At 42.6% G+C, this 72,089-nt stretch overlaps 2 protein-coding genes and 2 pseudogenes across 2 annotated transcripts; 2 read left to right on the top strand and 2 right to left on the bottom strand.

The window, feature by feature from the left end:
- Window positions 1-7,009: 7,009 nt before the first annotated feature.
- LOC148047133 (uncharacterized) lies at window positions 7,010-10,352 on the bottom strand. Its single transcript, XM_087708308.1, is given in 2 exon segments — window positions 7,010-7,886; window positions 7,969-10,352. Coding segments are annotated over 2 exon segments (2,487 nt in total). The 5' UTR covers window positions 10,226-10,352; the 3' UTR covers window positions 7,010-7,656.
- A 20,886-nt stretch (window positions 10,353-31,238) lies between these two features.
- On the top strand, window positions 31,239-32,709 carry LOC148047132 (uncharacterized; annotated as a pseudogene).
- An 8,496-nt stretch (window positions 32,710-41,205) lies between these two features.
- On the bottom strand, window positions 41,206-52,719 carry LOC148047131 (uncharacterized). Its single transcript, XM_087708312.1, is given in 2 exon segments — window positions 41,206-44,785; window positions 52,631-52,719. A coding segment is annotated over 1 exon segment (2,382 nt). The 5' UTR covers window positions 43,593-44,785; window positions 52,631-52,719; the 3' UTR covers window positions 41,206-41,210.
- Window positions 52,720-64,726: 12,007 nt separating this feature from the next.
- On the top strand, window positions 64,727-66,464 carry LOC148047130 (uncharacterized; annotated as a pseudogene).
- The last annotated feature ends 5,625 nt before the right edge of the window (window positions 66,465-72,089 follow it).

The raw sequence follows: 72,089 nt of genomic DNA, 5'->3' as shown, positions 1-72,089 counted from the left end.
CAGAAGAAGTGGTTACCTTTATAGCCACAAGAGGATCCACACTGGAGAGAAACCATATACATGTCACGACTGCAGAAAAAGCTTTAGACACAATAATTCACTCAGGGAAGAAATCCTATAAATGCCTGGAGTATGGAAAATATTTTAGTGAGAGTGCACAGCTTACCTCCCACAATAGGATCCACACAGGAGAGAAGCCATTTAAATGCATCGACTGTGGAAAGAATTTCAAAGACGGGAGAAATCTTATGCTGCATAAAGAATCCACACGGGAGAAGCCATATCAGTGTGTAGAGTGTGGAAAGAATTTCAGAACCGGGAATGTCTTTAATTACCATAAGAAGACCCACAGCATGAAAAGATGATGTAAGGCCTAAAAATCAAGCTAGGGTAGGGCAGGGGTATGTGCCTCACACGTCCCGCACCCGTTCACCTAAAAAAGCACCTTTGGGATAAGACATTCAGACAACCTTAGGGTGCAGAAAGCTGGCTTAGACATTGTATAGGGAAGATGGTGAAATATTTCAGGAGGAAACATTGCAACCTAAGTGGTGAGGTGCAGAACTGGTGTTGACAACCATCCATATTTCCCTAATGTTGGAAGGAATCAACAGTGGATCTACAACTACACCCTTGTGGAGAAAGTCACGCCAGAACAAAGAGAAATGGGATCTTCGGTAAGCACTTTGCTGGGACAAAGTGACGGGAGAGAATGAACTATTGAACCAATACAAGGCTTGAGAGTTTTGTCATAAGTAATAAGTGGAGGGATGGCGCTGGGTCTGCACCACCTAACATTGGTTGTGTTTCACTGATTTCTTGTCTGACATATGGTATTATGTTTTTTTTTTAAATTAATACCCAAACTTACACAGTAGTTAAAAGGTTACGTTTATACAGTTCAGATATAGGCTGTTTTTTTGTCAGTAAATTGGACAATTTAGGGAACCAGCTTTAGAATATACAGGCAGCCCTTGACTTATGACCACAATTAAAGCCCAAAATTTCCATTGCTAAACAAGACAGTTGTTAAATGAGTCTGAAACCCATTTTGGAAAACACAGGGAAGGAATTTCATAACATCAAAATTGGTTGGGGTCGAAAGAAGGCAGAGCTTAGCAGTGAGAAGACGGACTTTCAGGCTACTCCTGAAACTCCTCTATTCCGAAGCATTTGGACGGTCCCTTTTTGGACCCAAGCTGTCCCGGAGAGACAGTGAAAGGTAGGAGGAGATCCAGTAGTCCCAGAGATGTTCGCAAAGTCTCTGGGGGATCTGGGAAAAAAACCTCCTTTGCCAGTGACTTCCGGATTAGCCATAAGGCTAACTGAAACTGCAGATAGCCTTAAAGAAAGTCGAAAATGTTTCTAGCTGGTAAGATGATTTTATTACTCAGAGATAAACAGTCCGCCTAAAAATTCAAGCTAATTTAAATTAAAGAACAGAAGAATCTAGCGGCGATTTTGATCTTTTTATTGGTTTTTGGACGGTGGCTATCCTACCTTTTAAATGTTTTAAATGTTATTCACACAGACAAAGGATAGATTACTCCAACATCTCCTCTGATCCTCTGCAAGCGGGCTGTAAACTAATTCACTAATTTGGTTGTTTACAACTTGACACTTTTATTGCTTGGTTGTATTGGTCTAAGATCTGATAAGGTTGCATAGATTGCACAGCTCCCAGCTGCGTTTATTTGCAAATACCTCAGAGCTCTCAAGAAAAAATACTAACTGCGTACAAACATGGCGTCTATTCAAGTGTCTATTCAAATGATTTTTTCAGCGTTACAGAAATTATCTGCCACACAAGATAGAATTGAGAGAAAATTGGATTATTTGGTGTTTTTAGCAACAAAATACGAGGAAAAAACAGAATTTTTTTCAAATACAAACTAAGGATGTCAGAGATAAAGATTCTCAATTTGCTGATATTCGGGGCAACTGGTTTACTTCTGAGGGAGAAAAAGATGGAATGTCTGAAGGGGGAGCAGCCACACAGAAGATTTCCTTCAAAAGACAGGGCGCAGGAGGAGTGAGAAGCATTAAAGAATTCATACTTTATGAAATACCATCTGCAAAACATTTGATACCACCACTGAGAATTAAAGACAACCTGATAAAGGAAATAAAAAGAGAGCGGCAGCATTATATGAGAGGCACCATAAGTAAAAAGGTGCAAAGATTTCTTCGTATGGACTTGCTCATAAAGATGTTTGGAGAACTGGACCCATGAATGGCAACAGATTTAAGGCTGTTCTGTTACTAGAAAGACACAGGCTGATAGATGGAAGAGTATAATTTAAAATTAGTTAAACCTAGTTAAATTCATTTGTAATAGGTATAGTTGAATAATAACTGATAATGATAGTAATGTATATAATGTTGAGTTGCTATGATAAATAATAATTGGATATGAGAAGGGAAGGTTAGAAATATATTTGGACTATATATAAAGGTTATTAATCACAATAATAATTATTATAAAAAATAAAATGAAATTATATAGAGTTAAATTTTAACTAATAGGGGGGAAATGCTATGATATAGGATATAACTAAATAAAGAAAGGAGAATGATAATAAATTATATATATGGAGGTTGAAATTTTTGGTATTAAATATTATGGATGTTTAGCTAAAACAGGATATGAGGATTTGATGTTAATGGAGGATTTTATAAATAAGTAAATGAAATGCCAGCATGTGGTTATGGATTAAATCTTTGGTATAGTTAAGGATGAAGGATGTTTAAATAACTGTAGTCAATTAAAAGTGGAGGTATGATGATGTTAATATAGTAAACATTTGAGTTAAGATATTTGAATTAATATGAATTAATGGAAGAGATGCACAAAAACTTGTTGTAACCAGCTGATATACTTTTTTATAACATATACTTGTGGTTTTTTTTTAATTGTTGTGTATATACAAAGTGTGTCTGTGGGGGGAAATATAGTTAGGATAAACTAGTAAAGGTAAGGGAATAAGAAATGATACTAAATTATATCTGGGTTGGCGGAAGTACCATCTCAACATAAAGGGATGGTAAACAAAGCAACCCAAACCGTATATTACCTATTAAATGAAATAATAAATGTATAAGAATGATAAATGTTAAAATACCTGTAACCAAATGACATGCTATATGTGATGTTTTTTCTTCTTCTCTGTTTTGTTTCTTGTTCTTTTTTGCTTTGCTTTCCCCCCCACTATTGAGGGTATGTGTTGTTTATGTAACAAATAAAATAATTAAAAAAAAATCGGTCGGGGCCTAGTTTATGGGTCTCCAAACCTGGTAACTTCTGGACTTCAATTCCCAGAATTCCTCTTACCATTCTGGCTAGGGGATTCTGGGAGTTGAAGTCTACAAGTCTTAAAGTTGCCAAGTTTGGAGAGTCCTGGCTTAGATGTGTGGAATTATAGTTTGTAGTTGTTTCTAGTGCTTTCCTACTGTAAAGTCTTTTGATGTTCAACACCCTGGAAATGGAGAAAGACTTATGGTGAATAGTTCCTTGCTTTAAAATCTCAAAAGGGGGAAGTTGGCGAAGAGGCCTAAGATTCCTTGGAAAAGGCCAGATGCACAATAGATCTTTGACAATTGGAAGGCCAGAGTCTAAACAGGAGCCGTGAATCTTGGTCCTTTTTTGACTTGTGCACTTCAACCCCCAGAATTCCTTAGCTCGCCATGCTTAAAAACCAGGTTCCTTTACTTGCTGGAGAATTCTTGGAGTTGAAGTCCACGTGTCTTAAATTTGCCAAAGTTGTCCTTGGCCTAGATTTATGGAATTATGGTCTGTTGTTATTTATAGTGCCTTCCTGCTGCAAAGTCTTTAGGTGTCCAATAAACTGAAAAGGGAGAAAGAATTATGGTCAATATTTCCTTGGTCTTCAAGAAAAGGATTATAAGCGTTAGGAGACCCCTGAATCTTCTAAATAAAAAGTTAAAAACTCAAAATGTACTATGGGAGAAGGCAAAAGGCACGAATAGGAGAGTTTTGGAGACCTCAAAAAAGAAGTAGTATGCTGGAAATAGGAAGTATATTGAAAGCTATGCTATATTACTGCTGAAGTTACATTTAAAAAAATTTAGAAAACTGATGAGGTTTCTCTGTGTACACGTTAGGATAAATAGCTTGGCTGAGCTCTGTATTACACATACTGGTATGCAGGAAGGCTAAGATGTAAAACAGGCAGGAATTACTTTAAGCAGTGGTTCCCAAACTTTTTCAGTCCACCGCCCCCTGGTGCTACAAACTGATCCTCAGTGCTTCCCACCCAGTGGTGGAATTCAATATTTTTACTACCGGTTCTGTGGGCGTGGCTTGGTGGGCATGGCTGAGGATCATGTGACCGGGCGGTTTGTACGACGGAAGGAAGATAGTAATAGTAAAATTGAAAACTGTAACAAACAATTGCACATTTATTCAAAATCCAATTTTAAAACCTTTTTAGTTAATGTTAATTCAACACAATTGTTGAACATGATCCAGTGATACCAGGTTCTCAAAGTCTGATAGTCATTTTTCAAGAACCTTAGTAACGTAGTAAACTCAGTAAAATTTAGTAACTACTTCACTGTTCAGTAAATTCTGTGTAATACAGTGCATGTCTGATCATTCACACACACACTGCTGCCTTTTTTTTTTCTTCCAAAATAACAGGGTGGGGTGGGGGTAGAGAAGGAAGAAGACTTTGTTCTGTGGTATCTGCCATTTCAGAAATGCTCATTAGACTGCCCCACGTGATCAGTCTTTCCGTATTCCTCAATATATTGGTGCCCAGCAGCTGGTCAAAATCCTAGTAGTACTTATGGAGCTGTAGATGATACTATGGCAAAATACAAGTCTTGCAGCTCATGTATACTCATACAACCTAAGAGTGATGCCATTATCCAGGTTTATCTGTGACAAAGGTCTCACTGTGCATAAATATCAAGATAGGAAGGGCACTTTATTAAAAAAAAAAACCTGCAGCGTTTTGACTCCATTTGGTTATAAAACATCTTGTTTGGCATACTGGGAACATTTGGACAGCATTTTCTTCTAATATGGGATGTTGTTCTATCATAATTTTGTTTTGCTTTGTTTTTTCCTGTATGTGACAATAACCAACTTTAGACCACTTTTTTATTTACTTTTTTAAAAACTGTATATGTTGGAAATGCTTATTCCTCTTCCACAATCTCCCCTATATTTCAGCGTTCAATTAGATTACTTTGCAACTGAAAGTTTGAGAAACCATCCCAAGTACCCTTCCTCCCACTTCTAGCTTTTTAAGGCCACCTCTACGAATGGAGCAAGGAGGCAGAGGGGGGCTAGCCTCTCTCCCCCCCACCGCATGTTTACCTTTATTGCATTTCTAAGGTGGGAGGGGTAGAGGCAGGCGAGAGTGGTGCATCCGTGTGGAGCGAGTGCAAGAGGGATTGGGGGAGGGGTTGGCTCCGTTGCACATGCAATCATCGCGGAGGCGGCTCACAACACAGTCCCGGAAGGGGAGTCAGAAGTAAAGCCATTTATAAAAGCGTGAGAGAGGCAGGCGAGCGCTCTTGCGCAGTGACATCGGACTCTGCTGCGTAATGCAACACCAATTCCCAATCCCTGAACAATTGAGGCCCAAGCACAGCCCCGTTCAGTCACGCATCTCTTCTCCATGCACAGCACACGCAGAGTCGTATCAGAGGAGAAATGCAGGCCCCCCTTTGCCCCCCCCCCAGCCTGACATGCTCGTATGCCTCCTGAGCGAGCGAATAATCCTTCCAGTCTTTGGGACGTTAGACTGAATTTCACCCCTCCTGGAAGTGCCCAGATGACTGGCGGCCAACAGAGCCCCAGGCAGAATTGCGCCCTGCAACGGGGCCATTTCCAGCACCCCGCTGCCACCTCCTTTGCCTCTTAGCGCCCCCCTTGCATCTTAGTGCCCCCCCTGCTGCCTCCTTGCCTCTTAGAGCCCCCCTAAGTCATCCCACCGTCCCTCAGGGGGCGGTACCACCCCCTTTGGGAACCACTGCTCTAAAGGGAGATGAGAAAATTCTTTCTGACTCTGACTTGTAAACTGTGTGGCAAATGCTGTGTAAAACCCCCAGTGGACGTTGGTGGAGTACAAAGACTTTCAGAGAGATTTCCTTGTGTTACTTTTTCTACACAATAAAGTTGTTGCTTATAATCCCAATGTGTGAGGCGTGGGCACGCCTGATAAGGCGGCTGCAGCCGGAAAGGTAAGGAAAAACCAAAAGTGCCTTTGAGTCCAGAAGGATCTCCTTCCTTCTTTCAACACGAAGGCAAGAAAAATTCTTGAGGAGGAAATGGGGAATACGCCTGGAACCTTCTTTCTGCAGACTTCAAGCATGCTCTGTTAGGCTTGGAACTGTTTTACTATAGGAGAAATAGTTTGTACAGGTAGTCCTCAACTTACAACAATTGAGGCCAAAAATTTTGTTAAGTCAGTCACATTTAGTGCAATTTGCTCCATTTTTGTGACCTTGCCACAGTTAAGTGAATAACCACAATTGTTAAATTAGCAACATGAGTGAATCTAGTTTTTCCCGTTGACGTTACTTGTCAGAAGGTCACAAGAGGTGATATTAAATATTTCCTAGTTCAGAAGTTTTCTTCTGCTTCAAAGTGGTATGGTTAATGGGGGGGGAGCACTAGCCGCACACACATGCGTGCTGGGGTCACATGCATAGCATTATGGGTGTGGCCGTGCCCATGCACATTTGATACACAATCCAAAATACGTTAGCCATCATTGATATATGTCCTTCCCTCCCTCCCCAATATGAGGTTCAGAGATCTTCAGAAGGTAAGAAGGAGGAGGGTGTGAGGTCGGGTGGGGTGGGACTCTGGGGGAGAGAGTGAAGGGCCAAGGAGACTCAAGGGTTAGGAAACAAAGCAAAAGGATGTCTTGGAGGGTGGGGGGGGGGGGCTAGAGATTCCTACGGCAGGCAGTTTTTCCCAGCTCTGAATAGACAGTGTTCTGCTTAGTGACTCAAACATTTAATTAATGGCTGCATCAGGGAGAGCAGGAGGATTCGGGTAGTTAAGGAAAGCAATTTCACTTAAGAGCCATTGCAACCTGCAACCTTAATTCAAGGCACATAAGAGTTATATCTCGAGAACTACTTTTATGCGGGCTGTGGAATTCTGGGGCTGAAAATTGGGTGAAATCAAGGTAGAAGACTGAAACTCCACATGTGGAAATTCCATAATCAGCAGACAAAAGCTCCACCCACAATTCCATTTTGAGGAATTCCTCTACTTTTAGAAAAGGAAATATCCAAAAGTTTTGCTGATAACCAGAAACTAATAGTTAGCCATTTTTCCTTTTCCTTTTAACTCCACTTACAAATTTAATCATGAGAAATGTTTGAGCAAAATTAATCAGGCCAAAATTCAAACAATCAATTTCTCATGTATACTGGGAGATCAAAAATGAAATTCAAGTATTCTCTAAACTCATCTATCTTTCCTCATATGAATTACCTTGTGTGCAATAAGGGATGATTTATGCTTGAAGTAATGATCGCAGACTCGACAATTCAAAGATTTCTACACGGTGTGAGTCCTCTGGTGTGCCACCAGGTTGAAATTCTGACTGAAACCTCCCCCACAATTAGGACATTCAAATAGTTTCTAACCTGTGTGAGTCCTCTGGTGTTTCACCAGGCTGGAATGATCACAGAAACCTTTCCTACAGGAAAGACATTAAAAGGGTTCTCTCCTGTGTGAGTCCTCTGGTGTCTCGCCAGATTGCAATTCTGATTAAAGCTTTTTCCACAAAAAGGACATTCAAAGGGTTTCTCTCCTGTGTAAGTCCTCTGGTGTGCCCACAGGCTGAAACTCAGACTAAAACCTTTCCCACAATAAGGACATTTGAAGGGTTTCTCTCCTGTGTGAGTCCTGGTGTCTCACTAGATTAGAATTATCACTAAAGCTTTTCCCACAGATATGACATTCAAATGGTTTCTCACCTGTGTGAGTCCTCTGGTGTTTCACCAGGCTGGAATGATCACAGAAACCTTTCCTACAGGAAAGACATTCAAAGGGTTTCTCTCCTGTGTGAGTCCTCTGGTGTCTCACCAGATCGGAATTTGTAATAAAGCTTTTCCCACAGATAGGACATTCAAAGGGTTTCTCTCCTGTGTGAGTCCTCTGGTGTGTCCATACACTGGAACTGTGACTAAAACCTTTTCCACAATCAGGACATTTGAAGGGTTTCTCTCTGGTGTGAGTCCTCTCGTGTGTCACCAGATTGAAATTCTGACTAAAGTTTTTCCCACAAATAGGACATTCAAAGGGTTTCTCTCCTGTGTGTGTCACCAGATTGGAATTCTGACTAAAGCCTTTCCCACAGATAGGACATTTAATGGGTTTCTCTCCTGTGTGAGTCCTCGGGTGTGTCCGTAGGCTGGAACTCTGACTAAAACCTTTTCCACAATCAGGACATTTGAAGGGTTTCTCTCCGGTGTGAGTCCTCTGGTGTTTTACAAGACTGGAATTATCACTAAAGCTTTTCCCACAGATAGGACATTCAATGGGTTTCTCTCCTGTGTGAGTCCTCTGGTGTCTCACCAGGTTGGAATGATCACAGAAACCTTTCCTACAGGAAAGACATTCAAAGGGTTTCTCTCCTGTGTGAGTCCTCTGGTGTCTCACCAGAATGGAATTCTGATTAAAGGTTTTCCCACAAATAGGACATTCAAAGGGTTTCTCTCCTGTATGAGTCCTCTGGTGTGTCACCAGGTTACAATGATCACTAAAGTTTTTCCCACAGATATGACATTAAAATGGTTTCTCACCTGTGTGAGTCCTCTGGTGTCTCACCAGATTGACATTCTGATTAAAGCTTTTCCCACAGATATGACATTCAAAGGGTTTCTCTCCTGTGTGAGTCCTCTGGTGTGTCACCAGATTGGAATTCTGACTAAAGCCTTTCCCACAGATAAGACATTCAATGGGTTTCTCTCCTGTGTGAGTCCTCTGGTGTGTCACCAGGTCGCAATTAAAACTAAAACCTTTCCCACAAATAGGACATTCAAAGGGTTTCTCTCCTGTGTGAGTCCTCTGGTGTCTCACCAGATTGACATTCTGATTAAAGCTTTTCCCACAGATATGACATTCAAAGGGTTTCTCTCCTGTGTGAGTCCTCTGATGTGTCACCAGATTGGAATTCTGATTAAAGGTTTTCCCACAGATAGGACATTCAAAGGGCTTCTCTCCTGTGTGAGTCCTCTGGTGTTTCCGTAGGCTGAAACTCTCACTAAAACCTTTTCCACAATCAGGACATTTGAAGGGTTTCTCTCCTGTGTGAGTCCTCTGGTGTCTCACCAGATCCAAATTTTTAATAAAGCTTTTCCCACAGATAGGACATTCAAAGGGTTTCTCTCCGGTGTGAGTCCTCTGGTGTATCACCAGATGGGAATTCCGATTAAAGCTTTTCCCACAGATAGGACATTCAAAGGGCTTCTCTCCTGTGTGAGTCCTCTGATGTGTCACCAGATTGGAATTCTGACTAAAGCTTTTCCCACAGATAGGACATTCAAAGGGTTTCTCTCCTGTGTGAGTCCTCTGGTGTGTTCGTAGGCTGGAACTCAGATTAAAACCTTTTCCACAATCAGGACATTTGAAGGGTTTCTCTCTGGTGTGAATCCTCTGGTGTGTCACAAGACTGGAATTATCACTAAAGCTTTTCCCACAGATAGGACATTCAATGGGTTTCTCTCCTGTGTGAGTCCTCTGGTGTGTCACCAGGCTGTAATTAAAAGTAAAACCTTTCCCACAAATAGGACATTCAAAGGGTTTCTCTCCTGTGTGAGTGCTCTGGTGTCTCACCAGATTGACATTCTGATTAAAGCTTTTCCCACAGATATGACATTCAAAGGGTTTCTCTCCTGTGTGAGTCCTCTGATGTGTCACCAGATTGGAATTTTGATTAAAGCTTTTCCCACAGATAGAACATTCAAAAGGTTTCTCTCCTGTGTGTGTACTCTGGTGTGTCACCAGATTGGAATTCTGATTAAAGGTTTTCCCACAGATAGGACATTCAAAGGGTTTCTCTCCTGTGTGAGTCATCTGGTGTTTCCGTAGGCTGAAACTCTCACGAAAGCTTTTCCCACAGTCCGGACATTCAAAGAGTTTCTCTTCTGTGTGTGTGGTCTTGTGTCTCAGGAGGTGGGAATTTCTAATGAAACTTTTCCCACAATCTCCACACTTATAAGGTTTCTCCATGGAGTGAATCCTCTGATGTATTTTCAAGTATGATTGAAATTTCTCCCAGAGTCAGGACATTGAATGGGTTTTTCTCCTTTATGGTTCCTCTAGTATTTCACAAATTGGAATCATAACTGAAAGTTTTCCAACAATCAAGACATTCAAAGCATTTATCTCCTATGTGAGTCTTCTGATGTATCACCAGGCTGGAATTGTGACTTCCCCATAATCAGGACATTCAAAGGGTTTTTCTTCTGTGAGAGTTGTCTGGTGTCTCTTCAGATGGAAATTTCTAATGTTGTTTTTCCCATAATCTGGATACTCATACAGTTTCTCCCTGGAGTCAATCTACTGATGTGTCACCAGACTAAAATTGTGACTAAAATTTTTCCCCACAATCATGACATTCAAATGGTTTCACTTTTGTGGGAGTCCTTGGGTGCTTCACTAGGGTGGAATTCTCACTGAAACTTTTCCCACAGAAAGGATGTCCAAATGGTTTTATTCCTGCGTGTGTATCCTTTAGTGTCTCAAGACCTGAGAATTTCTAATGTAACTTTCTCACAATCTGCAGTCATACGTTTTCTCCCTCCTGTGAGTTATCTGATGTAGCACCATGTTGACATGCTCACTAAAACATTTACATTGGGAGCACTTCCCTCTTGTGTGGTGATACTTCCATGAACCACAAGGGAGCTGTTGTGACCATAGTTTTTGCCACATTCAGGTAATTTGTATGGATTTTCTCCTTTCTGCCCCCTCTAGTACATAATCAGTTGTGATTTGCAATCTGTGCTTTTCCCACAATAGGCAAATCTATGGAGCTTTTTCACAGCTGATATACTTGGGGAGGTCAAAATTATGGACAATGTCTTGTTTAGTGGTGCTTTCATTTAAGTCGTCTTCTTCCTCAGAGAGAGGCCTGCATTACTGTCTGTCTTCCTCCCCACGGACTTCCACATATATCCCTCTTTTGCTGAATGATGTAAAATCTACATTCACCTCTCATTCAATTTATCCTTGAATTCTGCATAATCTGCTTATTCTTTCTCAATTTTCTCTCTTTTGTCAGCTGCTGGAGGAAGAGCAGATTTGTATGGTTTTCTGCAGGAAATGGAAAATATTTTGATTTCTGGCTTGATTTTCTTCCCTTTTCACCACTGATTGTTATTTACAGTTGTCCAGAGTGCTCTTATTGCCATCCTGGTCATCTGTAAGATGCAAAGAAAAGTGTAACTTTAATTGTTTATAAAATGGTTAGAGATGAGGTGAAAAAAGAAGAAGTATACACCACTTTTGTTCATGGAAGTCCTCAGCTGCAAATAAGGGCAGAAAATACTGTCTACAACCCCTCTGGTGACATCCTTGTTCAAGTAGTCCTCACTTAACCTCCCGCAATTGGAACTGATATTTGCGTCACTAAGCAGCTCAATCATTAAGCATCTTGTCACATGACAGTGCCAACTTATATCTGCTCCTCTGTAGTTGCTAAGCTAATTACTGTGGGTTGTAACTGTATTAACAGAACATACTTCTGGAATGGAAGATACTCTAGAGGTTCTTAATGATGCCAATACTAACTTGACATTGAAAACAGAGGTGGTGGAACAAAAAGTGGAAAATGCTGAAAAAGAAATTATTATGATACAGTACCGACAAATGGAGTTTGCATTAAGAGTAAGGGGGCTGCGTGAGGAGAAACAGGAGAACTTGAAACAGATCCTATCGGAAGCCTTTAACCGCCTGATGGGAAGACCAGGGACCAATCTTGATTGGCAAATTAACAAAGCTTACCGTGTTAACTCCTGGCTGGCAAAGCAGAAGCAGCTTCCTCGAGACATCGTTATATATTTTACTACAAGAGAGCTTAGAAATATGGTACTGCAAGCGTCTTATAACACTAAGCTTCAAATTGGCGGTCAAGACCTGACTGTTTTGAAAGAGATACCACCTCAAATGTTAAGAGCCAGGAGAGACTACGCTTTTTTGGTCGAAGAAACTCAGAAACCGTCAGATACAGTATAGATGGGATGCACCATTTGGCATTATATTTACATTTGATAAGCAAAGGTATCGCCTCAACTCTGTATGGAAAGCCCGAGATTTTTATTATAATATATTGAAGGCTGGATACCCTGCACCATCTGGACCTAGAGAAAGACCACAAGAAGGACAGGATAGACAGCAAACTACACAACCACCAGACAAGATGGAGCATCTCTCTTTTCTAGAAGTGCAAGGTGTTATGGAACAAAGACCTAGCCGCATGACTACTAGACGAATGGAGAAACAAGCTAAAAAGCAACAGCATCAACAATCACCGGCCATCGATCAAGGAACTACAATAACAAGCCTGGAAGCAGTGGGAGGAGCTAGACCTAAGGTTAAACAGGCCATGCAGGAAGCTCTAAAAATGCTTCAGCCAACCAAAGATGACAACTAAGATTTTAAAATGGAATGTCAACGGACTGAATTCTCCACAGAAGAGGAAGAAAATATTTCATTATCTCAAACAGTTTAAGAATGATGTAATTTGTTTGCAAGAAACTCATATCAAGTCAACTGATCAAAAATATTTGATCAACTCAAAACTTGGTCAACATTTTGCAGCTTCCGCTATGGAAAAGAAGAATGGTATAGTTGTATACTTAAGAAAAGACATGAAAGCTGAATTAATAGAAGCAGATCCCTTCAGAAGATATATTGCTTTAGACTTAATCCTAGAAGGGAAAAAGACATTACTTTTGGGAATTTATGCTCCCAATCAACAGCAAGACAGATTCTATAGAAATCTTCATGCTAAATTAGTACAGTGGGACTATAGCTCCTGTATACTATTGGGTGACTGGAATGGAGTGATAGACACTAAGAGAGATAAGAAGATTTCCCGCCTAAATACTAAGATGCGAGCAAAGTTACCAAAACCTTTCTTTGACATTATGGATGACTTTGAATTGAGAGATATTTGGCAAGAAAGAAATGCAGAGGAATATGACTTCACTTTCTTCTCGGACAGGCATCAATCCCTTTCAAGGATTGATTTTATTCTAACCACTAATGATTTGCTTTCTAGGGTCAAGAAGACAAAGATTGCGGCTAGGGTCCTTTCGGACCATAACCCAGTTTGGATGGAGTTGGGAAGGGTAGTGCAGGCAAGAAGGTCTTGGAGATTGAATGAAAACTTATTTAGATATGAAAAGTATATTAATGATTGTAAAAAATTACTATCTGAATATTTTGTTTTGAATATGAATAAGGGTACATCTATGGAATTTGTATGGGATGCAAGCAAAGCGTATATGAGAGGAGTGCTGATGAATATAAATAAAACACATAGAAATAAACAAGGGTTAAAACAAAGAGAACTGGAAGAGGAAATTAAGAGAAAAGAGCTGGAGTTAACAATGAACCCAGACGATACAAAGGTTAAGGAAGCTATTAATATATTAAAATCTCAATTTGACATGTTGATCTCTGACCAGGTAGCCACTAATTTATTATATGCAAAACACAATACTTTTTGTAACGCAAACAAACCTGGCAGATGGTTAGCTTATCAGATTAGGAAAAAAAGGAAAACTCGAAATATATCTAAACTGATTTACAGAGGGAAGGAGGTGTTTCAACAGGAAGAGATTCAGAAGGCTTTTCGGGAATTTTTTACAGAACTGTATAAAGGGGATAAAATTAATGGTTTAGACATAGACAAATATTTAGACAAAGAGAAAATACCTTCAGTTAGAGAAGAGCACAGGCAAAAATTGAATCAACCAATAACCTCTGGGGAAATCTTGCAGGTAATTAAGCAATTAAAGTCAGGGAAAGCACCAGGTACAGATGGCTTGACAGCGGTTTACTATAAAAACTTACAGTTAGAAATGGTAGAACCTTTTAGAGAATTATTTAATATGATTCAAATGGAAGGTAAAGTGCCTCCATCTTGGAAGACAGCGTTTATATCTTTGATACCCAAAGAAGATCAAGATACTACTCAACCCAAAAATTATAGACCTATTTCATTACTGAATGTAGATTATAAAATTTTTACTAAAATATTAGCAAATAGGTTAATGTTGGTTATTCAACAATTGATACACACGGACCAAACAGGTTTTATACAGGGGAGATAGATGAAAAGTAATGTCAGATTAATTATTAATGCATTAGAATATTTGGGAAAGAACAACCAGATCCCTGCTGCGTTTATATTTTTGGATGCTGAGAAGGCCTTTGATCGAGTTAACTGGCAATTTCTGCTGAAGATATTGCAAAAAATGCAGATAGGAGATAATTTTTTACAGTCAATTAAAGCAATATACCAACAGCAAACAGCACAAATCATAGTCAATGGAAGTTTAACAGACTCTTTTCAAATTGGAAAAGGTACAAGACAGGGCTGTCCTTTGTCCCCATTATTGTTTATTATAACTTTGGAAGTATTGTTGAATAAAATACGGGGCTTGGATGGTTTAAAAGGGATCAAGATTAGGCAGCAAGAATATAGAGTCCGCGCTTTTGCGGATGATTTGGTTATAATATTGGAACAACCGCAGGAATCCAGTATGGTTCTAATGAATACGATTAATCAATATGGTCAAGTGTCTGGCTTTAAAATAAATTTAGGAAAAACCAAAATATTAAACATGTATTAATAAATAACATGTTAATAAATAAATAACATATTAATTAACATGTATTAATTAATAAATATTAATATGAATATTAAACAAAAGGAAGAATTAGGAGTGATGCTAGGATGTGAGGTAGTTAAAAAAGTCAAATATCTTGGAGTTAACATTTTAACTTCAAATGGGAAATTATATAAGCATAATTATGAACCACTTTGGCATAGTATACAGACAGAGATGAAAAAATGGGAGAAATTGCACTTATCTTTGCTGGGTAGGATAGCGGCAGTGAAAATGAATATTTTACCAAAATTTTTATTTCTTTTCCAAATGTTACCTATACTGAAAAAAGATGCGAACCTTTTAGAATGGCAGAAGGGTATCAACAAATTTGTATGGGCAGGAAAGAAGCCGAGGGTAAAGATGAAAATAATGCAAGATGTACGTGAGAGAGGAGGATTGAAACTACCTAATTTAAAACTATATTATGAAGCAGTGGCATTATCTGTAATTAGTGATTGGATTCATTTAACCAATGATAGAATATTGAATATTGAGGGACACGATCTGGTATTTGGCTGGCATGCTTACCTGTTATTCAACAAAAAATTGGATAAGAATTTTAAAAGTCATATTTTAAGAAATGCTTTACTGCGGGTTTGGAAAAAATACCAATATAAATTAAATGACAAGATACCCATGTGGGCAGTTCCTAGATACACAATTGAAAATATGAATATAGCACAAAAACAGGACAGAATTACTTACAGACAGCTTCTTACCTCGGAAAGGGGGGTATTACAATTAAAATCTTTAGAGGTATTAAAAGAGGAGAAGGTAGTTCAAACATGGTTCCAGTATGGGCAATTACAGGCTAGGTGGAAAATAGATCAAAAAATTGGTTTTATCCAAGTTGAGGATAACTTGGTGGTGAGACCAGGAGGGGTCTCACCACCAACGGCAGTGGTGAGACCCCTCCTGAAGAAACCATCTTTGGATCCAGCCGTTCTTAACAACTATCGTCCAGTCTCCAACCTCCCCTTTATGGGGAAGGTTGTTGAGAAGGTGGTGGCCTTTCAGCTCCAGCGGTCCTTGGAGGAAGCTAGTTATCTTGACCCATTTCAGTCTGGCTTCAGGCCTGGCTACAGCACAGAAACCGCTTTGGTCGCATTGACCGATGAAATCTGGAGAGCCAGGGACGGAGGCCACGCCTCCATCCTGGTTCTCCTTGACCTCTCAGCGGCTTTCGATACCATCGACCATGGTATCCTTCTGCGACGACTGCGGGAGGTGGGGGTGGGAGGCACCGTTTTGCGGTGGTTCTCCTCTTACCTCTCGGAGAGGTCGCAGTCGGTGTTAGTCGGAGGGCAGAGATCTACCCCTAGGCCCCTAACATATGGGGTGCCGCAGGGTTCGGTCTTGTCCCCCCTACTTTTTAACATCTACATGAAACCGCTGGGCGAGATCATTCAGCGGCACAGGATAAAATACCACCAGTATGCGGACGATACTCAGTTGTATCTGTCCGCCCCATGCCAACTCAATGAAGCGGTGGACGTGATGAACCAGGGCCTTGAAGCTGTTAGGGACTGGATGAGGGCTAACAAGCTTGTGCTCAACCCAGACAAGACCGAGGGGCTGTTGTGTTTCCCTCCCACTAATTCGGCAAGTATCCCATCTCTCAGGCTGGGGGGTCAAACATTACGCCCGTCAGACAGGGTCCGCAACTTGGGAGTCCTCCTGGACCCACAACTGACTTTTGAACACCATTTGTCAGCTGTGACCAGGGGGGCATTTGCCCAGGTTCGCCTGGTGCACCAGTTGCGCCCCTACCTGAACCGGGAGGCTCTCACAACAGTCACTCGTGCCCTTGTGACCTCTAGGCTGGAGTACTGCAATGTGCTCTACATGGGGCTGCCCTTGAAGAGTATTCGGCGACTTCAGCTAGTCCAGAATGCGGCCGCCCGAGCGATTGTGGGTGCACCTCGCTTCACCCACATAACACCTATCCTCTGCGAGCTGCACTGGCTACCTGTCGATCTCCGGGTACGCTTCAAGGTGCTACTTATCACTCACAAAGCCCTTCATGGTAGTGGATCTGGGTACTTGAGAGACCGCCTACTGCCAATCACCTCCACTCGACCAATTAGATCCCATAGATTAGGCCTCCTCCGAGTCCCATCTGCTGGTCAATGTCGACTGGCAACCACGCGGAGGAGAGCCTTCTCGGTGGCATCTCCGACCCTATGGAACGATCTCCCCGTGGAGATTCGTACCCTCACCACCCTCCAGTCCTTCCGCACAGCCCTTAAAATCTGGCTATCCCGTCAGGCCTGGGGTTAAAGACTGTAACCCACCCGAATAGTATGAATGTTGTGCTTTTAATGATGTACTGTCCTATGTGTTAAATGTTTGTTTTCCCCCCCTTTCGAGTTGTAAGCCGCCCTGAGTCCCCCCAGGGAAAAGGGCGGCATATAAATAAACTCAAATACAAATACAAATACAAACTTGTTTAAACAAATAAGAGATCAAAGCTTAATGCGTATAAAGAAGATATATGATGTATTAATAAAGATGGATTCGGAAACAGAATTAGTTAAAGATTGTATGATAAAATGGGCTCAAAATATTGAAGAACCAATAATGTTGGATACATGGGAAAGAATCTGGGTAAGAAATGTGAAATTTACACAAGCTCAAAATCTGAGAGAAAATTTTTACAAGATGTTCTATAGATGGCATTTAGATCCTAAAAAGTTGGCTTCTATGTATCCGAATGTACAGCCTAAATGTTGGAGGTGTGGTTCTCTCGATGCTACATATTATCATATATGGTGGACCTGCCAAAAGGTTAAGGCATTCTGGATAAAAATATGGTGGGTTATGCAAAATATTTTTAAAAGAAGGATAAAATTTACTCCTCAGTTATTTTTACTAGGTATATGTACTGACTTTACAGTGGTAGAGACTAACTTGATTCTGCACCTAATAACGGCAGCAAGACTGTTGGTGGCGCAATACTGGAAGAAGGAAGACTTGCCTACATTCCAAGAATGGACATTGAAAGTCACAAACTTAGCCGAGATGGCTAAAATATCGGCATATCTTAAAGATCACTCAAATGAGAGATATAAACGAGTCTGGAAAAAATGGATTGACTATATACAAAATAAATACGGGACCAAGAAATTCCAGTTAGCCTATACTTAAGATCAGAAATGATTTAAACTGTTTAAAGTTACTTCAGTAAGAAGAAGCTAAGGTCAATGTAGAATGTCATTAATTTCTTTATTTCTTTTTTCTCAATAGATTTTAGACTGTATTAGTTAAAAATCCATACCGTGTACGGGTTCTGGGAAGTTGGGGGGGGGAGGAGGAGGGCGGCTGGGGGGTGGAGGGAGGGAGGGGCATACAAAAAAATGTACTTCAATGTTTTAATGATTGACGAATGATGAAATATTTGTGTTTTTTAAAAGAAATAAAACTCTTTTTCTGAAAAAAAAAAGATATAATGGAAGACTTTAGCTACCCTGATATCAACTGGGAGGCAAAGTGTACAGCAAGCAGAAGATTGAATAGATCGTAACCAACTTAGCTGACAACTTTGTCATCCCAAAGATAGAGGAGTGAACTAGTGGAAAAACTATACTCGACCTAATTCTTACTAATAGGGAAGCGATAGAAGGAGTTGAAGTTGTCGGAATCTTGGGCGAGTGACCACGTCTTACTGGAATTCAATATAATGCAAACACAAGCAATAGAATATAACCCAACAAGTGTCTTAAACTTTAGAAGAGCTGATTTTAACAAATTCAGAGCCTAAGGAAAATTTCATGGATAAAAAAGAGAAAACAATGCAAGGACTGTGGGAAGCTAGCGGTGACATGATAGCCATCTTCCAATACTTGAGGAGTTGCCACAAAAGAGGGAGGGGTGTCAACCTATTCTCCAAAGCCCCTGGAGGCAGGACAAGGACCTGCATGGACACTCATCAAGGAGAGAAGCAGCCTAGAACTAAGGAGAAATTTCCTGACACTAAGAACAGTGAACCAGTGGAAGGTTTCCCTTCAGAAGTTGTGGATGCTCCATCATTGGTGGCTTTTAAACAGAGACGTTTGTCTGAAATGATATTGGGCCTCCTGCTTGATCAGGGCGTCGGAATAGAAGACCTGCAAGGTCCCTCCCAGCTCTGTCACAAACCCTCCGGTGATGGGAGCACCCACAACCTCTGGGGGGAAGCCATTCCCGAAGAATCAACCTTCACTGGAAGGAGACTTTTTCAATCTTCCCATCAGAAGGAAAATTGCAGCCACCAGTTTCACAGCGTGCAGCACCAGTGGACTTAAATTTGGGGAGGAAGGGAAGGAACCTGCAGCAGCAGCTGAGATGCTTCAGCCCAGTTGCTTCTTTGCTTCCAGGCCGTGGAGGAAACCAAACAGCCCGACTTACTCCCGGACTCACCTTCCAGCTGCTGCTTCGATCATGAGAAGAACAAAAAAACCGCTCTTCACACCACTCTCCTCCCATGAGTGATCCGGAAGAGGAAGTTCAGCTGTCCCAAAGGTGCTTTTTTCAAAAGGCAACTGGACTTTCTTTCTTCTACGCTTCCCGTCGCTTTCCAACCTTTCTAGCAACACAGTACTCGATGGTTTTAACCCCTTTAAGCTCAACCACAGGTATTATCCGCTTTCTACGCACAGGTGTTGCCTGATTGAGCACCATCTTCAGATAGGAGGCAGAAAAAAAATCCTTCTCCAGTTTCTACTTAAGGTGTTTGCACTGAAATAAAGGACACGTGTGGGAAAGGGTGAGATGGAAACCATAGCAAGCTTGCTAAAAATTCATTGCAACAGGATGTAGGCATGGCTACCTTGGTATTTTCCTTACTGTGTCATATACTGTCAAACAACCAGCTGTGTTTCCTGCTTGGGTGACTAGGTAAAATATAGAAGCTTGCTGAAAAAAATATACAGGCTCTTTCCCAGTCTTTGTCCAAATCTGAATACAGGTATTCCTTGATTTCCCACCGCACTTGAGCCCAAAATTTCTGTGGCTAAGCGAGACAGTTGCTGAGTGAGTTTTGCCCGCTTTTATGACGTTTCTTGCCCCAGTTGTAAGTCAACCTCGGCAGTTGTTGCGTTAGTAACATGGTGGTTCAGTGAATCTGTCTTCTCTATTGGCTTCGCTTGTCAGATGTGACAAGGGAAAAACCTGGTTATGAGCAGAGCTGTACTTAATAACAATTGGACAGACAGCACACCACAAAAAGTCTCACTCTAGGACTCTGATGTTTATTAGAATTTAGAGCATAATAAACATAAAGCTCTTACATGAATCACATTGCAATGAGGGTCAATCAGTCAAGGAGATGGCTTGAGACTGATGGGACACCTCCCATTCTTCACTCTTGCCTTGTGGACTTTTAAGTCCACAAAGGCACATGACTTTCAGGATTCTGACACCTGGTCATAAGCAACAGGGCAGTTGCTCATTCCTTCAGCCTAAACGTCACAACATTAACTATTTTTGTATATGTGACCAACCTATGTTTTCCCCAGGATCTTAGCCCACCACCAACCACTATATTGCCAGCTATCCTGCTTCCAAAACACATTGGATTGTGAGCTGCCCTGAGTCCCCCCAGGGAAAAGGGTGGCATACAAATAAACAAATACCAAATTTTCAACATGCAAAGTGTAATTTCTACATACTCGGGAGACAGAAGTCCATCACACACAAGTCCACCACTGACTTTTCATATGTTAATCAATGCTGATTTGTGTGCTGGGTCTGCAATCCCCAAAACATTCATAAATACAGCCATTTCTTGATTATAACCTATGATACAAGGTGTTAAAGCAGGTTTTAATATTATTAACATTATAAAAAAAGATGTTGAGACTCTAAAAAGAGTGCAGAGGAGAGCAACCAGGATGATTAGGGGACTGGGGATTAAAACATATGAAGAACGGTTGCAGGAACTGGGCATGGCTAGTCTAGTGAAGAGAAGGACCAGGGGAGACATCATAGCAGTCTTCCAATATTTGAGGGGCTGCCACAGAGAGGAAGGGGGTCAAGCTGTTTTCCAATGTACCCGAAGGTCAGACAAGGAACAATGGATGGAAACTGAACAAGGAGAGATTCAACCTAGAAACAAGGAGAACTTTTCTGACAGTGAGAACAATCAACCCATGGAATAGAAGTTGCCTTTGGAAGTTGTGGGAGCTTCATCACTGGAAGCTTTCAAGAAGAGACTGGACTGCCATGTGTCAGAAATGGGTCTCCTGCTTGGGCAGGGGTTGGACTAGATGACCACAAGGTCCCTTGTAACTCTGTTAAACGTGAAGCAGATCCAGATGAAGGTGGAGAAAGAACTTCAAAGAGATACTATAACAGCATCAAATAACAACTGTTGAGGCTGTTGAGAAGTGCAAAACCAGAATGTCGTCTCTCCCTCAACACCTGAAGTGGTAAAAGAGGAAGTAAAAAATAAACACACACAGAAAACTAAAACTCAGTTGAGGGTTACAAAACCCCTTTTTTCTTCCTTATTGGTTCTTTTTCCAAAACATCTAGACTTATTTTTAACTTTCCTCTGTAGGAAGGAAACTTCACCGAGACAGTGTTGTACTAGGAAGACCAGGCCAGAAACCTCAAAAACAGTATTGTCACAAGAACCAGACTAGAAATCACTAGAATAAGAATACAAACGTTGACTCAAAATACCCAAGTCAGAGAAATAGAAACTCTGAACGCATTTTAAAAGAACCTACTGAGGATAATTACAAGGGTATCTAGACAATTAGAAACAGCTGCAGAGTACAAATAATACAAAAGATCCGGGAGGTGCAGGAAGAAGTTACCTTTGAAATAAAGAAAGGTCAGAGTGGTAACAGAGAACCGATTAGCTCAAGATTTCATCATAAAACAGTTAAGAGGGAAATACATTGGACACATGATTAACACCAAAAGACACTAGGGCTCATCCCTGCCCCACGGAGATTACTTTAGGGCAGAGGAATAAGAGCAACACAGGATTAGAACCATTAGCAAGGGCACACACAAAAGGCAATAGGACAAAAGTATTGTAGGAAGTTAAAACCGGCCCTCTGCTAGAAAACTGAAATATCCTGGGAAATATTAAGAATGCAGAATATTATATTTGCGTGGATGTAAAAGGGGAGAAACCTGTTTTTAAAGACAGAGTAGCTTCCTGGAGCTTCCCTTTGTCAATGAGCCCTGACAGCCTGAGCTAGTCTACTTTACATAATAAAGGTAGGATTAGCCTTCCACAGAAACTCACCACATGGCATCTGAAACTCAGTCAAACTTTGGACTCAAAACACAGCTTACAAAGTTGCCCCTGCATGGCCCCATGGAAGCCTGACAACCAATCAGAATACATTTCTTACACAGGAACAGGAAACAGAGAGGTGGGGCCGAACAGAGAGTATAAAGCCAGGAGCTTTCAGCCCTTCTTTCTCTTTTCTTCTTCAACCAACATCTTGAAGCAGGTGATCCTCCTTTTGTGTTCAGGATCTCAAACCATGTGACCCTGTCCACCATTAAACCATCTTTCTAAGCAGCCTCCATGTTTCCAGTGTCTTTTTCCCCACTTGGAGCTGAACCCAGAAGGACATTTCTTCCAACAGTAGAAAGAAAGTAAAAGGACTTCAAAGAGGAAAATGGAATAAAAATGTACACTTATTGTATATCGGTGTCAGCTCACCCAGGAACTCTGGTCCACCTCACTGTTGGTCTTGCCTTCCTGAAAGGAAAAAAAAAAAACTTTGCTTCCTAAATTCTTTTGCTCCAGCTGGGAAATAGCAATAGCAATAGCTATTAGACTTATATACCGTTTCATACGGCTTTCAGCCCTCTCTAAGCGGTTTACAGAGTCAGCATATTGCCCCCAACAATCCGGGTCCTCATCAATGTTCCCTCTTTTTTTTTTTATTGTGAGCAGAAAAGTATAGTGTTTGAGAGGCATATTTTCATGCCTGAGCACCTGAATTTTTTTCACAGATGTCACCTAAGACAACAACGAAATCAGTATTATTTGAAACTCAAAATTATGTTTATTCAAGGTACCCGCTTAATTAAAAGTGTTATATAATATCAGTATCACTTAACAACGGTCCTGCTTAGCAACCAAAATGTTGGCTCAGAAACTCTGGCATTGAAGCATGCAAGTCCTTAAAGCTGTCAAGTTACAAGACCTTTTCACCCCTCTTTAGAAAAAAAAATCCCAAGGGTCTTCAAACCTGACAGCTTTAAGCCTTGTGGACTTCAACTCCCAGAATTCCTCCTCCAGTCATTTTGGCTCAGGAACTCTGGCATTGAAGCATGCAAGTCTTAAAGCTGTCAAGTTACAAGACCTTTGCACACCCTTTAGGAAAAAAAACCACTGGGGTCTTCAAACCTGACAGCTTTAAGCCTTGTGGACTTCAACTCCCAGAATTCCTCCTCCAGGCATGTTGCAGCAACGTCATCTGCGTGGATCTGCTCTATCTTCGGGTTTTTTCACAGGGGGCAGGGCTGCCGCTGAAGATGCCAACGAGCCCCCGCCGCCACTAGAATAGCTGCTGCCGCCTCCTCCTCCTCCTCCTCCTCCAACAGCACCAAATATTTGTTGCCCAGTGCTGCAGCCGAGGTGAAGCCTCCAAAGCTCCCGCAGGCACCCCCGCCCATGGCAGCGGCGGCGGTGCCTCCCCCTCCGCTCGGAGCACCTCAGCTGGGCTCTGGGTTACCCCTGCCGCCGCCTCCACCTCCGCGGTTTTTCAGAAGCCACGAGGCCTTTTTCCCTGCTCCCCCCCTCCGCCGCCTTCCTACTAGCTCCCGTGGCCAAATGGCTCCTCAAAAGCACGGCGGAGGAGGAAGGGGGAGGGATAACACGGGGGCCAGCTCAGGTGCTCTGCGTGGAGCCTCCACACACGTTCCTGCTCACTAGCTCAAAAGGGCCCTCGCTGTTTCTCCAGGCAGCCCTCGCCCCTCCGTCCAGCCGAAGGTCGCTCCTGGCCAGGCAGGCTCCCCGCAGCTGCTCAGAGGCTCGCTCTCCTCCTCGTAGCACCGTGAAATCCTTGGGTGGCTCCCAGCTCCTCTGCAATACAGCCAGTCCTTGACTTAGCCTCCATGCAGAGCACCTGAGCTGGCCCCCGTGTTACCCCTCCCCCTTCCTCCTCCGTCGTGCTTTTGAGGAGCCATTTGGCCGCGGGAGCTAGTAGGAGGGGGGGGGGACACTGCAACCGTCATAAATATGATTCAGTGGCCAAACGGTTGAATTTTGGTCTCGTAATGAATGCTGCAACGGTCGTAAGTGTGAAAAACAGCCACAAGGAACTTTTTTCAGTGCCGTTGTGGCTTCAAACAGTTACAAAACTACTGCTAAGTCCTTCGGAGGACTGCTTCCCTGAGGTCGTCTCATGGTGATGTGTTTTAAGCCGGGGAATCACAAGGATTGTTTAGCTGCCATTGTGAAATAATTATCAACTCTGTGTTGTGGCTCAGGGGGGCGTCTTCCTTGTCTCCTATGCTTGAGCTTGACATCTTGTACAGAGACATGTTGTATGAATGTAATTCATTGGCAGCTTCCCAATAAGACCAACGTTCCATATCATTCCAGTCAAAATGCCAAAGGACACAGAACTTGACAGACATAAAATCTTACTTTTGTATCAGTGGCACTCTCAAAGGGAAAACAACAAACAAACATTGGATATTCAAGACGTGGTATTCAAGATTGAAAATTATGGAATGGTTGTGAAAGCTTTGCTAAAACAACAAGGGGGAGGTGACCTAAGACTTTTGCACTGTATTGTGGCTTTATGGGATAAAAGAGCTTGCTGAAGGGGTGCTCAATGTGGATTTTGAGCCAATTAATCAATCAGGTTTACAGTTTATTAGGACTTGTATGCTGCCCACTCCCTAGAGACTCTGGGTGGCTTACAGATAAAAATTGGGGGGGGGGGGAGACATAAAAATTAAAAAGAACAAACATTAAAATTGCACAACATGCATACAGCTTAGAGTGGGGCTGGATAAAATCAACAGCCCCAGGCCTGCCAGAACAGCCAGGTCTTAATCGCTTTGCGGAAGGCCGGAAGGGTAGTAAGGGTCCGGATCTCCACGTGGATATCGTTCCATAGGGCCGGAGCAGCTACAGAGAAGGCCCTCCCCTGGGGAGTCGCCAGCCAACATTGACCAGCAGATGGAATCCGGAGGAGGCCTAATCTGTGTGATCTTATTGGTCTCTGGGAGGTAAATGGCAGGAGGCGGTCTCTCAGGTAGCCAGGTCCTAAAACATGTAGGGCTTTAAAAGTAACGACTAGCACCTTGAAGCGTGTCCGGAGACCAATGGGGAGCCAGTGCAGCTTGCGGAGGATAGGTGTAACGTGGGTGTACCTAGGCACCCCCACTATCGCTCGCGCGGCTGCATTCTGGACCAACTGCAGTCTTCGAACACTCTTCAAGGGCAGCCCCATGTAGAGCGCATTACTGTAATCCAGTCTTGAGGTGACGAGGGCATGAGTGACCATCCGAAGAGCCTCCTGGTCCAGATAGGGTCACAACTGGTGCACCAGGCGAACCTGGGCAAAGGCCCCCCTGGTCACAGCCGACAGATGATGTTCTAACGTTAGCTGTGGATCCAGGAGGACACCCAAATTGCAAACCCTCTGAGGGGTGTATAATTTCACCCCCCAGGCTAAGAGATGGAACGACAGGATTATCCTTGGGAGGGAGCATCAATAGCCATTCGGTCTTGTCGGGATTGAGTGCAAGCCTATGCGCTCCCATCCAGACCCTGACAGACTCCAGGCACTGGAACATCACTTCAACTGCTTCGCTGAGTTGACACGGGGCGGTCAGATACAGCTGCGTATCGTCCACATATTGATGGTATTTAATCCCGTGCCGGCGTATGATCTCACCCAGCGGCTTCATGTAGATGTTAAACAGGAGGGGGGACAGGACCAAACCCTGCGGCACCCCATATTTGAGGGGCCTAGGGGTCGATCTCTGTCCTCCAACCAACACCGACTGTGACCTGTCCGAGAGGTAGAAGGATAACCACCGCAGAACGGTGCCTCCCACTCCCACCTCCTGTAACCGTCGCAGAAGGATACCATGGTCGATGGTATCGAAGGCCGCTGAGAGGTCAAGAAGCACAAGGATAGAGGGGTGACCCCTATCCCTGGCTCACCAGAGATCATTGATCAGCGCGACCAAAGCAGTTTCCGTGCTGTAACCAGACCTGAAACCCGACTGAAAGGGATCCAGATAATCTGCTTCATCCAAGGTCCATCGGAGTTGAGAGGCTACCACCTTCTCCACAACCTTCCCTACGAAAGGGAGGTTGGAGACTGGACGGTAGTTGTTCAAAATGGCTGGGTCCAGGGAAGGTTTCTTAAGGAGGGGTCTCACCACCGCATCCTTTAGAGGGTGCGGGAAGGATCCCTCCCGAAGAGAGGTGTTAACTATCCTCTGGAGCCAGCCACGTGTCACCTCCCTGCTGGTTGAGACCAGCCAGAAGGGGCACGGGTCCAGTATACAGGTGGAGGCACTCACCGCTCCCATGGCCTTGTCCACTTCCTCAGTAGTGACAGGTTGAAACTCGCTCTATAAAATCCGCTCAAGACCTTCCCCCAGTACCTTGGTTGGTACTGTCCAAGTGGAGTCCAAGTCCATCCGAATCCGAGCGATTTTATTCGACAGAAACTGAACAAATTCCTCAGCTCTGCCCTATAAAGGGTCATCCGCGTCCCTCCCTTTCAAGAGGGAGTGGGCTATTCTAAACAGGATGGCTGGGCGCGATTCTGCGGATGCAATAAGAGCGGAAAAATGGGCACATTTTGCCACCTGTATAGATAAGTCCCAATGAAGGCTCTTAATTGTGTTCGGTCGGATTCAGAGTTACTGGCCCTCCACCGTCGCTCTAGGCGTCTCTTTTGGTGCTTCATCCCCCAGAGTTCCTTGGTGAACCAAGGAGCCCTCCTAGATCCGCTGCCGCGGCAAGGCCATAAAAGCACAATCCGGTCTAGAGCCTCCGCCGCCGCCGAATTCCAAGCAGCGACCAAGGACTCTGCCGGACTGTGGACGAGAGTGTCAGGTATCTCCCCAAGCTGTATGAGTCGGACCCTGAATTACTTGAGTCAAGTCCATGGCTGTCATGGAAGCCATGAACTCCTGCACCCTATCAGAACATTCGCCAAGCAAAGGCAGATTGAAATCCCCCAGCACTATAAGCCTGGGGAACTCAATCGCCAGCTCGGTTATTGATTCGAGGAGCACAGGGAGGGCTGTTGTAATGCTGTTGGGAGGTAGGTACGTTAACAACAAGCCCACTTGACCCCCAAGGTCCAACTTCACCAACAGGGACTCACACCCGACAAGCTCCGGAGCAGGGATCCTACGAGGAACTAATGACCTTCGGATGATGGCAGCCACTCCCCCACCCCTCAATCAATCAAACCAATCAGAATAGAACTAGAAGGGACCTTGGAGGTCCTCTAGTCCAACACCCTGTTCAAGCAGGAGATCCTGTACTATTTCAGGCAATTGGCTATCCAGTCTTTTCTTTAAAAACTCCAGTGATGGAGAAAACTCCACAACTTCTGAAGGCTACCCATTCCATTAGTTCAAGGGTGTCAAACTGGCGGCCTGTAGTCCACGCCCACTCCTGCTCCATGAAGTGAAAAACCATCATGAAACATTATGTGTCAGCTACTGGTTAGTTGTTCTCACTGTCAGGAAGTCTCTCCTTAATTCCAGCTTGCTTCTCTCCTTGATCAGCTTCTATTCATTGTTTCTTCTTCCGGTGCCTTCCAGGTTAACCTCCTCTATTGTTGCAACCTTCAACACTGAAACTCGGCTATCATGTCACCCCTAGTCCTTCTTTTCTCTAGACTGGCCATACCCAATTCCTGCAACCGTTCTTCATGTTTTACTCTCCAGGTTTTTAATTATCTTAGTTTCTCATCTCTGCCCTTTTTCCAAAATCTCCTTTTTTTTGGTAACATGGTGACCAAAACTGCATGCAGTACTCCAGGTGTGGCCTTAATAAGGCTTTATAAAGCACTACTAATACTTCACATGAAACTCCAAAGTCAAAAGTAAAACCCAAGGTTTACTTTTATACAGAAATGAAATGTTGAACCCCACTTTCCTTGACTTGGCACGATTCTTTGGCTCGTTGCATTGGGTAAAATTAACTCAAAGTTGGATTGGCCCAACACATTCAAGCTCTAGCTCATCAGCAGAAAGCAAAGGAATATGGGATTGCTGCTCCTGTGGAATTGGCCAAACCAATAATGCATTACCTAGAGATGTATCTCTAGCCAGAGAGGCTCTTTGCACTTTATGTTTTTGGAAAGGTTCTCCAGAAATGATGCAAATTTGCCCTGCTTGGAAACTCTGCAGGTGGAATATGGTCATCAAGAAGAGGACTTTCAAGTAGTTCATTGAAGTGTTCATTGTTAGGAATATTGATGGAGTATGTTGTGGTTTTTTTCCTCTCCCTGTGTCAGAAAGGGAGTCAGAAGTAAAGCCATTTATAAAAGCCCGAGAGAGGCAGGCGAGCGCTCTTGTGCAGTGACATCGGACTCTGCTGCGTAATGCAGCACCAATTCCCAATCCCTGCAATGCAGGCCCAAGGACAGCCCCGTTCAGTCCCGCATCTCTTCTCCATGCACAGCACACACAGCATCGTATCAGAGGAGAAATGCAGGCAAAAGGCTCTTTTTTTCCTCTGCTCCCCTTTGCCCCCCCCCCCCAGCCTGACATGCTCGTATGCCTCCTGAGCGAGCGAGCGAGCAAAAAATCCTTCCAGTCTTTGGGATGTTAGACTGAATTTCACCCCTGCTGGAAGTGCTCAGATGACTGGCGGCCAACAGAGCCCTAGGCAGAATTGCGCCCTGCAAGGGGGCCATCTCCAGCACTCTGCTGCCACCTCCTTTGCCTCTTAGGCCCCCCTGCCACCCCCTTGCATCTTAGAGCCCCCCCTGCTGCCCCCTTGCCTCTTAGCACCCCCCCTAAGTCATCTCACCGCCCCTCAGGGGCGGTTCTGCCCACTTTGGGAACCACTGCTCTAAAGGGAGATGAGAAAACTGAAAACGTTGAGGTGGAGATTGTAGCCCCCACTTGTGTCAATGGGCCATTAAAATGCCCCAGCTAGTCTATTCTACATAACAAAGTTCTTCCCTCTTCCGCTCCAGAATGGTGAGATTAAGGCATGATAGTCCATCCGCCTGTTTCAATCAGGAGACCCTATACCGTTTCAGAGAAGTGGGTGTCCAGTCTCTTTGTAAAAACCTCCTGCCCACAACTTCTGAAGGCAAACTGTTCCATTAGTTAATTGTTTTCCCAGTCAGGAAGTTTCTCCTTAATTCCAAGTTTCCTTTCTCCATGATTAATAATACAATAGCAGAGTTGGAAGGGACCTTGGTCTCTTGGCGGTCTTTTAGTCCAACACCCTGCCTAGGCAGGAAAGCATACACCACTTCAGACAAATGGTTATCCAACATTCTCTTCCAGTGTTCACAACTTCTGGAGGCAAGATGTTCCACTGATTAATTGTTCTAACTGTCAGGAAATTTATTCTCAGTTCTAAGTTGCTTCTCTCCTTGATTAGTTTCCACCTATTGCTTCTTGTTCTTCCCTCAGGTGCCTTGGAAAAGTTTGACTCCCTCGTCTTTGTGGCAACCCCTGAGATATTGGAACACAGCTATTATGTCTCCCCTAGTTCTTCTTTCTATTAAACTAGACATACCCAGTTCCTGCGAACATTCTTCATGTTTTAGTCTCCAGTCCCCTAATCATCTTTGTTGCTCTTCTCTGCACTCTTTCTAGAGTCTCCACATCTTTTCTACATCGTGGTGACCAAAACTGAATGCAGTATTCCAAGTGTGGCCTTACCAAGGCATTATAAAGTGGTATTAACACTTCACGTGATCTTGATTCTATCCCTCTGTTTATGCAGCCTAGAACTGTTTTGGCTTTTTGGCAGCTGCTGCATATTGCTGGCTCGTATTTAAATGGTAGTCCACTAGGATTCCAAGATCCCTCTCACAGTTACTATTGAGCAAGGTACCACATATACTGTACCTGTGCCTTTTGCTTTTCTTGCCTAAATGTAGAACCTTACTTTTTTCACCATTGAATGTCATTTTATTACATAGTGTCCAATGTTCAAGTTTGTCAAAATCCTTCTGTATCTTAAGCCTATCTTCTGGAGTGTTGGCTATTCCTGCCAGCTTGGTGTCATCTGCAAATTTGATGAGTTCCCCATTTATCTCCTCATCCAGATCATTAATGAAGATGTTGAAGAGTACTGGGCCTTGGGGTACTCCACTGCATACCTCCCTCCACATACATGCAGTTCCATTGAGGACTACACGTTGAGTGTTGTTGGTCAGCCAGTTATGAATCCATCTGGTGGTGATGCTGTCTAACCCACATTTTTCTACTTTGTCTAGTAGTAGGTTATGGTCTACTTTATCAAATGCCTTGCTGAAGTAAATTAATCGATGGCATTCCTCTGGTCCATTAATTTTGTCACTTTGTCAAAGAATGCAATAAGATTAGTCTGGTATGATCTGTTTTTGACAAACCCATGTTGGCTTTTGGCTATTACTTTATTTACTTCTAGGCGTTCCCTAATTCGTTGCATGATTATCTTTTCCAAAATCTTTCCTTGTATTGATGTCAGGCTGATAGGTCTGTAGTTTCCTGGATCTATTTTTTTTTCCTTTTTGAAGATGGGAACCACTCGCATGTAATTCATTGAAGTGTTCATTGTTAGGAATATTCATGGAATACATGGTATTTTTTCCTTCTCCCTGTGTCAGGAATTGGTAGCACTTGAGGATGTAGCTGTGTTTTTCTCCGTGGAAGAGTGGGCCTTGCTGGATTCTAAGCAAAAAGCCTTATACCAAGAGGTCATGCTGGAAAACAAGAGGAACATGGCCTCCTTAGGTAACGGATTCTCTTAAGATATTTATATTTACAGTAGTAGCCAAAGGTCAAATCTTATATCAACTTAATAACAAGCATAGGGCAATGTTTTGGGCAAATGGGAGTTTGGAAGAATATTGATAAATATTCAAATAGAGCAATGGTGCTTGATCCCCTTTACACCTAAGTTTGTCTTAACCTTTTTTCTTTTTTCTGTTGCAAGCAGGTGATGGATGGGAGATGGCGGATTCTGGCCAAGAGGCAGTAGTAGCTTTCCCAAAAGAGAAAAAAGAAGTTGCAGAAAAGATGGATGGAAAGCAAAGTTGTGAGGAAAACCTGTTAACGGTTGAGCTGGAGAATTACACTCGTTTCCCATATGCAGATAACAATGTCTTATTGGACACAGAGGATTGCCAAGAAAAAAGTGTGTCCAAGGTGTGGGAAAACACTTCGAGATGGATCGGAATTATGTGACTGTTGTGAAAGCCTTTCTGGAGAGAAACAAGATGAAAGCAGGCAGCACTCCAGAAGAAGCCTTCCTCCTCCTTTACATGAAAGAATACAAGAAGGAAGAGAAATGTACAAATGTACGGAGTGTGCAGAAACTTTCGGTACAAGCCGCTCTCTTACATTGCATAAAAAGACTCACAAAGCAGAGGAATCACACAAATGTCTGGATTGTGGAAGGACCTTCAGGCAGAAAAATCATCTGAGTTCACATAAGAGGGTCCACGAAGAGACGAAGCAGCATCAATGGATTAATAGGGGAAAGTCCTTCGAAAGCAGAGCCTCCCTTACTTCCCACCAAAGCATCCACAGAGAGGAGAAGTTGCACAAACGCAGGGAGGGTAGAATGATGTTTACTTGGAGCAATGAACCAAATTCCCAGAAAAAAAGCCTCACTGGGAATAATCATGTAAATGCCTGGAATGTGGGAAGAGCTTCCGCTCTGCAAGTGACCTCACTTACCATAATAGGATCCATACAGGGGAAAAGCCATATCATTGCACAGTGTGCGGAAAGAGTTTTGCACAAAAAGGCAACTTCAATTTACATAAGAGGATCCATGCTGGAGAGAAGCCATATAAATGCACAGAATGTGGGAAATGCTTCAGGACCTCCAGTGCCCTTACTCACCATAAGAAGATTCACACAGGGGAGAAACCCTACGAATGTTTGGAGTGTGGAAAAAGCTTCAACAGACGTGACACTCCAGCCTTACATAATAGGATGCATAAAGGGGAGAAATGTTATAAATGCCTGCACTGTAGAAAAAGTTTCAGTCAAAAAGTTCATCTTAAGTGACATGAGAGGATCCACACGGGGGAAAAACCATTTCAATGCATGGAGTGTGGAAAGAGCTTCCGTTTATCTGGTCATCTTACTGTCCATCACAGAATCCACACAGGGCAGAAGCCCTTTCAATGCCTGCAGTGTGGAAGGTGCTTTGCCAATTCTAGCAGCTTTAATACCCACAAACGGACCCACACAGGGGAGAAACCGTACAAATGCCTGGAGTGTGGAAAGAACTTCAGGAAATCCAGCCACTTAACTTCCCATAGAAATATCCACAGTGGAGAGAAACCGTATCAATGCACCAAGTGTGGGAAGCGCTTCAGTCAAACAAGTCACCTTAATATCCATAAAAGGATCCACACGGGTGAAAAGCCTTATGAGTGCACCGAATGTGACAAATGCTTCACCAGTTTGAGGTCCCTCACTTCCCACAAAAGGCTCCACACCAGGGAGAAACCATATGAATGCTGCATTTGTGGAAAGAGCTTCAATGCAAAAAATAGCTGCATCCTACACAGCAGAACCCACACTGAGGAGAAACCATATCAGTGCCAGCAGTGTGGAAAATGCTTCAGTGATTCTGGAGAACTGACGATCCATAAAAGGATTCACACAGGGGAGAAACCCTAAGTGCACAGAATGCAGCATGAGTTTCAGAAGAAGTGGTTACCTTTATAGCCACAAGAGGATCCACACTGGAGAGAAACCATATACATGTCACGACTGCAGAAAAAGCTTTAGACACAATAATTCACTCAGGGAAGAAATCCTATAAATGCCTGGAGTATGGAAAATATTTTAGTGAGAGTGCACAGCTTACCTCCCACAATAGGATCCACACAGGAGAGAAGCCATTTAAATGCATCGACTGTGGAAAGAATTTCAAAGACGGGAGAAATCTTATGCTGCATAAAGAATCCACACGGGAGAAGCCATATCAGTGTGTAGAGTGTGGAAAGAATTTCAGAACCGGGAATGTCTTTAATTACCATAAGAAGACCCACAGCATGAAAAGATGATGTAAGGCCTAAAAATCAAGCTAGGGTAGGGCAGGGGTATGTGCCTCACACGTCCCGCACCCGTTCACCTAAAAAAGCACCTTTGGGATAAGACATTCAGACAACCTTAGGGTGCAGAAAGCTGGCTTAGACATTGTATAGGGAAGATGGTGAAATATTTCAGGAGGAAACATTGCAACCTAAGTGGTGAGGTGCAGAACTGGTGTTGACAACCATCCATATTTCCCTAATGTTGGAAGGAATCAACAGTGGATCTACAACTACACCCTTGTGGAGAAAGTCACGCCAGAACAAAGAGAAATGGGATCTTCGGTAAGCACTTTGCTGGGACAAAGTGACGGGAGAGAATGAACTATTGAACCAATACAAGGCTTGAGAGTTTTGTCATAAGTAATAAGTGGAGGGATGGCGCTGGGTCTGCACCACCTAACATTGGTTGTGTTTCACTGATTTCTTGTCTGACATATGATATTATGGTTTTTTTTTAAATTAATACCCAAACTTACACAGTAGTTAAAAGGTTACGTTTATACAGTTCAGATATAGGCTGTTTTTTTGTCAGTAAATTGGACAATTTAGGGAACCAGCTTTAGAATATACAGGCAGCCCTTGACTTATGACCACAATTAAAGCCCAAAATTTCCATTGCTAAACAAGACAGTTGTTAAATGAGTCTGAAACCCATTTTGGAAAACACAGGGAAGGAATTTCATAACATCAAAATCGGTTGGGGCCGAAAGAAGGCAGAGCTTAGCAGTGAGAAGACGGACTTTCAGGCTACTCCTGAAACTCCTCTATTCCGAAGCATTTGGACGGTCCCTTTTTGGACCCAAGCTGTCCCGGAGAGACAGTGAAAGGTAGGAGGAGATCCAGTAGTCCCAGAGATGTTCGCAAAGTCTCTGGGGGATCTGGGAAAAAAACCTCCTTTGCCAGTGACTTCCGGATTAGCCATAAGGCTAACTGAAACTGCAGATAGCCTTAAAGAAAGTCGAAAATGTTTCTAGCTGGTAAGATGATTTTATTACTCAGAGATAAACAGTCCGCCTAAAAATTCAAGCTAATTTAAATTAAAGAACAGAAGAATCTAGCGGCGATTTTGATCTTTTTATTGGTTTTTGGACGGTGGCTATCCTACCTTTTAAATGTTTTAAATGTTATTCACACAGACAAAGGATAGATTACTCCAACATCTCCTCTGATCCTCTGCAAGCGGGCTGTAAACTAATTCACTAATTTGGTTGTTTACAACTTGACACTTTTATTGCTTGGTTGTATTGGTCTAAGATCTGATAAGGTTGCATAGATTGCACAGCTCCCAGCTGCGTTTATTTGCAAATACCTCAGAGCTCTCAAGAAAAAATACTAACTGCGTACAAACATGGCGTCTATTCAAGTGTCTATTCAAATAATTTTTTCAGCGTTACAGAAATTATCTGCCACACAAGATAGAATTGAGAGAAAATTGGATTATTTGGTGTTTTTAGCAACAAAATACGAGGAAAAAACAGAGAATGTTTTTCAAATACAAACTAAGGATGTCAGAGATAAAGATTCTCAATTTGCTGATATTCGGGGTAACTGGTTTACTTCTGAGGGAGAAAAAGATGGAATGTCTGAAGGGGAAGCAGCCACACAGAAGATTTCCTTCAAAAGACAGGGCGCAGGAGGAGTGAGAAGCATTAAAGAATTCATACTTTCTGAAATACCATCTGCAAAACATTTGATACCACCACTGAGAATTAAAGACAAGCTGATAAAGGAAATAAAAAGAGGGCGACAGCATTATATGAGAGGCACCATAAGTAAAAAGGTGCAAAGATTTCTTCGTATCGACTTGCTCATAAAGATGTTTGGAGAACTGGACCCACGAATGGCAACAGATTTAAGGCTGTTCTGTTACTAGAGAGACACAGGCTGATAGATGGAAGAGTATAATTTAAAATTAGTTAAACCTAGTTAAATTCATTTGTAATAGGTATAGTTGAATAATAACTGATAATGATAGTAATGTATATAATGTTGAGTTGCTATGATAAATAATAATTGGATATGAGAAGGGAAGGTTAGAAATATATTTGGACTATATATAAAGGTTATTAATCACAATAATAAATATTATAAAAAATAGCAATAGCAGTAGACTTATATACCGCTTCATAGGGCTTTCAGCCCTCTCTAAGCGGTTTACAGAGAGTCAGCATATTGCCCCCAACAATCTGGGTCCTCATTTTACCCACCTCGGAAGGATGGAAGGCTGAGTCAACCCTGAGCCGTTGAGATTTGAACCGCTGAACTGCTGATCTAGCAGTAGCCTGCAGTGCTGCATTTAACCACTGAGCCACCTTGGCTCTTATATACAGTTAAATTTTAACTAATAGGGGGAAAATGCTGATATAGGACTGATATAGGATATAGGATATAACTAAAGAAAGAAAGGAGAATGATAATAAATTATATATATGGAGGATGAAATTTTTGGTATTAAATATTATGGATGTTTAGCTAAAACAGGATATGAGGATTTGATGTTAATGGAGGATTTTATAAATAAGTAAATGAAATGCCAGCATGTGGTTATGGATTAAATCTTTGGTATAGTTAAGGATGAAGGATGTTTAAATAACTGTAGTCAATTAAAAGTGGAGGTATGATGATGTTAATATAGTAAACATTTGAGTTAAGATATTTGAATTAATATGAATTAATGGAAGAGATGCACAAAAACTTGTTGTAACCAGCTGATATACTTTTTTATAACATATACTTGTGGTTTTTTTTTAATTGTTGTGTATATACAAAGTGTGTCTGTGGGGGGAAATATAGTTAGGATAAACTAGTAAAGGTAAGGGAATAAGAAATGATACTAAATTATATCTGGGTTGGCGGAAGTACCATCTCAACATAAAGGGATGGTAAACAAAGCAACCCAAACCGTATATTACCTATTAAATGAAATAATAAATGTATAAGAATGATAAATGTTAAAATACCTGTAACCAAATGACATGCTATATGTGATGTTTTTTCTTCTTCTGTTTTGTTTCTTGTTCTTTCTTGCTTTGCTTTCCCCCCCACTATTGAGGGTATGTGTTGTTTATGTAACAAATAAAATAATTAAAAAAAAATCGGTCGGGGCCTAGTTTATGGGTCTCCAAACCTGGTAACTTCTGGACTTCAATTCCCAGAATTCCTCTTACCATTCTGGCTAGGGGATTCTGGGAGTTGAAGTCTACAAGTCTTAAAGTTGCCAAGTTTGGAGAGTCCTGGCTTAGATGTGTGGAATTATAGTTTGTAGTTGTTTCTAGTGCTTTCCTACTGTAAAGTCTTTTGATGTTCAACACCCTGGAAATGGAGAAAGACTTATGGTGAATAGTTCCTTGCTTTAAAATCTCAAAAGGGGGAAGTTACCTCCCTGCGTCCCATCAGATCGCACAGGGTAGGCCTCCTCCGAATTCCATCCGCCAGTCAGTGCCGACTGGCGACTACGCGGAGGAGAGCCTTCTCAGTTTCAGCTCCGACGCTATGGAACAATCTCCCCGTGGAGATCCGCACCCTCACCACCGCCCAGGCCTTCCACACGGCCCTTAAGATCTGGCTATCCCGTCAGGCCTGGGGATAAAAATCTTAGTTCGTCCCCTCCCGAATGATGAATGAATGTTGTGCTCTATTTTTTAATATTATGTATTGTCTTATGCTTTTTGTCTTTGTACCCCCTTTCCCGTGTTTTTGTAAGCCGCCCTGAGTCCCCTCAGGGAAAAGGGCGGCCTATAAATTATAATAAATCCTAAATCCTAAATCCTAAATTGGCGAAGAGGCCTAAGATTCCTTGGAAAAGGCCAGATGCACAATAGATCTTTGACAATTGGAAGGCCAGAGTCTAAACAGGAGCCGTGAATCTTGGTCCTTTTTTGACTTGTGCACTTCAACCCCCAGAATTCCTTAGCTCGCCATGCTTAAAAACCAGGTTCCTTTACTTGCTGGAGAATTCTTGGAGTTGAAGTCCACATGTCTTAAAGTTGCCAAAGTTGTCCTTGGCCTAGATTTATGGAATTATGGTCTGTTGTTATTTATAGTGCCTTCCTGCTGCAAAGTCTTTAGGTGTCCAATAAACTGAAAAGGGAGAAAGAATTATGGTCAATATTTCCTTGGTCTTCAAGAAAAGGATTATAAGCGTTAGGAGACCCCTGAATCTTCTAAATAAAAAGTTAAAAACTCAAAATGTACTATGGGAGAAGGCAAAAGGCACGAATAGGAGAGTTTTGAAGACCTCAAAAAAGAAGTAGTATGCTGGAAATAGGAAGTATATTGAAAGCTATGCTATATTACTGCTGAAGTTACATTTAAAAAAATTTAGAAAACTGATGAGGTTTCTCTGTGTACACGTTAGGATAAATAGCTTGGCTGAGCTCTGTATTACACATACTGGTATGCAGGAAGGCTAAGATGTAAAACAGGCAGGAATTACTTTAAGCAGTGGTTCCCAAACTTTTTCAGTCCACCGCCCCCTGGTGCTACAAACTGATCCTCAGTGCTTCCCACCCAGTGGTGGAATTCAATATTTTTACTACCGGTTCTGTGGGCGTGGCTTGGTGGGCATGGCTGAGGATCATGTGACCGGGCGGTTTGTACGACGGAAGGAAGATAGTAACAGTAAAATTGAAAACTGTAACAAACAATTGCACATTTATTCAAAATCCAATTTAAAAACCTTTTTAGTTAATGTTAATTCAACACAATTGTTGAACATGATCCAGTGATACCAGGTTCTCAAAGTCTGATAGTCATTTTTCAAGAACCTTAGTAACGTAGTAAACTCAGTAAAATTTAGTAACTACTTCACTGTTCAGTAAATTCTGTGTAATACAGTGCATGCCTGATCATTCACACACACACTGCTGCCTTTTTTCCCCCCAAAATAACAGGGTGGGGTGGGGGTAGAGAAGGAAGAAGACTTTGTTCTGTGGTATCTGCCATTTCAGAAATGCTCATTAGACTGCCCCACGTGATCAGTCTTTCCGTATTCCTCAATATATTGGTGCCCAGCAGCTGGTCAAAATCCTAGTAGTACTTATGGAGCTGTAGATGATACTATGGCAAAATACAAGTCTTGCAGCTCATGTATACTTACACAACATAAGAGTGATGCCATTATCCAGGTTTATCTGTGACAAAGGTCTCACTGTGCATAAATGTCAAGATAGGAAGGGCACTTTATTAAAAAAAAAAACCTGCAGCGTTTTGACTCCATTTGGTTATAAAACATCTTGTTTGGAATACTGGAACATTTGGACAGCATTTTCTTCTAATATGGGACGTTGTTCTATCATAATTTTGTTTTGCTTTGTTTTTTCCTGTATGTGACAATAACCAACTTTAGACCACTTTTTTATTTACTTTTTTAAAAACTGTATATGTTGGAAATGCTTATTCCTCTTCCACAATCTCCCCTATATTTCAGCGTTCAATTAGATTACTTTGCAACTGAAAGTTTGAGAAACCATCCCAAGTACCCTTCCTCCCGCTCCTCGCTTTTTAAGGCCACCTCTACGAATGGAGCAAGGAGGCAGAGGGGGGCTAGCCTCTCTCCCCCCCACCGCATGTTTACCTTTATTGCATTTCTAAGGTGGGAGGGGTAGAGGCAGGCGAGAGTGGTGCATCCGTGTGGAGCGAGTGCAAGAGGGATTGGGGGAGCGGTTGGCTCCGTTGCACATGCAATCATCGCGGAGGCGGCTCACAACACAGTCCCGGAAGGGGAGTCAGAAGTAAAGCCATTTATAAAAGCGTGAGAGAGGCAGGCGAGCGCTCTTGCGCAGTGACATCGGACTCTGCTGCGTAATGCAACACCAATTCCCAATCCCTGAACAATTGAGGCCCAAGCACAGCCCCGTTCAGTCACGCATCTCTTCTCCATGCACAGCACACGCAGAGTCGTATCAGAGGAGAAATGCAGGCCCCCCTTTGCCCCCCCCCAGCCTGACATGCTCGTATGCCTCCTGAGCGAGCGAATAATCCTTCCAGTCTTTGGGACGTTAGACTGAATTTCACCCCTCCTGGAAGTGCCCAGATGACTGGCGGCCAACAGAGCCCCAGGCAGAATTGCGCCCTGCAACGGGGCCATTTCCAGCACCCCGCTGCCACCTCCTTTGCCTCTTAGCGCCCCCCTTGCATCTTAGTGCCCCCCCTGCTGCCTCCTTGCCTCTTAGAGCCCCCCTAAGTCATCCCACCGTCCCTCAGGGGGCGGTACCACCCCCTTTGGGAACCACTGCTCTAAAGGGAGATGAGAAAATTCTTTCTGACTCTGACTTGTAAACTGTGTGGCAAATGCTGTGTAAAACCCCCAGTGGACGTTGGTGGAGTACAAAGACTTTCAGAGAGATTTCCTTGTGTTACTTTTTCTACACAATAAAGTTGTTGCTTATAATCCCAATGTGTGAGGCGTGGGCACGCCTGATAAGGCGGCTGCAGCCGGAAAGGTAAGGAAAAACCAAAAGTGCCTTTGAGTCCAGAAGGATCTCCTTCCTTCTTTCAACAGGAAGGCAAGAAAAATTCTTGAGGAGGAAATGGGGAATACGCCTGGAACCTTCTTTCTGCAGACTTCAAGCATGCTCTGTTAGGCTTGGAACTGTTTTACTATAGGAGAAATAGTTTGTACAGGTAGTCCTCAACTTACAACAATTGAGGCCAAAAATTTTGTTAAGTCAATCACATTTAGGGCAATTTGCTCCATTTTTGTGACCTTGCCACAGTTAAGTGAATAACCACAATTGTTAAATTAGCAACATGGGTGAATCTAGTTTTTCCCGTTGACGTTACTTGTCAGAAGGTCACAAGAGGTGATATTAAATATTTCCTAGTTCAGAAGTTTTCTTCTGCTTCAAAGTGGTATGGTTAATGGGGGGGGGAGCACTAGTCGCACACACATGCGTGCTGGGGTCACATGCATAGCATTATGGGTGTGGCCGTGCCCATGCACATTTGATACACAATCCAAAATACGTTAGCCATCATTGATATATGTCCTTCCCTCCCTCCCCAATATGAGGTTCAGAGATCTTCAGAAGGTAAGAAGGAGGAGGGTGTGAGGTCGGGTGGGGTGGGACTCTGGGGGAGAGAGTGAAGGGCCAAGGAGACTCAAGGGTTAGGAAACAAAGCAAAAGAATGTCTTGGAGGGTGGCGGGGGGGGGGGGGGGGGCTAGAGATTCCTACGGCAGGCAGTTTTTCCCAGCTCTGAATAGACAGTGTTCTGCTTAGTGACTCAAACATTTGATTAATGGCTGCATCAGGGAGAGCAGGAGGATTCGGGTAGTTAAGGAAAGCAATTTCACTTAAGAGCCATTGCAACCTGCAACCTTAATTCAAGGCACATAAGAGTTATATCTCGAGAACTACTTTTATGCGGGCTGTGGAATTCTGGGGCTGAAAATTGGGTGAAATCAAGGTAGAAGACTGAAACTCCACATGTGGAAATTCCATAATCAGCAGACAAAAGCTCCACCCACAATTCCATTTTGAGGAATTCCTCTACTTTTAGAAAAGGAAATATCCAAAAGTTTTGCTGATAACCAGAAACTAATAGTTAGCCATTTTTCCTTTTCCTTTTAACTCCACTTACAAATTTAATCATGAGAAATGTTTGAGCAAAATTAATCAGGCCAAAATTCAAACAATCAATTTCTCATGTATACTGGGAGATCAAAAATGAAATTCAAGTATTCTCTAAACTCATCTATCTTTCCTCATATGAATTACCTTGTGTGCAATAAGGGATGATTTATGCTTGAAGTAATGATCGCAGACTCGACAATTCAAAGATTTCTACACGGTGTGAGTCCTCTGGTGTGCCACCAGGTTGAAATTCTGACTGAAACCTCCCCCACAATTAGGACATTCAAATAGTTTCTAACCTGTGTGAGTCCTCTGGTGTTTCACCAGGCTGGAATGATCACAGAAACCTTTCCTACAGGAAAGACATTAAAAGGGTTCTCTCCTGTGTGAGTCCTCTGGTGTCTCGCCAGATTGCAATTCTGATTAAAGCTTTTTCCACAAAAAGGACATTCAAAGGGTTTCTCTCCTGTGTGAGTCCTCTGGTGTGCCCACAGGCTGAAACTCAGACTAAAACCTTTCCCACAATAAGGACATTTGAAGGGTTTCTCTCCTGTGTGAGTCCTGGTGTCTCACTAGATTAGAATTATCACTAAAGCTTTTCCCACAGATATGACATTCAAATGGTTTCTCACCTGTGTGAGTCCTCTGGTGTTTCACCAGGCTGGAATGATCACAGAAACCTTTCCTACAGGAAAGACATTCAAAGGGTTTCTCTCCTGTGTGAGTCCTCTGGTGTCTCACCAGATCGGAATTTGTAATAAAGCTTTTCCCACAGATAGGACATTCAAAGGGTTTCTCTCCTGTGTGAGTCCTCTGGTGTGTCCATACACTGGAACTGTGACTAAAACCTTTTCCACAATCAGGACATTTGAAGGGTTTCTCTCCGGTGTGAGTCCTCTCGTGTGTCACCAGATTGAAATTCTGACTAAAGGTTTTCCCACAAATAGGACATTCAAAGGGTTTCTCTCCTGTGTGTGTCACCAGATTGGAATTCTGACTAAAGCCTTTCCCACAGATAGGACATTTAATGGGTTTCTCTCCTGTGTGAGTCCTCGGGTGTGTCCGTAGGCTGGAACTCTGACTAAAACCTTTTCCACAATCAGGACATTTGAAGGGTTTCTCTCCGGTGTGAGTCCTCTGGTGTTTTACAAGACTGGAATTATCACTAAAGCTTTTCCCACAGATAGGACATTCAATGGGTTTCTCTCCTGTGTGAGTCCTCTGGTGTCTCACCAGGTTGGAATGATCACAGAAACCTTTCCTACAGGAAAGACATTCAAAGGGTTTCTCTCCTGTGTGAGTCCTCTGGTGTCTCACCAGAATGGAATTCTGATTAAAGGTTTTCCCACAAATAGGACATTCAAAGGGTTTCTCTCCTGTATGAGTCCTCTGGTGTGTCACCAGGTTACAATGATCACTAAAGTTTTTCCCACAGATATGACATTAAAATGGTTTCTCACCTGTGTGAGTCCTCTGGTGTCTCACCAGATTGACATTCTGATTAAAGCTTTTCCCACAGATATGACATTCAAAGGGTTTCTCTCCTGTGTGAGTCCTCTGGTGTGTCACCAGATTGGAATTCTGACTAAAGCCTTTCCCACAGATAAGACATTCAATGGGTTTCTCTCCTGTGTGAGTCCTCTGGTGTGTCACCAGGTCGCAATTAAAACTAAAACCTTTCCCACAAATAGGACATTCAAAGGGTTTCTCTCCTGTGTGAGTCCTCTGGTGTCTCACCAGATTGACATTCTGATTAAAGCTTTTCCCACAGATATGACATTCAAAGGGTTTCTCTCCTGTGTGAGTCCTCTGATGTGTCACCAGATTGGAATTCTGATTAAAGGTTTTCCCACAGATAGGACATTCAAAGGGCTTCTCTCCTGTGTGCGTCCTCTGGTGTTTCCGTAGGCTGAAACTCTCACTAAAACCTTTTCCACAATCAGGACATTTGAAGGGTTTCTCTCCTGTGTGAGTCCTCTGGTGTCTCACCAGATCCAAATTTTTAATAAAGCTTTTCCCACAGATAGGACATTCAAAGGGTTTCTCTCCGGTGTGAGTCCTCTGGTGTATCACCAGATGGGAATTCCGATTAAAGCTTTTCCCACAGATAGGACATTCAAAGGGCTTCTCTCCTGTGTGAGTCCTCTGATGTGTCACCAGATTGGAATTCTGACTAAAGCTTTTCCCACAGATAGGACATTCAAAGGGTTTCTCTCCTGTGTGAGTCCTCTGGTGTGTTCGTAGGCTGGAACTCAGATTAAAACCTTTTCCACAATCAGGACATTTGAAGGGTTTCTCTCTGGTGTGAATCCTCTGGTGTGTCACAAGACTGGAATTATCACTAAAGCTTTTCCCACAGATAGGACATTCAATGGGTTTCTCTCCTGTGTGAGTCCTCTGGTGTGTCACCAGGCTGTAATTAAAAGTAAAACCTTTCCCACAAATAGGACATTCAAAGGGTTTCTCTCCTGTGTGAGTGCTCTGGTGTCTCACCAGATTGACATTCTGATTAAAGCTTTTCCCACAGATATGACATTCAAAGGGTTTCTCTCCTGTGTGAGTCCTCTGATGTGTCACCAGATTGGAATTTTGATTAAAGCTTTTCCCACAGATAGAACATTCAAAAGGTTTCTCTCCTGTGTGTGTACTCTGGTGTGTCACCAGATTGGAATTCTGATTAAAGGTTTTCCCACAGATAGGACATTCAAAGGGTTTCTCTCCTGTGTGAGTCATCTGGTGTTTCCGTAGGCTGAAACTCTCACTAAAGCTTTTCCCACAGTCCGGACATTCAAAGAGTTTCTCTTCTGTGTGTGTGGTCATGTGTCTCAGGAGGTGGGAATTTCTAATGAAACTTTTCCCACAATCTCCACACTTATAAGGTTTCTCCATGGAGTGAATCCTCTGATGTATTTTCAAGTATGATTGAAATTTCTCCCAGAGTCAGGACATTGAATGGGTTTTTCTCCTTTATGGTTCCTCTAGTATTTCACAAATTGGAATCATAACTGAAAGTTTTCCAACAATCAGGACATTCAAAGCATTTATCTCCTATGTGAGTCTTCTGATGTATCACCAGGCTGGAATTGTGACTTCCCCATAATCAGGACATTCAAAGGGTTTTTCTTCTGTGAGAGTTGTCTGGTGTCTCTTCAGATGGAAATTTCTAATGTTGTTTTTCCCATAATCTGGATACTCATACAGTTTCTCCCTGGAGTCAATCTACTGATGTGTCACCAGACTAAAATTGTGACTAAAATTTTTCCCCACAATCATGACATTCAAATGGTTTCACTTTTGTGGGAGTCCTTGGGTGCTTCACTAGGGTGGAATTCTCACTGAAACTTTTCCCACAGAAAGGATGTCCAAATGGTTTTATTCCTGTGTGTGTATCCTTTAGTGTCTCAAGACCTGAGAATTTCTAATGTAACTTTCTCACAATCTGCAGTCATACGTTTTCTCCCTCCTGTGAGTTATCTGATGTAGCACCATGTTGACATGCTCACTAAAACATTTACATTGGGAGCACTTCCCCCTTGTGTGGTGATACTTCCATGAACCACAAGGGAGCTGTTGTGACCATAGTTTTTGCCACATTCAGGTAATTTGTATGGATTTTCTCCTTTCTGCCCCCTCTAGTACATAATCAGTTGTGATTTGCAATCTGTGCTTTTCCCACAATAGGCAAATCTATGGAGCTTTTTCACAGCTGATATACTTGGGGAGGTCAAAATTATGGACAATGTCTTGTTTAGTGGTGCTTTCATTTAAGTCGTCTTCTTCCTCAGAGAGAGGCCTGCATTACTGTCTGTCTTCCTCCCCACGGACTTCCACATATATCCCTCTTTTGCTGAATGATGTAAAATCTCCGTTCACCTCTCATTCAATTTATCCTTGAATTCTGCATAATCTGCTTATTCTTTCTCAATTTTCTCTCTTTTGTCAGCTGCTGGAGGAAGAGCAGATTTGTATGGTTTTCTGCAGGAAATGGAAAATATTTTGATTTCTGGCTTGATTTTCTTCCCTTTTCACCACTGATTGTTATTTACAGTTGTCCAGAGTGCTCTTATTGCCATCCTGGTCATCTGTAAGATGCAAAGAAAAATGTAACTTTAATTGTTTATAAAATGGTTAGAGATGAGGTGAAAAAAGAAGAAGTATACACCACTTTTGTTCATGGAAGTCCTCAGCTGCAAATAAGGGCAGAAAATACTGTCTACAACCCCTCTGGTGACATCCTTGTTCAAGTAGTCCTCACTTAACCTCCCGCAATTGGAACTGATATTTGCGTCACTAAGCAGCTCAATCATTAAGCATCTTGTCACATGACAGTGCCAACTTATATCTGCTCCTCTGTAGTTGCTAAGCTAATTACTGTGGGTTGTAACTGTATTAACAGAACATACTTCTGGAATGGAAGATACTCTAGAGGTTCTTAATGATGCCAATACTAACTTGACATTGAAAACAGAGGTGGTGGAACAAAAAGTGGAAAATGCTGAAAAAGAAATTATTATGATACAGTACCGACAAATGGAGTTTGCATTAAGAGTAAGGGGGCTGCGTGAGGAGAAACAGGAGAACTTGAAACAGATCCTATCGGAAGCCTTTAACCGCCTGATGGGAAGACCAGGGACCAATCTTGATTGGCAAATTAACAAAGCTTACCGTGTTAACTCCTGGCTGGCAAAGCAGAAGCAGCTTCCTCGAGACATCGTTATATATTTTACTACAAGAGAGCTTAGAAATATGGTACTGCAAGCGTCTTATAACACTAAGCTTCAAATTGGCGGTCAAGACCTGACTGTTTTGAAAGAGATACCACCTCAAATGTTAAGAGCCAGGAGAGACTACGCTTTTTTGGTCGAAGAACTCAGAAACCGTCAGATACAGTATAGATGGGATGCACCATTTGGCATTATATTTACATTTGATAAGCAAAGGTATCGCCTCAACTCTGTATGGAAAGCCCGAGATTTTTATTATAATATATTGAAGGCTGGATACCCTGCACCATCTGGACCTAGAGAAAGACCACAAGAAGGACAGGATAGACAGCAAACTACACAACCACCAGACAAGATGGAGCATCTCTCTTTTCTAGAAGTGCAAGGTGTTATGGAACAAAGATCTAGCCGCATGACTACTAGACGAATGGAGAAACAAGCTAAAAAGCAACAGCATCAACAATCACCGGCCATCGATCAAGGAACTACAATAACAAGCCTGGAAGCAGTGGGAGGAGCTAGACCTAAGGTTAAACAGGCCATGCAGGAAGCTCTAAAAATGCTTCAGCCAACCAAAGATGACAACTAAGATTTTAAAATGGAATGTCAACGGACTGAATTCTCCACAGAAGAGGAAGAAAATATTTCATTATCTCAAACAGTTTAAGAATGATGTAATTTGTTTGCAAGAAACTCATATCAAGTCAACTGATCAAAAATATTTGATCAACTCAAAACTTGGTCAACATTTTGCAGCTTCCGCTATGGAAAAGAAGAATGGTATAGTTGTATACTTAAGAAAAGACATGAAAGCTGAATTAATAGAAGCAGATCCCTTCAGAAGATATATTGCTTTAGACTTAATCCTAGAAGGGAAAAAGACATTACTTTTGGGAATTTATGCTCCCAATCAACAGCAAGACAGATTCTATAGAAATCTTCATGCTAAATTAGTACAGTGGGACTATAGCTCCTGTATACTATTGGGTGACTGGAATGGAGTGATAGACACTAAGAGAGATAAGAAGATTTCCCGCCTAAATACTAAGATGCGAGCAAAGTTACCAAAACCTTTCTTTGACATTATGGATGACTTTGAATTGAGAGATATTTGGCAAGAAAGAAATGCAGAGGAATATGACTTCACTTTCTTCTCGGACAGGCATCAATCCCTTTCAAGGATTGATTTTATTCTAACCACTAATGATTTGCTTTCTAGGGTCAAGAAGACAAAGATTGCGGCTAGGGTCCTTTCGGACCATAACCCAGTTTGGATGGAGTTGGGAAGGGTAGTGCAGGCAAGAAGGTCTTGGAGATTGAATGAAAACTTATTTAGATATGAAAAGTATATTAATGATTGTAAAAAATTACTATCTGAATATTTTGTTTTGAATATGAATAAGGGTACATCTATGGAATTTGTATGGGATGCAAGCAAAGCGTATATGAGAGGAGTGCTGATGAATATAAATAAAACACATAGAAATAAACAAGGGTTAAAACAAAGAGAACTGGAAGAGGAAATTAAGAGAAAAGAGCTGGAGTTAACAATGAACCCAGACGATACAAAGGTTAAGGAAGCTATTAATATATTAAAATCTCAATTTGACATGTTGATCTCTGACCAGGTAGCCACTAATTTATTATATGCAAAACACAATACTTTTTGTAACGCAAACAAACCTGGCAGATGGTTAGCTTATCAGATTAGGAAAAAAAGGAAAACTCGAAATATATCTAAACTGATTTACAGAGGGAAGGAGGTGTTTCAACAGGAAGAGATTCAGTAGGCTTTTCGGGAATTTTTTACAGAACTGTATAAAGGGGATAAAATTAATGGTTTAGACATAGACAAATATTTAGACAAAGAGAAAATACCTTCAGTTAGAGAAGAGCACAGGCAAAAATTGAATCAACCAATAACCTCTGGGGAAATCTTGCAGGTAATTAAGCAATTAAAGTCAGGGAAAGCACCAGGTACAGATGGCTTGACAGCGGTTTACTATAAAAACTTACAGTTAGAAATGGTAGAACCTTTTAGAGAATTATTTAATATGATTCAAATGGAAGGTAAAGTGCCTCCATCTTGGAAGACAGCGTTTATATCTTTGATACCCAAAGAAGATCAAGATACTACTCAACCCAAAAATTATAGACCTATTTCATTACTGAATGTAGATTATAAAAATTTTACTAAAATATTAGCAAATAGGTTAATGTTGGTTATTCAACAATTGATACACACGGACCAAACAGGTTTTATACAGGGGAGATAGATGAAAAGTAATGTCAGATTAATTATTAATGCATTAGAATATTTGGGAAAGAACAACCAGATCCCTGCTGCGTTTATATTTTTGGATGCTGAGAAGGCCTTTGATCGAGTTAACTGGCAATTTCTGCTGAAGATATTGCAAAAAATGCAGATAGGAGATAATTTTTTACAGTCAATTAAAGCAATATACCAACAGCAAACAGCACAAATCATAGTCAATGGAAGTTTAACAGACTCTTTTCAAATTGGAAAAGGTACAAGACAGGGCTGTCCTTTGTCCCCATTATTGTTTATTATAACTTTGGAAGTATTGTTGAATAAAATACGGGGCTTGGATGGTTTAAAAGGGATCAAGATTAGGCAGCAAGAATATAGAGTCCGCGCTTTTGCGGATGATTTGGTTATAATATTGGAACAACCGCAGGAATCCAGTATGGTTCTAATGAATACGATTAATCAATATGGTCAAGTGTCTGGCTTTAAAATAAATTTAGGAAAAACCAAAATATTAAACATGTATTAATAAATAACATGTTAATAAATAAATAACATATTAATTAACATGTATTAATTAATAAATATTAATATGAATATTAAACAAAAGGAAGAATTAGGAGTGATGCTAGGATGTGAGGTAGTTAAAAAAGTCAAATATCTTGGAGTTAACATTTTAACTTCAAATGGGAAATTATATAAGCATAATTATGAACCACTTTGGCATAGTATACAGACAGAGATGAAAAAATGGGAGAAATTGCACTTATCTTTGCTGGGTAGGATAGCGGCAGTGAAAATGAATATTTTACCAAAATTTTTATTTCTTTTCCAAATGTTACCTATACTGAAAAAAGATGCGAACCTTTTAGAATGGCAGAAGGGTATCAACAAATTTGTATGGGCAGGAAAGAAGCCGAGGGTAAAGATGAAAATAATGCAAGATGTACGTGAGAGAGGAGGATTGAAACTACCTAATTTAAAACTATATTATGAAGCAGTGGCATTATCTGTAATTAGTGATTGGATTCATTTAACCAATGATAGAATATTGAATATTGAGGGACACGATCTGGTATTTGGCTGGCATGCTTACCTGTTATTCAACAAAAAATTGGATAAGAATTTTAAAAGTCATATTTTAAGAAATGCTTTACTGCGGGTTTGGAAAAAATACCAATATAAATTAAATGACAAGATACCCATGTGGGCAGTTCCTAGACACACAATTGAAAATATGAATATAGCACAAAAACAGGACAGAATTACTTACAGACAGCTTCTTACCTCGGAAAGGGGGGTATTACAATTAAAATCTTTAGACGTATTAAAAGAGGAGAAGGTAGTTCAAACATGGTTCCAGTATGGGCAATTACAGGCTAGGTGGAAAATAGATCAAAAAATTGGTTTTATCCAAGTTGAGGATAACTTGGTGGTGAGACCAGGAGGGGTCTCACCACCAACGGCAGTGGTGAGACCCCTCCTGAAGAAACCATCTTTGGATCCAGCCGTTCTTAACAACTATCGTCCAGTCTCCAACCTCCCCTTTATGGGGAAGGTTGTTGAGAAGGTGGTGGCCTTTCAGCTCCAGCGGTCCTTGGAGGAAGCTAGTTATCTTGACCCATTTCAGTCTGGCTTCAGGCCTGGCTACAGCACAGAAACCGCTTTGGTCGCATTGACCGATGAAATCTGGAGAGCCAGGGACGGAGGCCACGCCTCCATCCTGGTTCTCCTTGACCTCTCAGCGGCTTTCGATACCATCGACCATGGTATCCTTCTGCGACGACTGCGGGAGGTGGGGGTGGGAGGCACCGTTTTGCGGTGGTTCTCCTCTTACCTCTCGGACAGGTCGCAGTCGGTGTTAGTCGGAGGGCAGAGATCTACCCCTAGGCCCCTAACATATGGGGTGCCGCAGGGTTCGGTCTTGTCCCCCCTACTTTTTAACATCTACATGAAACCGCTGGGCGAGATCATTCAGCGGCACAGGATAAAATACCACCAGTATGCGGACGATACTCAGTTGTATCTGTCCGCCCCATGCCAACTCAATGAAGCGGTGGACGTGATGAACCAGGGCCTTGAAGCTGTTAGGGACTGGATGAGGGCTAACAAGCTTGTGCTCAACCCAGACAAGACCGAGGGGCTGTTGTGTTTCCCTCCCACTAATTCGGCAAGTATCCCATCTCTCAGGCTGGGGGGGTCAAACATTACGCCCGTCAGACAGGGTCCGCAACTTGGGAGTCCTCCTGGACCCACAGCTGACTTTTGAACACCATTTGTCAGCTGTGACCAGGGGGGCATTTGCCCAGGTTCGCCTGGTGCACCAGTTGCGCCCCTACCTGAACCGGGAGGCTCTCACAACAGTCACTCGTGCCCTTGTGACCTCTAGGCTGGAGTACTGCAATGTGCTCTACATGGGGCTGCCCTTGAAGAGTATTCGGCGACTTCAGCTAGTCCAGAATGCGGCCGCCCGAGCGATTGTGGGTGCACCTCGCTTCACCCACATAACACCTATCCTCTGCGAGCTGCACTGGCTACCTGTCGATCTCCGGGTACGCTTCAAGGTGCTACTTATCACTCACAAAGCCCTTCATGGTAGTGGATCTGGGTACTTGAGAGACCGCCTACTGCCAATCACCTCCACTCGACCAATTAGATCCCATAGATTAGGCCTCCTCCGAGTCCCATCTGCTGGTCAATGTCGACTGGCAACCACGCGGAGGAGAGCCTTCTCGGTGGCATCTCCGACCCTATGGAATGATCTCCCCGTGGAGATTCGTACCCTCACCACCCTCCAGACCTTCCGCACAGCCCTTAAAATCTGGCTATCCCATCAGGCCTGGGGTTAAAGACTGTAACCCACCCGAATAGTATGAATGTTGTGCTTTTAATGATGTACTGTCCTATGTGTTAAATGTTTGTTTTCCCCCCCTTTCGAGTTGTAAGCCGCCCTGAGTCCCCCCAGGGAAAAGGGCGGCATATAAATAAACTCAAATACAAATACAAATACAAACTTGTTTAAACAAATAAGAGATCAAAGCTTAATGCGTATAAAGAAGATATATGATGTATTAATAAAGATGGATTCGGAAACAGAATTAGTTAAAGATTGTATGATAAAATGGGCTCAAAATATTGAAGAACCAATAATGTTGGATACATGGGAAAGAATCTGGGTAAGAAATGTGAAATTTACACAAGCTCAAAATCTGAGAGAAAATTTTTACAAGATGTTCTATAGATGGCATTTAGATCCTAAAAAGTTGGCTTCTATGTATCCGAATGTACAGCCTAAATGTTGGAGGTGTGGTTCTCTCGATGCTACATATTATCATATATGGTGGACCTGCCAAAAGGTTAAGGCATTCTGGATAAAAATATGGTGGGTTATGCAAAATATTTTTAAAAGAAGGATAAAATTTACTCCTCAGTTATTTTTACTAGGTATATGTACTGACTTTACAGTGGTAGAGACTAACTTGATTCTGCACCTAATAACGGCAGCAAGACTGTTGGTGGCGCAATACTGGAAGAAGGAAGACTTGCCTACATTCCAAGAATGGACATTGAAAGTCACAAACTTAGCCGAGATGGCTAAAATATCGGCATATCTTAAAGATCACTCAAATGAGAGATATAAACGAGTCTGGAAAAAATGGATTGACTATATACAAAATAAATACGGGACCAAGAAATTCCAGTTAGCCTATACTTAAGATCAGAAATGATTTAAACTGTTTAAAGTTACTTCAGTAAGAAGAAGCTAAGGTCAATGTAGAATGTCATTAATTTCTTTATTTCTTTTTTCTCAATAGATTTTAGACTGTATTAGTTAAAAATCCATACCGTGTACGGGTTCTGGGAAGTTGGGGGGGGGAGGAGGAGGGCGGCTGGGGGGTGGAGGGAGGGAGGGGCATACAAAAAAAATGTACTTCAATGTTTTAATGATTGACGAATGATGAAATATTTGTGTTTTTTAAAAGAAATAAAACTCTTTTTCTGAAAAAAAAAAGATATAATGGAAGACTTTAGCTACCCTGATATCAACTGGGAGGCAAAGTGTACAGCAAGCAGAAGATTGAATAGATCGTAACCAACTTAGCTGACAACTTTGTCATCCCAAAGATAGAGGAGTGAACTACTGGAAAAACTATACTCGACCTAATTCTTACTAATAGGGAAGCGATAGAAGGAGTTGAAGTTGTCGGAATCTTGGGCGAGTGACCACGTCTTACTGGAATTCAATATAATGCAAACACAAGCAATAGAATATAACCCAACAAGTGTCTTAAACTTTAGAAGAGCTGATTTTAACAAATTCAGAGCCTAAGCAAAATTTCATGGATAAAAAAGAGAAAACAATGCAGGGAGTGTGGGAAACTAGGGGTGACATGATAGCCATCTTCCAATACTTGAGGAGTTGCCACAAAAGAGGGAGGGGTGTCACCCTATTCTCCAAAGCCCCTGGAGGCAGGACAAGGAACTGCAGGGACACTCATCAAGGAGAGAAGCAGCCTAGAACTAAGGAGAAATTTCCTGACACTTCAGAAGTTGTGGATGCTCTATCACTGGTGGCTTTTAAACAGAGACGTTTGTCTGAAATGATATTGGGCCTCCTGCTTGATCAGGGCGTCGGAATAGAAGACCCGCAAGGTCCCTCCCAGCTCTGTCACAAACCCTCCAGTGATGGGAGCACCCACAACCTCTGGGGGGAAGCCATTCCCGAAGAATCAACCTTCACTGGAAGGAGACTTTTTCAATCTTCCCATCAGAAGGAAAATTGCAGCCACCAGTTTCACAGCGTGCAGCACCAGTGGACTTAAATTTGGGGAGGGAAGGAACCTGCAGCAGCTGCTGAGATGCTTCAGCCCAGTTGCTTCTTTGCTTCCAGGCCGTGGAGGAAACCAAACAGCCCGACTTACTCCCGGACTCACCTTCCAGCTGCTGCTTCGATCATGAGAAGAGCAAAAAAACCGCTCTTCACACCACTCTCCTCCCATGAATGATCCGGAAGAGGAAGTTCAAAGATTTTTTTTTTCAAAAGGCAACTGGACTTTCTTTCTTCTCCGCTTCCCATCGCTTTCCAACCTTTCTAGCAACCCAGTCCTCGATGGTTTTAACCCCTTTAAGCTCAACCACAGGTATTATCCGCTTTCTACGCACAGGTGTTGCCTGATTGAGCACCATCTTCAGATAGGAGGCAGAAAAAAAATCCTTCTCCAGTTTCTACTTAAGGTGTTTGCACTGAAATAAAGGACACGTGTGGGAAAGGGTGAGATGGAAACCATAGCAAGCTTGCTAAAAATTCATTGCAACAGGATGTAGGCATGGCTACCTTGGTATTTTCCTTACTGTGTCATATACTGTCAAACAACCAGCTGTGTTTCCTGCTTGGGTGACTAGGTAAAATATAGAAGCTTGCTGAAAAAAATATACAGGCTCTTTCCCAGCCTTTGTCCAAATCTGAATACAGGTATTCCTTGATTTCCCACCGCACTTGAGCCCAAAATTTCTGTGGCTAAGCGAGACAGTTGCTGAGTGAGTTTTGCCCCCTTTTATGACGTTTCTTGCCCCAGTTGTAAGTCAACCTCGGCAGTTGTTGCGTTAGTAACATGGTGGTTCAGTGAATCTGTCTTCTCTATTGGCTTCGCTTGTCAGATGTGACAAGGGAAAAACCTGGTTATGAGCAGAGCTGTACTTAATAACAATTGGACAGACAGCACACCACAAAAAGTCTCACTCTAGGACTCTGATGTTTATTAGAATTTAGAGCATAATAAACATAAAGCTCTTACATGAATCACATTGCAATGAGGGTCAATCAGTCAAGGGGATGGCTTGAGACTGATGGAACACCTCCCATTCTTCACTCTTGCCTTATATACTTTTAAGTCCACAAAGGCACATGACTTTCAGGATTCTGACACCTGGTCATAAGCAACAGGGCAGTTGCTCATTCCTTCAGCCTAAACGTCACAACATTAACTATTTTTGTATATGTGACCAACCTATGTTTTCCCCAGGATCTTAGCCCACCACCAACCACTATATTGCCAGCTATCCTGCTTCCAAAACACATTGGATTGTGAGCTGCCCTGAGTCCCCCCAGGGAAAAGGGCGGCATACAAATAAACAAATACCAAATACCAAATTTTCAACATGCAAAGTGTAATTTCTACATACTCGGGAGACAGAAGTCCATCACACACAAGTCCACCACTGACTTTTCATATGTTAATCAATGCTGATTTGTGTGCTGGGTCTGCAATCCCCAAAACATTCATAAATACAGCCATTTCTTGATTATAACCTATGATACAAGGTGTTAAAGCAGGTTTTAATATTATTAACATTATAAAAAAAGATGTTGAGACTCTAAAAAGAGTGCAGAGGAGAGCAACCAGGATGATTAGGGGACTGGGGATTAAAACATATGAAGAATGGTTGCAGGAACTGGGCATGGCTAGTCTAGTGAAGAGAAGGACCAGGGGAGACATCATAGCAGTCTTCCAATATTTGAGGGGCTGCCACAGAGAGGAAGGGGGTCAAGCTGTTTTCCAATGTACCCGAAGGTCAGACAAGGAACAATGGATGAAAACTGAACAAGGAGAGATTCAACCTAGAAACAAGGAGAACTTTTTTGACAGGGAGAACAATCAACCCATGGAATAGAAGTTGCCTTTGGAAGTTGTGGGAGCTTCATCACTGGAAGCTTTCAAGAAGAGACTGGACTGCCATGTGTCAGAAATGGGTCTCCTGCTTGGGCAGGGGTTGGACTAGATGACCACAAGGTCCCTTGTAACTCTGTTAAACGTGAAGCAGATCCAGATGAAGGTGGAGAAAGAACTTCAAAGAGATACTATAACAGCATCAAATAACAACTGTTGAGGCTGTTGAGAAGTGCAAAACCAGAATGTCGTCTCTCCCTCAACACCTGAAGTGGTAAAAGAGGAAATAAAAAATAAACACACACAGAAAACTAAAACTTAGTTGAGGGTTACAAAACCCCTTTTTTCTTCCTTATTGGTTCTTTTTCCAAAACATCTAGACTTATTTTTAACTTTCCTCTGTAGGAAGGGAACTTCACCGAGACAGTGTTGTACTAGGAAGACCAGGCCAGAAACCTCAAAAACAGTATTGTCACAAGAACCAGACTAGAAATCACTAGAATAAGAATACAAACGTTGACTCAAAATACCCAAGTCAGAGAAATAGAAACTCTGAACGCATTTTAAAAGAACCTACTGAGGATAATTACAAGGGTATCTAGACAATTAGAAACAGCTGCAGAGTACAAATAATACAAAAGATCTGGGAGGTGCAGGAAGAAGTTACCTTTGAAATAAAGAAAGGTCAGAGTGGTAACAGAGAACCGATTAGCTCAAGATTTCATCATAAAACAGTTAAGAGGGAAATACATTGGACACATGATTAACACCAAAAGACACTAGGGCTCATCCCTGCCCCACGGAGATTACTTTAGGGCAGAGGAATAAGAGCAACACAGGATTAGAACCATGAGCAAGGGCACACACAAAAGGCAATAGGACAAAAGTATTGTAGGAAGTTAAAACCGGCCCTCTGCTAGAAAACTGAAATATCCTGGGAAATATTAAGAATGCAGAATATTATATTTGCGTGGATGTAAAAGGGGAGAAACCTGTTTTTAAAGACAGAGTAGCTTCCTGGAGCTTCCCTTTGTCAATGAGCCCTGACAGCCTGAGCTAGTCTACTTTACATAATAAAGGTAGGATTAGCCTTCCACAGAAACTCACCACATGGCATCTGAAACTCAGTCAAACTTTGGACTCAAAACACAGCTTACAAAGTTGCCCCTGCATGGCCCCATGGAAGCCTGACAACCAATCAGAATACATTTCTTACACAGGAACAGGAAACAGAGAGGTGGGGCCGAACAGAGAGTATAAAGCCAGGAGCTTTCTGCCCTTCTTTCTCTTTTCTTCTTCAACCAACATCTTGAAGCAGGTGATCCTCCTTTTGTGTTCAGGATCTCAAACCATGTGACCCTGTCCACCATTAAACCATCTTTCTAAGCAGCCTCCATGTTTCCAGTGTCTTTTTCCCCACTTGGAGCTGAACCCAGAAGGACATTTCTTCCAACAGTAGAAAGAAAGTAAAAGGACTTCAAAGAGGAAAATGGAATAAAAATGTACACTTATTGTATATAGGTGTCAGCTCACCCAGGAACTCTGGTCCACCTCACTGTTGGTCTTGCCTTCCTGAAAGGAAAAAAAAAAACTTTGCTTCCTAAATTCTTTTGCTCCAGCTGGGAAATAGCAATAGCAATAGCTATTAGACTTATATACCGTTTCATATGGCTTTCAGCCCTCTCTAAGCGGTTTACAGTCAGCATATTGCCCCCAACAATCCGGGTCCTCATCAATGTTCCCTCTAATTTTTTTTATTGTGAGCAGAAAAGTATAGTGTTTGAGAGGCATATTTTCATGCCTGAGCACCTGAATTTTTTTCACAGATGTCACCTAAGACAACAATGAAATCAGTATTATTTGAAACTCAAAATTATGTTTATTCAAGGTACCCGCTTAATTAAAAGTGTTATATAATATCAGTATCACTTAACAACGGTCCTGCTTAGCAACCAAAATGTTGGCTCAGAAACTCTGGCATTGAAGCATGCAAGTCTTAAAGCTGTCAAGTTACAAGATCCTTGCACCCCTAACCCTTTAGGAAAAAAACCCCCAGGGGTCTTCAAACCTGACAGCTTTAAGCCTTGTGGACTTCAACTCCCAGAATTCCTCCTCCAGTCATTTTGGCTCAGGAACTCTGGCATTGAAGCATGCAAGTCTTAAAGCTGTCAAGTTACAAGACCTTTGCACACCCTTTAGGAAAAAAACCCACTGGGGTCTTCAAACCTGACAGCTTTAAGCCTTGTGGACTTCAACTCCCAGAATTCCTCCTCCAGGCATGTTGCAGCAACGTCATCTGCGTGGATCTGCTCTATCTTCGGGTTTTTTCACAGGGGGCAGGGCTGCCGCTGAAGATGCCAACGAGCCCCCGCCGCCACTAGAATAGCTGCTGCCGCCTCCTCCTCCTCCTCCTCCTCCTCCTCCTCCTCCTCCTCCTCCTCCTCCTCCAACAGCACCAAATATTTGTTGCCCAGTGCTGCAGCCGAGGTGAAGCCTCCAAAGCTCCCGCAGGCACCCCCGCCCATGGCAGCGGCGGCGGTGCCTCCCCCTCCGCTCGGAGCACCTCAGCTGGGCTCTGGGTTACCCCTGCCGCCGCCTCCACCTCCGCGGTTTTTCAGAAGCCATGAGGCCTTTTTCCCTGCTCCCCCCCTCCGCCGCCTTCCTACTAGCTCCCGCGGCCAAATGGCTCCTCAAAAGCACGGCGGAGGAGGAAGGGGGAGGGATAACACGGGGGCCAGCTCAGGTGCTCTGCGTGGAGCCTCCACACACGTTCCTGCTCACTAGCTCAAAAGGGCCCTCGCTGTTTCTCCAGGCAGCCCTCGCCCCTCCGTCCAGCCGAAGGTCGCTCCTGGCCAGGCAGGCTCCCCGCAGCTGCTCAGAGGCTCGCTCTCCTCCTCGTAGCACCGTGAAATCCTTGGGTGGCTCCCAGCTCCTCTGCAATACAGCCAGTCCTTGACTTAGCCTCCATGCAGAGCACCTGAGCTGGCCCCCGTGTTACCCCTCTCCCTTCCTCCTCCGTCGTGCTTTTGAGGAGCCATTTGGCCGCGGGAGCTAGTAGGAGGGGGGGGGGACACTGCAACCGTCATAAATATGATTCAGTGGCCAAACGGTTGAATTTTGGTCTCGTAATGAATGCTGCAACGGTCGTAAGTGTGAAAAACAGCCACAAGGAACTTTTTTCAGTGCCGTTGTGGCTTCAAACAGTTACAAAACTACTCCTAAGTCCTTCGGAGGACTGCTTCCCTGAGGTCGTCTCATGGTGATGTGTTTTAAGCCGGGGAATCACAAGGATTGTTTAGCTGCCATTGTGAAATAATTATCAACTCTGTGTTGTGGCTCAGGGGGGCGTCTTCCTTGTCTCCTATGCTTGAGCTTGACATCTTGTACAGAGACATGTTGTATGAATGTAATTCATTGGCAGCTTCCCAATAAGACCAACGTTCCATATCATTCCAGTCAAAACGCCAAAGGACACAGAAATTGACAGACATAAAATCTTACTTTTGTATCAGTGGCACTCTCAAAGGGAAAGCAACAAACAAACATTAGATATTCAAGACGTGGTATTCAAGATTGAAAATTATGGAATGGTTATGAAAGCTTTGCTAAAACAACAAGGGGGAGGTGACCTAAGACTTTTGCACTGTACTGTGGCTTTATGGGATAAAAGAGCTTGCTGAAGGTGTGCTCAATGTGGATTTTGAGCCAATTAATCAATCAGGTTTACAGTTTATTAGGACTTGTATGCTGCCCACTCCCTAGAGACTCTGGGCGGCTTACAGATAAAAATTGGGGGGGGGGAGAATATAAAAATTAAAAAGAACAAACATTAAAATTGCATAACATACATACAGCTTAGAGTGGGGCTGGATAAAATCAACAGCCCCAGGCCTGCCAGAACAGCCAGGTCTTAATCGCTTTGCCAAAGGCCGGAAGGGTAGTAAGGGTCCGGATCTCCACGTGGATATCGTTCCATAGGGCCGGAGCAGCTACAGAGAAGGCCCTCCCCTGGGGAGTCGCCAGCCAACATTGACCAGCAGATGGAATCCGGAGGAGGCCTAATCTGTGTGATCTTATTGGTCTCTGGGAGGTAAATGGCAGGAGGCGGTCTCTCAGGTAGCCAGGTCCTAAAACATGTAGGGCTTTAAAAGTAACGACTAGCACCTTGAAGCGTGTCCGGAGACCAATGGGGAGCCAGTGCAGCTTGCGGAGGATAGGTGTAACGTGGGTGTACCTAGGCACCCCCACTATCGCTCGCGCGGCTGCATTCTGGACCAACTGCAGTCTTCGAACACTCTTCAAGGGCAGCCCCATGTAGAGCGCATTACTGTAATCCAGTCTTGAGGTGACGAGGGCATGAGTGACCATCCGAAGAGCCTCCTGGTCCAGATAGGGTCACAACTGGTGCACCAGGCGAACCTGGGCAAAGGCCCCCCTGGTCACAGCCGACAGATGATGTTCTAACGTTAGCTGTGGATCCAGGAGGACACCCAAATTGCAAACCCTCTGAGGGGTGTATAATTTCACCCCCCAGGCTAAGAGATGGAACGACAGGATTATCCTTGGGAGGGAGCATCAATAGCCATTCGGTCTTGTCGGGATTGAGTGCAAGCCTATGCGCTCCCATCCAGACCCTGACAGACTCCAGGCACTGGAACATCACTTCAACTGCTTCGCTGAGTTGACACGGGGCGGTCAGATACAGCTGCGTATCGTCCACATATTGATGGTATTTAATCCCGTGCCGGCGTATGATCTCACCCAGCGGCTTCATGTAGATGTTAAACAGGAGGGGGGACAGGACCAAACCCTGCGGCACCCCATATTTGAGGGGCCTAGGGGTCGATCTCTGTCCTCCAACCAACACCGACTGCGACCTGTCCGAGAGGTAGAAGGATAACCACCGCAGAACGGTGCCTCCCACTCCCACCTCCCGTAACCGTCGCAGAAGGATACCATGGTCGATGGTATCGAAGGCCGCTGAGAGGTCAAGAAGCACAAGGATAGAGGGGTGACCCCTATCCCTGGCTCACCAGAGATCATCGATCAGCGCGACCAAAGCAGTTTCCGTGCTGTAACCAGACCTGAAACCCGACTGAAAGGGATCCAGATAATCTGCTTCATCCAAGGTCCATCGGAGTTGAGAGGCTACCACCTTCTCCACAACCTTCCCTACGAAAGGGAGGTTGGAGACTGGACGGTAGTTGTTCAAAATGGCTGGGTCCAGGGAAGGTTTCTTAAGGAGGGGTCTCACCACCGCATCCTTTAGAGGGTGCGGGAAGGATCCCTCCCGAAGAGAGGTGTTAACTATCCTCTGGAGCCAGCCACGTGTCACCTCCCTGCTGGTTGAGACCAGCCAGAAGGGGCACGGGTCCAGTATACAGGTGGAGGCACTCACCGCTCCCATGGCCTTGTCCACTTCCTCAGTAGTGACAGGTTGAAACTCGCTCTATAAAATCCGCTCAAGACCTTCCCCCAGTACCTTGGTTGGTACTGTCCAAGTGGAGTCCAAGTCCATCCGAATCCGAGCGATTTTATTCGACAGAAACTGAACAAATTCCTCAGCTCTGCCCTATAAAGGGTCATCCACGTCCCTCCCTTTCAAGAGGGAGTGGGCTATTCTAAACAGGATGGCTGGGCGCGATTCTGCGGATGCAATAAGAGCGGAAAAATGCGCACATTTTGCCACCTGTATAGATAAGTCCCAATGAAGGCTCTTAATTGTGTTCGGTCGGATTCAGAGTTACTGGCCCTCCACCGTCGCTCTAGGCGTCTCTTTTGGTGCTTCATCCCCCAGAGTTCCTCGGTGAACCAAGGAGCCCTCCTAGATCCGCTGCCACGGCAAGGCCATAAAAGCACAATCCGGTCTAGAGCCTCCGCCGCCGCCGAATTCCAAGCAGCGACCAAGGACTCTGCCGGACTGTGGACGAGAGTGTCAGGTATCTCCCCAAGCTGTATGAGTCGGACCCTGAATTACTTGAGTCAAGTCCATGGCTGTCATGGAAGCCATGAACTCCTGCACCCTATCAGAACATTCGCCAAGCAAAGGCAGATTGAAATCCCCCAGCACTATAAGCCTGGGGAACTCAATCGCCAGCTCGGTTATTGATTCGAGGAGCACAGGGAGGGCTGTTGTAATGCTGTTGGGAGGTAGGTACGTTAACAACAAGCCCACTTGACCCCCAAGGTCCAACTTCACCAACAGGGACTCACACCCGACAAGCTCCGGAGCAGGGATCCTACGAGGAACTAATGACCTTCGGATGATGGCAGCCACTCCCCCACCCCTCAATCAATCAAACCAATCAGAATAGAACTAGAAGGGACCTTGGAGGTCCTCTAGTCCAACACCCTGTTCAAGCAGGAGATCCTGTACTATTTCAGGCAATTGGCTATCCAGTCTTTTCTTTAAAAACTCCAGTGATGGAGAAAACTCCACAACTTCTGAAGGCTACCCATTCCATTAGTTCAAGGGTGTCAAACTGGCGGCCTGTAGTCCACGCCCACTCCTGCTCCATGAAGTGAAAAACCATCATGAAACATTATGTGTCAGCTACTGGTTAGTTGTTCTCACTGTCAGGAAGTCTCTCCTTAATTCCAGCTTGCTTCTCTCCTTGATCAGCTTCTATTCATTGTTTCTTCTTCCGGTGCCTTCCAGGTTAACCTCCTCTATTGTTGCAACCTTCAACACTGAAACTCGGCTATCATGTCACCCCTAGTCCTTCTTTTCTCTAGACTGGCCATACCCAATTCCTGCAACCGTTCTTCATGTTTTACTCTCCAGGTTTTTAATTATCTTAGTTTCTCATCTCTGCACTTTTTCCAAAATCTCCTTTTTTTTGGTAACATGGTGACCAAAACTGCATGCAGTACTCCAGGTGTGGCCTTAATAAGGCTTTATAAAGCACTACTAATACTTCACATGAAACTCCAAAGTCAAAAGTAAAACCCAAGGTTTACTTTTATACAGAAATGAAATGTTGAACCCCACTTTCCTTGACTTGGCACGATTCTTTGGCTCGTTGCATTGAGTAAAATTAACTCAAAGTTGGATTGGCCCAACACATTCAAGCTCTAGCTCATCAGCAGAAAGCAAAGGAATATGGGGTTGCTGCTCCTGTGGAATTGGCCAAACCAATAATGCATTACCTAGAGATGTATCTCTAGCCAGAGAGGCTCTTTGCACTTTATGTTTTTGGAAAGGTTCTCCAGAAATGATGCAAATTTGCCCTGCTTGGAAACTCTGCAGGTTGAATATGGTCATCAAGAAGAGGAGTTTCAAGTAGTTCATTGAAGTGTTCATTGTTAGGAATATTGATGGAATATGTTGTGTTTTTTTTCCTCTCCCTGTGTCAGAAAGGGAGTCAGAAGTAAAGCCATTTATAAAAGCCCGAGAGAGGCAGGCGAGCGCTCTTGTGCAGTGACATCGGACTCTGCTGCCTAATGCAGCACCAATTCCCAATCCCTGCAATGCAGGCCCAAGGACAGCCCCGTTCAGTCCCGCATCTCTTCTCCATGCACAGCACACACAGCATCGTATCAGAGGAGAAATGCAGGCAAAAGGCTCTTTTTTTCCTCTGCTCCCCTTTGCCCCCCCCCCCAGCCTGACATGCTCGTATGCCTCCTGAGCAAGCGAGCGAGCAAAAAATCCTTCCAGTCTTTGGGATGTTAGACTGAATTTCACCCCTGCTGGAAGTGCTCAGATGACTGGCGGCCAACAGAGCCCTAGGCAGAATTGCGCCCTGCGAGGGGGCCATCTCCAGCACTCTGCTGCCACCTCCTTTGCCTCTTAGGCCCCCCTGCCACCCCCTTGCATCTTAGAGCCCCCCTGCTGCCCCCTTGCCTCTTAGCACCCCCCCTAAGTCATCTCACCGCCCCTCAGGGGCGGTTCTGCCCACTTTGGGAACCACTGCTCTAAAGGGAGATGAGAAAACTGAAAACGTTGAGGTGGAGATTGTAGCTCCCACTTGTGTCAATGGGCCATTAAAATGCCCCAGCTAGTCTATTCTACATAACAAAGTTCTTCCCTCTTCCGCTCCAGAATGGTGAGATTAAGGCATGATAGTCCATCCGCCTGTTTCAATCAGGAGACCCTATACCGTTTCAGAGAAGTGGGTGTCCAGTCTCTTTGTAAAAACCTCCTGCCCACAACTTCTGAAGGCAAACTGTTCCATTAGTTAATTGTTTTCCCAGTCAGGAAGTTTCTCCTTAATTCCAAGTTTCCTTTTTCCATGATTAATAATACAATAGCAGAGTTGGAAGGGACCTTGGTCTCTTGGCGGTCTTTTAGTCCAACACCCTGCCTAGGCAGGAAAGCATACACCACTTCAGACAAATGGTTATCCAACATTCTCTTCCAGTGTTCACAACTTCTGGAGGCAAGATGTTCCACTGATTAATTGTTCTAACTGTCAGGAAATTTATTCTCAGTTCTAAGTTGCTTCTCTCCTTGATTAGTTTCCACCTATTGCTTCTTGTTCTACCCTCAGGTGCCTTGGAAAAGTTTGACTCCCTCGTCTTTGTGGCAACCCCTGAGATATTGGAACACAGCTATTATGTCTCCCCTAGTTCTTCTTTCTATTAAACTAGACATACCCAGTTCCTGCGAACATTCTTCATGTTTTAGTCTCCAGTCCCCTAATCATCTTTGTTGCTCTTCTCTGCACTCTTTCTAGAGTCTCCACATCTTTTCTACATCGTGGTGACCAAAACTGAATGCAGTATTCCAAGTGTGGCCTTACCAAGGCCTTATAAAGTGGTATTAACACTTCACGTGATCTTGATTCTATCCCTCTGTTTATGCAGCCTAGAACTGTGTTGGCTTTTTGGCAGCTGCTGCATATTGCTGGCTCGTATTTAAATGGTAGTCCGCTAGGATTCCAAGATCCCTCTCACAGTTACTATTGAGCAAGGTACCACATATACTGTACCTGTGCCTTTTGCTTTTCTTGCCTAAATGTAGAACCTTACTTTTTTCACCATTGAATGTCATTTTATTACATAGTGTCCAATGTTCAAGTTTGTCAAAATCCTTCTGTATCTTAAGCCTATCTTCTGGAGTGTTGGCTATTCCTGCCAGCTTGGTGTCATCTGCAAATTTGATGAGTTCCCCATTTATCTCCTCATCCAGATCATTAATGAAGATGTTGAAGAGTACTGGGCCTTGGGGTACTCCACTGCATACCTCCCTCCACATACATGCATTTCCATTGAGGACTACACGTTGAGTGTTGTTGGTCAGCCAGTTATGAATCCATCTGGTGGTGATGCTGTCTAACCCACATTTTTCTACTTTGTCTAGTAGTAGGTTATGGTCTACTTTATCAAATGCCTTGCTGAAGTCCAAGTAAATTAATCGATGGCATTCCTCTGGTCCACTAATTTTGTCACTTTGTCAAAGAATGCAATAAGATTAGTCTGGTATGATCTGTTTTTGACAAACCCATGTTGGCTTTTGGCTATTACTTTATTTACTTCTAGGCGTTCACTAATTCGTTGCATGATTATCTTTTCCAAAATCTTTCCTTGTATTGATGTCAGGCTGATAGGTCTGTAGTTTCCTGGATCTATTTTTTTTTCCTTTTTGAAGATGGGAACCACTCGCATGTAATTCATTGAAGTGTTCATTGTTAGGAATATTCATGGAATACATGGTATTTTTTCCTTCTCCCTGTGTCAGGAATTGGTAGCACTTGAGGATGTAGCTGTGTTTTTCTCCGTGGAAGAGTGGGCCTTGCTGGATTCTAAGCAAAAAGCCTTATACCAAGAGGTCATGCTGGAAAACAAGAGGAACATGGCCTCCTTAGGTAACGGATTCTCTTAAGATATTTATATTTACAGTAGTAGCCAAAGGTCAACTCTTATATCAACTTAATAACAAGCATAGGGCAATGTTTTGGGCAAATGGGAGTTTGGAAGAATATTGATAAATATTCAAATAGAGCAATGGTGCTTGATCCCCTTTACACCTAAGTTTGTCTTAACCTTTTTTCTTGTTTCTGTTGCAAGCAGGTGATGGATGGGAGATGGCGGATTCTGGCCAAGAGGCAGTAGTAGCTTTCCCAAAAGAGAAAAAAGAAGTTGCAGAAAAGATGGATGGAAAGCAAAGTTGTGAGGAAAACCTGTTAACGGTTGAGCTGGAGAATTACACTCGTTTCCCATATGCAGATAACAATGTCTTATTGGACACAGAGGATTGCCAAGAAAAAAGTGTGTCCAAGGTGTGGGAAAACACTTCGAGATGGATCGGAATTATGTGACTGTTGTGAAAGCCTTTCTGGAGAGAAACAAGATGAAAGCAGGCAGCACTCCAGAAGAAGCCTTCCTCCTCCTTTACATGAAAGAATACAAGAAGGAAGAGAAATGTACAAATGTACGGAGTGTGCAGAAACTTTCGGTACAAGCCGCTCTCTTACATTGCATAAAAAGACTCACAAAGCAGAGGAATCACACAAATGTCTGGATTGTGGAAGGACCTTCAGGCAGAAAAATCATCTGAGTTCACATAAGAGGGTCCACGAAGAGACGAAGCAGCATCAATGGATTAATAGGGGAAAGTCCTTCGAAAGCAGAGCCTCCCTTACTTCCCACCAAAGCATCCACAGAGAGGAGAAGTTGCACAAACGCAGGGAGGGTAGAATGATGTTTACTTGGAGCAATGAACCAAATTCCCAGAAAAAAAGCCTCACTGGGAATAATCATGTAAATGCCTGGAATGTGGGAAGAGCTTCCGCTCTGCAAGTGACCTCACTTACCATAATAGGATCCATACAGGGGAAAAGCCATATCATTGCACAGTGTGCGGAAAGAGTTTTGCACAAAAAGGCAACTTCAATTTACATAAGAGGATCCATGCTGGAGAGAAGCCATATAAATGCACAGAATGTGGGAAATGCTTCAGGACCTCCAGTGCCCTTACTCACCATAAGAAGATTCACACAGGGGAGAAACCCTACGAATGTTTGGAGTGTGGAAAAAGCTTCAACAGACGTGACACTCCAGCCTTACATAATAGGATGCATAAAGGGGAGAAATGTTATAAATGCCTGCACTGTAGAAAAAGTTTCAGTCAAAAAGTTCATCTTAAGTGACATGAGAGGATCCACACGGGGGAAAAACCATTTCAATGCATGGAGTGTGGAAAGAGCTTCCGTTTATCTGGTCATCTTACTGTCCATCACAGAATCCACACAGGGCAGAAGCCCTTTCAATGCCTGCAGTGTGGAAGGTGCTTTGCCAATTCTAGCAGCTTTAATACCCACAAACGGACCCACACAGGGGAGAAACCGTACAAATGCCTGGAGTGTGGAAAGAACTTCAGGAAATCCAGCCACTTAACTTCCCATAGAAATATCCACAGTGGAGAGAAACCGTATCAATGCACCAAGTGTGGGAAGCGCTTCAGTCAAACAAGTCACCTTAATATCCATAAAAGGATCCACACGGGTGAAAAGCCTTATGAGTGCACCGAATGTGACAAATGCTTCACCAGTTTGAGGTCCCTCACTTCCCACAAAAGGCTCCACACCAGGGAGAAACCATATGAATGCTGCATTTGTGGAAAGAGCTTCAATGCAAAAAATAGCTGCATCCTACACAGCAGAACCCACACTGAGGAGAAACCATATCAGTGCCAGCAGTGTGGAAAATGCTTCAGTGATTCTGGAGAACTGACGATCCATAAAAGGATTCACACAGGGGAGAAACCCTAAGTGCACAGAATGCAGCATGAGTTTCAGAAGAAGTGGTTACCTTTATAGCCACAAGAGGATCCACACTGGAGAGAAACCATATACATGTCACGACTGCAGAAAAAGCTTTAGACACAATAATTCACTCAGGGAAGAAATCCTATAAATGCCTGGAGTATGGAAAATATTTTAGTGAGAGTGCACAGCTTACCTCCCACAATAGGATCCACACAGGAGAGAAGCCATTTAAATGCATCGACTGTGGAAAGAATTTCAAAGACGGGAGAAATCTTATGCTGCATAAAGAATCCACACGGGAGAAGCCATATCAGTGTGTAGAGTGTGGAAAGAATTTCAGAACCGGGAATGTCTTTAATTACCATAAGAAGACCCACAGCATGAAAAGATGATGTAAGGCCTAAAAATCAAGCTAGGGTAGGGCAGGGGTATGTGCCTCACACGTCCCGCACCCGTTCACCTAAAAAAGCACCTTTGGGATAAGACATTCAGACAACCTTAGGGTGCAGAAAGCTGGCTTAGACATTGTATAGGGAAGATGGTGAAATATTTCAGGAGGAAACATTGCAACCTAAGTGGTGAGGTGCAGAACTGGTGTTGACAACCATCCATATTTCCCTAATGTTGGAAGGAATCAACAGTGGATCTACAACTACACCCTTGTGGAGAAAGTCACGCCAGAACAAAGAGAAATGGGATCTTCGGTAAGCACTTTGCTGGGACAAAGTGACGGGAGAGAATGAACTATTGAACCAATACAAGGCTTGAGAGTTTTGTCATAAGTAATAAGTGGAGGGATGGCGCTGGGTCTGCACCACCTAACATTGGTTGTGTTTCACTGATTTCTTGTCTGACATATGATATTATGTTTTTTTTTAAAATTAATACCCAAACTTACACAGTAGTTAAAAGGTTACGTTTATACAGTTCAGATATAGGCTGTTTTTTTGTCAGTAAATTGGACAATTTAGGGAACCAGCTTTAGAATATACAGGCAGCCCTTGACTTATGACCACAATTAAAGCCCAAAATTTCCATTGCTAAACAAGACAGTTGTTAAATGAGTCTGAAACCCATTTTGGAAAACACAGGGAAGGAATTTCATAACATCAAAATCGGTTGGGGCCGAAAGAAGGCAGAGCTTAGCAGTGAGAAGACGGACTTTCAGGCTACTCCTGAAACTCCTCTATTCCGAAGCATTTGGACGGTCCCTTTTTGGACCCAAGCTGTCCCGGAGAGACAGTGAAAGGTAGGAGGAGATCCAGTAGTCCCAGAGATGTTCGCAAAGTCTCTGGGGGATCTGGGAAAAAAACCTCCTTTGCCAGTGACTTCCGGATTAGCCATAAGGCTAACTGAAACTGCAGATAGCCTTAAAGAAAGTCGAAAATGTTTCTAGCTGGTAAGATGATTTTATTACTCAGAGATAAACAGTCCGCCTAAAAATTCAAGCTAATTTAAATTAAAGAACAGAAGAATCTAGCGGCGATTTTGATCTTTTTATTGGTTTTTGGACGGTGGCTATCCTACCTTTTAAATGTTTTAAATGTTATTCACACAGACAAAGGATAGATTACTCCAACATCTCCTCTGATCCTCTGCAAGCGGGCTGTAAACTAATTCACTAATTTGGTTGTTTACAACTTGACACTTTTATTGCTTGGTTGTATTGGTCTAAGATCTGATAAGGTTGCATAGATTGCACAGCTCCCAGCTGCGTTTATTTGCAAATACCTCAGAGCTCTCAAGAAAAAATACTAACTGCGTACAAACATGGCGTCTATTCAAGTGTCTATTCAAATGATTTTTTCAGCGTTACAGAAATTATCTGCCACACAAGATAGAATTGAGAGAAAATTGGATTATTTGGTGTTTTTAGCAACAAAATACGAGGAAAAAACAGATTTTTTTTCAAATACAAACTAAGGATGTCAGAGATAAAGATTCTCAATTTGCTGATATTCGGGGCAACTGGTTTACTTCTGAGGGAGAAAAAGATGGAATGTCTGAAGGGGGAGCAGCCACACAGAAGATTTCCTTCAAAAGACAGGGCGCAGGAGGAGTGAGAAGCATTAAAGAATTCATACTTTATGAAATACCATCTGCAAAACATTTGATACCACCACTGAGAATTAAAGACAAGCTGATAAAGGAAATAAAAAGAGAGCGGCAGCATTATATGAGAGGCACCATAAGTAAAAAGGTGCAAAGATTTCTTCATATGGACTTGCTCATAAAGATGTTTGGAGAACTGGACCCACGAATGGCAACAGATTTAAGGCTGTTCTGTTACTAGAAAGACACAGGCTGATAGATGGAAGAGTATAATTTAAAATTAGTTAAACCTAGTTAAATTCATTTGTAATAGGTATAGTTGAATAATAACTGATAATGATAGTAATGTATATAATGTTGAATTGCTATGATAAATAATAATTGGATATGAGAAGGGAAGGTTAGAAATATATTTGGACTATATATAAAGGTTATTAATCACAATAATAATTATTATAAAAAATAAAATGAAATTATATAGAGTTAAATTTTAACTAATAGGGGGAAAATGCTATGATATAGGATATAACTAAATAAAGAAAGGAGAATGATAATAAATTATATATATAGAGGTTGAAATTTTTGGTATTAAATATTATGGATGTTTAGCTAAAACAGGATATGAGGATTTGATGTTAATGGAGGATTTTATAAATAAGTAAATGAAATGCCAGCATGTGGTTATGGATTAAATCTTTGGTATAGTTAAGGATGAAGGATGTTTAAATAACTGTAGTCAATTAAAAGTGGAGGTATAATGATGTTAATATAGTAAACATTTGAGTTAAGATATTTGAATTAATATGAATTAATGGAAGAGATGCACAAAAACTTGTTGTAACCAGCTGATATACTTTTTTATAACATATACTTGTTGTGGTTTTTTTTTAATTGTTGTGTATATACAAAGTGTGTCTGTGGGGGGAAATATAGTTAGGATAAACTAGTAAAGGTAAGGGAATAAGAAATGATACTAAATTATATCTGGGTTAGCGGGAGTACCATCTCAACATAAAGGGATGGTAAACAAAGCAACCCAAACCGTATATTACCTATTAAATGAAATAATAAATGTATAAGAATGATAAATGTTAAAATACCTGTAACCAAATGACATACTATATGTGATGTTTTTTCTTCTTCTCTGTTTTGTTTCTTGTTCTTTTTTGCTTTGTTTTTTTCCCCACTGTTGTGAGTATGTGTTGTTTATGTAACAAATAAAATAATTAAAAAAAATCGGTCGGGGACTAGTTTATGGGTCTCCAAACCTGGCAACTTCTGGACTTCAATTCCCAGAATTCCTCTTACCATTCTGGCTAGGGGATTCTGGGAGTTGAAGTCTACAAGTCTTAAGGTTGCCAAGTTTGGAGAGTCCTGGCTTAGACGTGTGGAATTATAGTTTGTAGTTGTTTCTAGTGCTTTCCTACTGTAAAGTCTTTTGATGTTCAACACCCTGGAAATGGAGAAAGACTTATGGTGAATAGTTCCTTGCTTTAAAATCTCAAAAGGGGGAAGTTGGCGAAGAGGCCTAAGATTCCTTGGAAAAGGCCAGATGCACAATAGATCTTTGACAATTGGAAGGCCAGAGTCTAAACAGGAGCAGTGAATCTTGGTCCTTTTTTGACTTGTGCACTTCAACCCCCAGAATTCCTTAGCTCGCCATGCTTAAAAACCAGGTTCCTTTACTTGCTGGAGAATTCTTGGAGTTGATGTCCACGTGTCTTAAAGTTGCCAAAGTTGTCCTTGGCCTAGATTTATGGAATTATGGTCTGTTGTTATTTATAGTGCCTTCCTGCTGCAAAGTCTTTAGGTGTCCAATAAACTGAAAAGGGAGAAAGAATTATGGTCAATATTTCCTTGGTCTTCAAGAAAAGGATTATAAGCGTTACGAGACCCCTGAATCTTCTAAATAAAAAGTTAAAAACTCAAAATGTACTATGGGAGAAGGCAAAAGGCACAAATAGGAGAGTTTTAAAGACCTCAAAAAAGAAGTAGTATGCTAGAAATAGGAAGTATATTGAAAGCTATGCTATATTACTGCTGAAGTTACATTTAGAAAAATTTAGAAAACGGATGAGGTTTCTCTGTGTACACGTTAGGATAAATAGCTTGACTGAGCTCTGTATTACACATACTGGTACATACATACACATATATATACATACATACATACATACATGGTTATCATTGTTAATCATTTATTTGACTATATTATTACTTCATTTTATGTGAGAAATTCTAAATTTTAAATTATTTTATATTGTGATTACATCAGCCTAAATCCATCCAATAGTAGTACATCTTTATATTATATTCTATATCATTCCATTATCCTTGTATTGTAAAATTCTCTAACATATTTCATTTCCATATTTTTTTGTCTAACCATTGATAGAATAAATCCCATATGAAATTGTTTATCTTCTTGTTCTCAAATTTCAAATGTCAATTTACTCATTTCAGCACGTTCCATTATTTTCTGAATAACTTCCTCCTGCGTTGGTGTTTTCTCATTTTTCCAATTTTAATTTCCAATACAATTCTAGCCACTGTTAACACATTTGCAATCAAATATTTCAGTTCTCTACTATATATTTCCAGTAAAATCCCCAATAAAAATATTTCTGGCTCTTTATGTTTTTCTGTCATTTTTTCCAACCATGTGTGAATTTTAGTCCAGTATCTTTTAGCTTCCGCACATGTCCACCATATATGGTAATATGAACGTATCTCCTCTGACACTTTCCCTTTGGGACATGGAAAGTGCTTCGAGGTGAGTTGGCTTTGATCCCAACTGGGGATCAAGAAAGCAGGTAGGCAGTGGGAGTGGAGAGAAGGTCCAGCATGGTGTCTTCCAGAGGCACGTCCCATAATTCCCAGCTAACATAGCCTTGAAGAGTTGAAATCTTAATCTCTGGAATACTGGAGGGATAAATACATTCTCGAGTGCAGAGGAGTGGAATTGCCTCTAGAAGGCCATCCAGGAACCCATTTCTAGCGCTCTGTTGGAAAATTGCCCTTGCAGAGGTGTTTTTCAGCAGAACCGGTAGCGGAAATTTTGAGTAGATCAGAGAACCCGTAAATATCACCTCTGACTGGCCCCGCCCCATCTATTCTCTGCCTCCCAAGGATTACTTAGGCTTGGAAATAAAAAAGTCCTGAACACCGTTTTATTCACCAGGATCTGTAAGAGGACAAAGCCGAAGGGATAAATTCTCAATTAGGATCAATTGCAGGAGAAACCTGTTTATTCTTGCTAAGAACACTTTCCAACCCAAATCTGAACAAGGTGGCCATAGATGGGCTCAAAAAGATCAAAATGTGTAGACATAAAAAAGAGCTTTTTTCAATGATATTCATTTCCCCCCCTGGACCAAAATCTTTCCTCTTCGGCTACAATCCCCGTTTAGTGACTGTTTGCACATAAGAGTACAATAATAAGGAAATAGTAACTTTGCCACCAATCCTTACAAGCTTCACAGGAAACGAAGTGAAGAAAAAGTGGAGTCCGAATGTAAACACAGTCATGGCTTCCAGGTGAAATATATGGGGGAATCCCATAGGGGGAAAACTCCACTTAGGGTTAGGGTTAGGCCCCCTTGAATTCGGAGGGTAAAATCAACCTCGCAATGGAGTCCAGCATTAGATATGATGAAACTGGGTGACTTTGGGCCAATCCCCAGGAGACAGTGAGTTCTAGTGCCACCTTAAGGCAAGAAAGCAGGTGTAGGTGACTTTGGATCAGCCCCCCTCACAGGGTTGTTTTGTGCTAAACATATTATGTATGATTGCCACCTTGACATAAGTAAAAAAGGTGGAATTAATTTTTAAAATATTAGTATCAAAACCTGCACACAGAAATAATGGCTGCTTAACTGAGCTGGAGTTTGGGGTTTCTGTCTGGAAGGCCTTTTCACCACCGCTTCGAAAGAGTCAAAAGCGGGTGATATGGCCAACATCTCCCT

The sequence above is a fragment of the Thamnophis sirtalis genome, unplaced genomic scaffold (assembly GCF_051295495.1).
Source record: "Thamnophis sirtalis isolate CommonGarterSnake01/CBP01778 unplaced genomic scaffold, rThaSir2_p1.2 scaffold_3, whole genome shotgun sequence".
In the NCBI taxonomy this organism is placed as follows: Eukaryota; Metazoa; Chordata; class Lepidosauria; order Squamata; family Natricidae; genus Thamnophis; species Thamnophis sirtalis.
This window is presented reverse-complemented; position numbering and strand designations above follow the sequence as displayed.